General features: G+C 33.7%; 3 protein-coding genes, 2 long non-coding RNA genes, 1 other non-coding gene and 1 pseudogene across 16 annotated transcripts in view; 3 read left to right on the top strand and 4 right to left on the bottom strand.

The window, feature by feature from the left end:
• LOC141721846 (uncharacterized) overlaps positions 1-7,196 on the top strand; it is a 10,532-nt gene extending 3,336 nt beyond the window's left edge. Inside the window, exons 2-3 of the long non-coding RNA XR_012574912.1 lie at positions 6,223-6,318; positions 6,422-7,196. This is a non-coding gene — a long non-coding RNA (uncharacterized LOC141721846). The remainder of the gene's footprint in view (positions 1-6,222; positions 6,319-6,421) is intronic.
• Positions 7,197-16,032: 8,836 nt separating this feature from the next.
• Positions 16,033-16,139, top strand: LOC141682845 (small nucleolar RNA R71). Its single transcript, XR_012559976.1, has one exon. It is a non-coding gene; the product is annotated as a small nucleolar RNA R71 (small nucleolar RNA).
• An 11,495-nt stretch (positions 16,140-27,634) lies between these two features.
• On the bottom strand, positions 27,635-28,414 carry LOC141711188 (uncharacterized). The gene has a single exon (XM_074513613.1). The coding sequence runs from the start codon at positions 28,412-28,414 to the stop codon at positions 27,635-27,637; it is 780 nt and encodes a 259-aa protein (XP_074369714.1).
• A 1,765-nt stretch (positions 28,415-30,179) lies between these two features.
• On the top strand, positions 30,180-48,982 carry LOC141670452 (uncharacterized). 7 transcript variants are annotated; one of them, XR_012554557.1, is made up of 6 exons: positions 30,180-30,712; positions 30,921-31,124; positions 44,298-44,493; positions 44,586-44,665; positions 44,767-45,530; positions 45,862-48,982. It is a non-coding gene; the product is annotated as an uncharacterized LOC141670452 (long non-coding RNA). The 7 variants fall into 7 exon arrangements; XR_012554554.1 differs by having other exon boundaries at positions 44,750-45,530; positions 48,092-48,982; XR_012554556.1 differs by having other exon boundaries at positions 44,750-45,530; positions 48,077-48,982.
• A 1,735-nt stretch (positions 48,983-50,717) lies between these two features.
• On the bottom strand, positions 50,718-54,432 carry LOC141670422 (protein NLP6-like). Of its 5 annotated transcripts, none has more exons than XM_074476256.1 (6): positions 53,789-54,432; positions 53,649-53,711; positions 52,727-53,564; positions 52,305-52,421; positions 51,480-51,836; positions 50,718-51,346 (listed from the first exon to the last, which is right to left on the bottom strand). In XM_074476256.1, exons 1-6 carry the CDS (start codon positions 54,278-54,280, stop codon positions 50,904-50,906), a joined length of 2,310 nt encoding a protein of 769 aa, XP_074332357.1. In that variant the 5' UTR covers positions 54,281-54,432; the 3' UTR covers positions 50,718-50,903. The 5 variants fall into 5 exon arrangements, with proteins under 5 accessions (XP_074332357.1, XP_074332365.1, XP_074332381.1 ...); XM_074476264.1 differs by having other exon boundaries at positions 51,480-51,833; XM_074476280.1 differs by having other exon boundaries at positions 51,480-51,695.
• A 2,007-nt stretch (positions 54,433-56,439) lies between these two features.
• LOC141721837 (uncharacterized) lies at positions 56,440-60,658 on the bottom strand (annotated as a pseudogene).
• A 9,525-nt stretch (positions 60,659-70,183) lies between these two features.
• The window catches only part of LOC141670412 (ribosomal RNA small subunit methyltransferase, chloroplastic-like), a 4,618-nt gene continuing 2,712 nt past the window's right edge, over positions 70,184-72,089 (bottom strand). Inside the window, exons 7-10 of the mRNA XM_074476246.1 lie at positions 71,550-71,602; positions 70,957-71,040; positions 70,767-70,877; positions 70,184-70,691 (exon numbers count right to left, since the gene is read on the bottom strand). Coding sequence (XP_074332347.1) covers positions 70,596-70,691; positions 70,767-70,877; positions 70,957-71,040; positions 71,550-71,602 — 344 coding nt within the window. The 3' untranslated portion in view covers positions 70,184-70,595. The remainder of the gene's footprint in view (positions 70,692-70,766; positions 70,878-70,956; positions 71,041-71,549; positions 71,603-72,089) is intronic.

Below are 72,089 nucleotides of genomic sequence, written 5' to 3'. Positions count from 1 at the left end.
TTGTTAAGACACAATTTCCCCTGAAAGAAATGGAAAGTTGTGCCTGAAATCTTAGAGATATAGCTACAGAGAGCATGTGTTGATGTTTCCTCTCAATAGTGCCATTTTGTTGAGGAGTATTAGCACAACTAAACTGTTGAAGAATGTTGAGTTGTGTGTAGAAAGATTTTAGATCATGATTAACAACTCACTGCCATTATCAGACCTGAGGATCTTGATTGTTTAATAAAGTTTATTGGTAACACAGACAACAAAATCCTTGATTTATTGAAACACTTGAATTTATAGAAGCACACATAAATATTCAAGTACATTTGTAATAGTCATCTACTATTGTCAAAAAACAAAAACAGTTTAGAAAGCAGATAGAGCCCCATACATCACATTGAACTATATTAAACATATAAGTATTTTTAACATCTCTTACAGGAAATGACAACCTAACTTGTTTAGTCTTATGACAAACAACACAAGGTGACTAGTGATAATGTATGGATAGAAAAGAGAAAAGCAGAGTTTTATTATAATATAACTTGTTCTCGATTACAACAAAAGATGTGGCTTATATAACCAACAACCAAACAATAATAAAAGAAAAAAAATCCTAAAAAGGAAACTTTTATAATAATGAAACTATATAATAATAATGATAATGATAATAATATATGTTAACATCCCCCTCAAACTCACAATGGTGAATCGAGAGTTTGTCAGAGTTTGTCAAACAAGAATTTGAGCCACGCAGTCAAACAAATCCAAAGTTACAATACTGGAAACAAAAGCATCCAAATGAAGCCAGAAATAGAGTTGCAAATCCAAAACAACCAAAAGCTTCCAACAGAATCCACAGCACAACAACATAAGAGAAAATAGAGCAATTCAAGTATATCCAGCCCGAAATCAGAGTTAATTAATTTAATTAATATAATGTAATTTTTATAGTAAAATATAGAGCTACAGATCAACACAGTCGTTTATGAACAAAACTTGGGATCGGCTTGTTTAAGTGAACCCGGCTCGGCTCGCTTCCTTAAATGAGCCGAGTTTGAACATGAAAATGAGCTCGAATGATTAAACGAGCTGAGCTGAGCTGAGCTTTTTTGTCTGTTCGGCTCCGCCTCGGACTCGGCTCATTTAACTCGCACTCAGCTCAAACTCGGTAATTCGACTTGGCTTGGATAATGTTTATATATATTATAAATAATAAATTATTATTAATCACTTAAATTTTTATTAGTATATTCTTTTTTCATTTTTTAATAATTTAGTAATTCTAGAATTTTTTTTATTTACCAAAATTTAACACTTAATTTGTTCGTAAGAAAACTATCAAATATTGTTATCATGATATATTCATCTCCAATTCTTTACATTTTCATAAACACCATTAAATAACTTGTAATTTACATAAATCAAATTTAAGTAAACATCAAAACATAAAAAAATTTCGACAACGACAGTTTAAAAAGTTATATACGATTTCTAAAGTTACGAATATCTCAATAATTTAAAATAAAATGATATAGATTAAGAAATAAATGTAAAATGTGTGTGTGTACATAATTGTAAGACAAGACTAGTATTTGATCTCGATACAACTTATAAAATTATAAAGAATAATTGGCACCTTGTAACCCATTTCTTTGGTCCCTTTTCCAATTCGGGTCTAGATTATGTTTTCTTACAAGTTTGGGCCTTTAACTTTCAATGTCAATTCATTTTGCACCCCTTGGGCCGTTTTTGATTTTTACATCAGGGGTAAAATTGGAAAAATTCTGGTTTCCAAGAACATCACGTCGGATTCTTCGATTTCTCAATCCAAACCTACAAATAAATACATGAATCGATTACAAATGACAAGCGAAAACTATCTATATATCAAATTTTATGAAAAATGCCTAGAAATCAAACCCCCAATTTGAAGTTAGAACCTTAAAATTGAGTTTAACTTTTATTTTTTACCTCCTTTAGTGACTTGGAGGCTAAATCTGTTAGGGCTTGATGAGAGCTTCGATTTGGTCACCAGAACTTGAGATTTTACCTCAATAACGTCTTCAAAATCGATTTTTGGTATTTGAAATTATGAGGTGTATTCTGTTATAAACTAAACTTGAATAATTTATTTACGATTTTACCCCTGGTCAAACTAACAATTTTAACAAAATTTTGTTCCCGGGTTGCAAAATAAAGTGAAATTCAAAATTAAAAATGCAACTCGTAAGGAAACATAATATAAATCTGAATCGAAAAAATGCTCAAAGAAATGAGTTACAAAGTGCCAAGTACTCAATTATAAATTATCCTTTAAGATTAGTCGATTGAAAAATATATGCATAATATTAGTGGACAACTCGACTCAGCTCAAGTTCGACTCATCTCGGTTGTTCATGTATAAACTCGTATTCCGCTCGAGCTCGGCTCATTTATAAATAGTATTGAATGTTTGAGCTAATTTTTATATTATATTTAAGGATTAAATTAAGAGGTTGTTTGACTTGCTCTTCAGCTCCAATGGCCACTCCATGACTCTATCTATTCTCGTAAGTTAAATTCTATCAAAATTATGACAAAAATCAACTCCAACACAATCGTAAACCCTTCTTAAAAATTGAAGAACTCTAAATCTTTTCTCATTATTAAGAAGCAAATATTGTCTCCTCAATGAATTTTATATTATATATAATGCAGAGCTGTTGTGAATTATGCTGGGAGATGTGCAGGTGAGAATAAAAAGAAATACGAGAAATTTTATAGGAAAGTTGTTTAGAGTGAGCCCAAATATAATGACTTAGAGCGTCTCCAACAGTCTTCTAGTTCACTCCTAAATATAATATAAATAATGTGACTTTTAGTAAGTTAGTACGTAGATTTCTCTGTCAAACTCCATCAAAATTCTTTATCTTGACTCCTAAACTATATAATATTCATATTTCTTATTAAACCATAACAAATATTTGAATTGAAACAAGTGTAAGTGAATATTTTATTAACAAAAATAGGTTAAGAGCTGTGTAGTGCCCTTTAAAATAAGGAAGAGAGAAAAGGCTCTTAAGGATTTAAGATCACTAGGAGTCTTATTAGAGCTATATATTTTGTCATACTCTTTAAATTTTGATTTAAGAAGTTGTCTAGGGAACCTATTGGAGGTGCTCTTAGGAGCCCATAAAGTATTAATTTTTATATGAAGCCTTGCAAGTTGCAAATTCTTATGCTCTTATACCAAACTAGCATAATAACCCGTGCGAGGCACGGGTCATTTTCTAGAGTTTTTTTTATGCATGCAAATATAATATTTTTAGTTATATTCTTATTTGTAAATGTTGTATAATATCTAACGTATTTATCTGTGTATCATTTTCATACAAGACATTACTAAATTACACAATGTTTCTAATATAGCTTATTAAGAAAACTATATGTATTCTTGTTTGTGTTGTATAATTGGATTTAATTAATGAATATAAACAGGGTAGTCAGTGTACGTTTAAAATGAAACAAATAAACTTAATATGTAAAATGTCGTTGGTATGTTTACAAAGAAAAAGTTAAAAACTAACATATATGTTGAATACAGAGTTGACCAAAAATTTTGAATTTCATTTAAATAAACTATATAACTGGTCTATATTATTACTGAGTTCTATACTAAATTACAGTTAACTTACTCAATTTAAAAAAATAAAAAATAAATAACTGAATTCAGAACTACTTGCAATCATAATATAAAATAATATAAAATTTACAACACTACTGTTAGTATAAAAGTCGATTTTAATGAAAAATGTTAGTTTTTGAAATTTAACGTATGTATGTTTGGAAAAATATTAGTTTTTTTACACTACTCTTAACAAAATAAGATTAAGTTATATTTGTCTATGTTAGCATGTTAATTATCGTATGTTACATTTCTTAGAAAATTACGATGGTTTCAATTATTTATATGTTAAATATCTGATTTATGTACATGTATAATCATTATTAATATCTAGTTAGGTAATTGATTACTTAAATAACATGTATTTATAATTATTCAAAAATTAAAATTATGTAATAAATAAATTGCAATAATTTATGTATGGTATTCACATTATCATTGACAAACAATCCATGTTTGTTTTTTACGCGACCGAGTATCAATCATGTAACATAAAAATAAATTATATATTGTAAGACTTATTATTGATGTTCATGTTTTTTTTCAAGAATTTGAAGGAAAAATTGTAATTATATTGTTATTTAAACTATTTTAAGTTTGTTTCATTACAACTCTAATATTTTTCATATAATAATTTGATAATATTGTATACTATTTTCCTAAACTTAAATATTTTTCAATTCGATAAAGTTTTATAAATATTAGTTGAACTGGTTAATTCCTTCAAATTATTAAACAATATATATTTTTTAAATAGTATAAAATGTATTGAATCAAATGCTACAATATAGTATAGATATAACTTTTATTTGAATAATTCAAAATATTAAAATAATTCAAATTATTAAAATAATTCAAAATATTTGTACAATATTATCTTTATCAATAAATATTGTTTATCTAAAAGAATTCTTTTTAAAATGCTAGTTTTTTTAAAGTGAAAAATGAAAAATAAATCGATTTAATATATCATCGTAGTTTTAACAAATCTCGTGAGATCTCATATCAAATTTCAAATATTTTTAAAATCGGGTCAAGTCCCAAAACACTATTGCACTATTAGTAAAGTTAGTAATTTTAATACAAATAATCAATTGACTTGATCCTATAAATACCTCAAACACATTAATTTATATTAATATAAGATATAAAAAAATTTCAAATTATTGGTAATATATTCTCGTCGAACTTGTAATTTAAATTTACTAAACGTAGAATGTGACAATGTTTTTCGGCTCGTCATGTAGTCAAATTTCGAGTATTTTTTGAATAATGAGCCAAATTCTGATTTCAAATTCAAAATAAACTAAAATTCATTGACTCATTATAATTTAAACTTATCTAAATATTTAATACCACTCTAGATTATTTATATATAGGCGATTCTATTTTCAATATTTTCTTTAAAAATTATATATATATATACATTTTAATTACTTTTTATAATAAAAATTTGCTAAAAATATATGAGATATATTTTCAAACTAAAAAATAATAATAAATAAAATAATAATCCATTTATGTATTATGCCTAAGTTTATATCTGGAATTCAGTTCTTTAAAATTAATTGTACAAATATTTAAGTAACTATCATTTTTTTTCGGAATTCAAGTAGTTATCTTTAAAGTTAAATAAAATATTCCCTTATCACACTTACATATTATATGTATGATAAAAAACACATATGACAATATGGTGTGGTGGTATGAGATTGTATAGAAGAATTAAGCAACCCCAGTCCGATTCCCACAAAACACAATTTTTATATAAATATTAAATATAAGGGTAGTTTAGTATTTTCAATGAGATTTTTTAATCTCAAAATATTATCCCCTTGTTATGCTATTATATATGGAAGAGATTACCAAATTCTTTATATTTCAAATTTGAGGGGTTATTTATTTTAAGTTCAATTAAATAAATTTTTAATATTTAAAATGGTGGAGATGCTCTCACTAATTTCAATTGTGAGTTGTCACGGGTATTAATGCGTTTACACTATTTCCGAAAGGAGTGACCAAACGTTAAGAGTAATGTTAACGTTTCACCGGTGTTTAATACTGTATTGTGATAGTTCTTGATTGCAGATAAACTGCCAGTCGGCCTGATAGAATGTATGTGTTAAATGTTCTTCCATGAAGTACAAAAACAAATGGCATTAATTAGATTATGTTATCTAATATCTAATGGGTATATATGTAATGCTGATTAGATTATGATATCTAACATCTAGGCTAAATGTTACTTCAGAATGGAAGCCGCGGAGAATGCATATTATATAAGTCTTAGAATTCTAATGATGTAGTAAGAAATATATTGACCATAATATTGGCATCTTCTATAGACCTGTGAGGGAGAGTTTTATTTTGCATGATGGGGTTTGTAGTATCCGGTGCATCTCTACTGATATATAGTATGTCTTAGTTGCTAAAATTTTTTGTCTTGACTTAAGCTTGTGCATGATTCTAAATATACTTTGCATACTTGTATTCCTAATTGTTTTGCTTGAAATTTCATAGATTGCATGTGTAAATATGGTTGAAATATCTGTGTGGTTGCTTTGCAGTGGATGAAATGCATGAAGAGCCACCTAGCTCTAGTAAAGAGAGTCTTAGCCAGCTTTTCGGAATACCACTAGATGAAGCAAGAAAGATCTATGGTGGTAATTGTTACATATTGTTGCATTTTTATCATAAGTTAAACACTCTTAAGATGTTTACACATAATATAGCTGCTTGACTTGTTCTGTATGTTCACTATTGTAGTTAGTCGAACTGAATTCAAAAAGATGTGTAGAGATGTTGGAATAAGTAGGTGGCAATATGGCAAGAGAAAGATAGGTAGCCACATGAATTCTTCAAAGCACAAGCGAAGAATAAACAAGGAGGAGCCAGGTCTTGAGTATGATCTACCTGTGCACGATCTACCTGTTATTAGTAATACGAGCCAGGTCTTGAGTATGATGGATATAAAGGTGATGCATAATGACCTTATAATAAGGTTCGAACTGCCTGATTTATCTGGAAAATCAGAGTTAGAAGACAATGTGATAAAGAGGCTGCATTTGGACAGAAATTGTTTCAGCATCAAGTATGAAGATGATGGTGGCCACTGGGTTTTAATTACTTGTGACGAGGACGTGCGCTATTGTATGAAAATGTCAAGATTATGGAAGAATACAACGATTACTATGATGGTTGACCCGATTCCTTGAAAGCAGATGGCACTCGTTTTTGCCCCTCCCAGAGACATATTTTTGGTTTGCTTACTGTCTTTTAATTAATAGCACTATATACAGATGCACTGATGCACATCTTGTACATCTTTAATTTTACAGACTTCGGCAGTATAGACCGCATGTGTGGGGTGTCTTAGCTAGAGCTATTCACGAACCGAGCCGAGTCGAGTTTTGATCGAACCGAGCCGAGCTTTAATTTTTTTTCTGACGAGCCGAGCCGAGCCGAGCTTTCTTAACGAACAAAAACCTGTGTTCGAGCTCGAGCTCGTTAACGAACGAGCCGAACACGAGCTTTTATCGAACAAAATCGAGTCGAGTCGAGTTGAATCGAGCCGAACACGAGCCGAACACGAGCTTTCTCCATCAAAACAAGCCGAGTCGAGCCGAGCCGAGCCGAGCCGAGTTTAATTAAAAAATTCTGGTCAAAACACCGGTTGACTGTTAAAATAACAAACCAAATACTTTTATTTTTTTCTAAAATTTTTGTCATATCACTAAAAAATATTGATCTTAACATCCGTACGGTTGGATCATTCATAAATATTTTTTAAAAAATCGAAACATTAATACGATACTAAACACTAATTACAAGTACAAGTCAAAATACCGGTTGACTGTTAAAATAACAAATCAAATACATTTATTTTTTTCTAAAACTTTTGTCATGTCAATAAAATATATAGATCTTAACATCCGTACGGTTGGATCATCTATAAATATTTTAAAAAAAAATCAAAACATGAATACGAGACTAAACACTAGTTACAAGTATTGTTAAAACAAGTGGTTGATTGTCAAAATAACAAACAAAATAAATTTATTTTTTTCTAAAATTTTTATCATGTCATTAAAATATATAGATATTAACATCCGTACGGTTGGATCATCTATAAATATTATTTAAAAAATCAAAACATTAATACGAGACTAAACACTAGTTACAAGTAAAGGTCAAAACACCGGTTGACTGTTAAAATAACAAACCAAATACATTTATTTTTTCTAAAACTTTTGTCATGTCACTAAAATATATAGATCTTAACATCCGTACGGTTGGATCATCTATAAATATTTTTAAAAAAAATCAAAACATGAATACGAGACTAAACACTAGTTACAAGTACTATTCAAATCACTTGTTAATTATTAAAATATCAAATTAAAAAATTAATTTTTAATATCTGAATTTTTTCAAATTACTAAAATATATATTTTGACATTCGTATAGTTCAATAATTTATAAATATTTATAAAAAATCTGAATAAAATTCATAATAATTAAATATATAAAAAATAAATTTTTTTTTTAATTTTTTTCGAGCCGAGCTCGAGCCGAGCCGAGCTCGAGCCGAGCTCGAGCCGAACATGCCAAAAGCTCGGCTCGAGCTCGTTTTTTTAACGAACACATTTTAGTGTTCGAGCTCGAGCTCGAGCCCTTAACGAACCGAGCCGAACCGAGCCCTTAACGAGCCGAGCTCGAGCTTGTTCGCGAACGACTCGGTTCGTGAACAGCTCTAGTCTTAGCCCAGAGCTACTTCAATGGTTGACGCAGTTAAAAAGAGTGTAAAGTTTACCACTTAATTAAAATATATAATTTATATTAATCTCTATTTTCAATGTTATTTATGTGTCCTTTTTAGCATGTAAATACCGTAACTAGCGTAAAAACCGTGCGAGGCACGGACCTTCATATATATTTAAATATTATCCCAAACGAATTTGTATTCATACAAAAATAATTTTTGAATACGATAAATGATTAATTTAACTTTTCACTAGATTGTCTTACTTCCTTTTATTTTCACATTACTATTAGAGCGGTATTAGATAACTTAAGTGTTGAAAGCTTATTTTATTTGGTAAAGTTCAATTTTAACTTATCCCGAGAATTTTGAGATTAGATATTTAATTTAAGCTGTATGTTAATAAAAATTCAAAACTATATCATTATAACAAAATTATTTGAAATTTGTTTGTAGGGATATGCATCGTGTCACTTCGGTGTCGGGGAGTACTATCCCGACCCCTAATCCCCGAACACACCTTGAATCCTAAACTGAAATTCTTTTCATTACCGACCCCCGCCGGAACGGGGATTTCCATGGGTATGCGGGTAATAATTAAAAATAATAATTTTGTATTTTAGTATATTTTTTAAATAAAAAATAGTCTACTAATTCGTAATATATAAAAATATTGATAATATCTCATATTTTTAATATCAAATCATATTAAAATTGAAATGTCAATGAATGACAAATTAAAAATACGTATTATATTATAATGTAAAAAATTGATCAATAAAATTATAGATTATTTCAAAATTATTATAATTTTTTATATACTATTTTTTATAAAAAATTATTTAATAAAATATATAAAAATATATATGCATACTCTCCATATATATATATACTAAGAGGATTTATAAATGTGAAGTGAGTGAAAATAATTGGAAATGAATACAAGGTGAGTGAAACAAATATGAGATGCTGGTATTTTTAAAATTTTATAATAAAATTACAAAAACTAAATGAAAAAGAGGCACCTAAATAGTATAAATCAATATTTTATTTACTTAAAAATTAAAATAATAAAAAAAGAATTTAATAAAAAGAGAGGATGTGGTTTATTTAATAAGAATTTTAAATTAAGTAAAAGATGTTATGTAACATAATGGTATTGATATGATTGTTTTTTTATCGTAGGGAACCCGCAGCCGCTACCCTTCGGATGGGCACTAGGTAAACCCCACAGGCTCACGCAATAGTCTGCAAATCGGGACATGCTCTGGTTCAGGAGGCATAATTGTAAATTCTTCTCCCGTGGGATTCGAACTTGTGACCAAGAGGATAATTATTCCATCTTTAACCAACCGAGCCAGCCTTGCGGGCTTGATATGAAATCTTTGAGTAGGAGGTTTGGGGTTTGATTCTTAGTAGATATAACAATATCCCTATTTTTAACAAAAATTGTGCGAGGATTCATATTTTTATAATTTTTAAACATAAATGGGTAAAGTTGTAATTTTACTGCCATTAAAATGATTCAATTTGCTCCAGTCCTCTTTTAATATATAGAAGGAGATATAATTATAAATTAAACTATGAAAACTAAAAAATAGAGTTACATAAATAATGTAAAGCAATATTTTATTTACTCAAAAGTTAAAATAATAGAAAAAAATTATAATAGAAGGAGATGATGTAATTTATCTAATAAAAAATCCTAAGAGGACTTGATGAGATATGCAACATGACATATGTAATTCAACAATAGAAGGCCAGGGGAGATGGTTGTCACAACTTCACCAAGTTGTCTAACCATGCATACTTAGCTCTATAGCTCGTGCAATACAAGCATACTCTAAATTGTGCTAATTGAAAATATTTTTGTCATAATTGTTGACTAAATATTTATGTTGTTACTTAATTTATTTTTATACATATGAGCACGAGTGATTGAGATATGTTTGCAATGGTACATTCGCGAGAAGTAATAAATTATGTTAGAATACATTTTTTGCCACTTCATAATTAAATGATATTTGTAATATGTTAATGCTTAGAAAGTAAAATAAATACAAGTGATTATGTATGCCTGATGTATATCAATCACTCTAAATATAAAATAATTATTAATTTATTTTTAATTATTTAATATGTTTATGTGTTAGAAATGTGATTGATGAGTCATACAATATAGGCAATTGACGTGAGTACTGTAAGTTTACTCACCGAATGACATATGATACTCTTCGTCTCAATAAACTTTCTATTTTGGGATGTCCCAACATATTGTTAAAATTTTCTAAAATAGTATATTATCTATATATTGTCTCCAAAATTTACCCCCGATTTCTTAATTTTTCTTCAACATAATTCATTTTATAATCTATGTATCTAACAACGATGTAAACAACCTATAAGATGGCGAGATTATATGATATATGTCATAGAATGATTAAAAGTGAAGTATAAATCGTACATATCTCTATAAATAATTAATTTTATTTTTTATTTCATTAAATTTAAAATTATATTTCTCCATTTCATTACGTTGGAGGACAAAGTTAGATTGATGACAAATAAGAATGTACGAGTATGTATGTATGTGTGTGTATGTCTTTGTATTAATTTATTTATATGTATATATTTATTGTATGTGTATGTATGTATGCACCTATTAATTATAAAAATATTTGATAATTTTTAATAAATGAATGACGATATGAATTACATATTATATAGATATTAATGTAGGGTATAATTTTCATAAAAATTAATTTGCTTAACAAACCCCCCTAACGATGTTAACAACCTATGAGAGGGCGGGAGTATATGATTGTTAGGGCGAAAACACGCGCTAATATTCACGCAAGTATACGCGTTCGTAAGTAGTATAAGATATAAATCAGATTCATTCCCACAGAGACTGGTTTAGGTTAAGTTCAATTTATGCACCTATGCAATGATGTATGGTTATCGCTCAATGCTAAGACAAATAACAAATTGGGTTTTTATTAAACTAAGAGATTATACTAAATAATATTAACTAAGAGAATTGAGGTTGAATTACTATATATGACAAACATGGGATCCTAACTTCATTAAATACTTCATTCAATAGCCTTATTGTTCTTAACCTTAGCATGTGATGGTGATGACACTAATCAGATAACACGAAACTAATAAACGCCAACTTTCGTTGCACGAATACCATTCTACCAGACATCCACAAAAGAGATAGAAGCTGAATAGGCACCAATTATATTGAGACTCTGTATGTCTATAGAATTTGACAACATAACGGTTTAAGCACAAGTTATCTATCTTGATTACATAGGGCAAGTAAAACGGTTAGAGTTACCCACTAATCATGCATACACATACATGAACCTATGCTAGCATGGCAAGTTCTAAACCTCTATATTCACTATCGCTTCAATAGAGATTAACACACTATCTTATATGTTAGCTACGCACATAAGATGAATAGGCACAACCAATACTAGGATATCAATCAATCACCACACACCAAGATATCAAAACAATTAACTATAGAAATCCATAAGTAAATCCGCTAGAACCCCATGACAACGATTAGCCCATGATTGAACTCATCGTCACCATGGGTTCCAATGAAAGCATGGTATAAAACAAGGTCTTAATAAACTGAATAATAATTAAAATACGAATAAACGAGATTTAGGTTCAACAAGAATGAAAACGAGCATCCAAAGTTACAACTAATTCAAAGAAACACAAGTTGAAAACAAGATCTTCTTTTTCGGAGTTGTTCTATGCTTCTAGGTCTTCTCCTTGGTATCCCAATCTTCCCGGATGATGAAAACCCTTTTTTTAAGTATATATACACCTCTAGTGGACCTGGACCCTTAAAATCGTCAAATTCCACTCAAAAAAGGCTTTTTCAGCGAAATCAGCGACCAGCTGCGCCCTGAGCGGGCGCTCAGCTCCTGGGCGGCCGCTCAGCTACTGACTGGGAAAATTTCTGATAAATCTTGTTTTGGCCATAACTTGAGTTCTACTCGTCAGAATTAGGCGATTCAACTGCCCACGCGAAGCTAACGAGATTCTCTACAACTTGACAATGGCCTTGGCTTCCAAATATGATCACTTTTTTTTATCATATTTCCTTTAAAAGCTCTTTTCTTCATTTAACTGATACCTGAAATGCAATAACACAAAAACACATCAAAATACCAACAACTTGAGTCCAAAACACCAATTTAAGATTGCAATAAAGCATTCCAAGTGGATATAAAATCCACTTATCACACCCCCAAACTTGAATCGATGCTTGTCCTCAAGCATAAACAGACTCAAAACTACAAAACAAACCTAATGCATGAATGCAACTACGTGAATGCAATTAAATGATAATGCAATCGATCCCCTCAGAATAACCATAACCAAATGAATAAGCCAATGCCTTTAAGAATGCAATGACTTTAATCAGAGCTCGAATAAATCCCACAAACCAACTCACAAACCAAAAACGTGTGTGTGTGGATGCTTAACATATATACTCTCGATACTAGATCAATAACCATAACTTATCTATCATCGAAACAATCAAAAGTTTATAAACAGAATAGACAATAAACGTATTATGACTCACAACACCTCCTTTCTACTAGAGTTATACAAGGATTCACACTATTATTGAACACATAGCAAAGATGCTTATTTGACCGTGCAATGAATGAGGTCCTAAAAGACTTATGCAATAATACCCATGTAGCGAGCGTTAGGTTAGCGGATCCCAGACTATAAAAGCCTTAGGTCACTAGGAACAAAGTCCCCTAGAACTTAATAACTCGAGTATTAAAGAGCTCACTCTTGATCAATTATGCATAAACACATATTTTTTTTTCTTTTTTTTTTCTTTTCTTTTTTCAACAATTTCTGAATGAGTGTGTTTCGCTCCATCTCATTCAACCCTAGACTACTCATAAAAATATGAGCCGGCTACTAGCCATTTGACGCCTAGCCTTACAAGAACTAGCAATGAAATCCAAGTTTTTCTCCAGATAAAAAAAATCAGTGTTTTTACGTCACTACGAGAATATCACAAATTCTAAATATAACCAAGTGATTAAATCTCAACAACAAACAAGTATGATCATGATCTATATCAAAAGCAACCCTATAAGACTTTGTGAAAATATTTGTTTCTGGCATGCAAATCAATTCATTAAGACTTAAACATCTCTCTATTCGTCATCATCACACTCAAATCAACATCAACTTATCAAATATCATAGTTCATCTTAAGGGATCATGCTAAATATGCATGCAAATGCAACTATATGAAATCACATAAAAACAAACAAATATGTCCTAAATGAACAAATCATGCAAAAATATGAATGAACTATAACTAAACATGCAACATGAATCTATATGAATCTATATGGACAAAAACACTACTAATCCTTACATTATCACCCCCAAACTTAAAATTTTCAGTGTCCTCATTGAAGGTAATAATAAGGATTTCAGGCATACCTAATTAGCGGGAGATTCACCCTCGTCGGGTGGAGGATCAGGTGGCCAATCAACCTCGCCACCAGTGTCTCGGAAAATAGTACCGAAAGCATGTGTCAAATCTTCAGCAAAATGATGGTGAATGTTGTGCATGGCCTCCATACGCCTAGTCACTTGCATGTACTGCTCATCACCAACACCAGTCCTATCAACTACCTGCTGCTCATGAGAAGAACCCTACGTAGGCACTAGAGGATCCGTTCGGCTACCCTCTTCATCATCAAAGATATATCCCAACCCCTTGTCAGGGGGTGCACCTAAGAATGAATAACTCAAGTGATCTGGTAGTGGGTGAAGCTCAAGTGTGGAAACATCTTCAATAGACGGCTCGAGACGGTCTTGAGAAAATTTTATCTCTGCTAACCCAAGAGAATCGAATGGCATATCTAACTTCCTCTTCCACGGAGGTGCATTCAAAACCTGCAGTTGCTCTACTTTAAAGCACTCCTCTTTAGCTGTGGGTAACTTTATTTCCTTGAACACATTAAAAGTGACCTTTTTATCGTAAACCTTAATCGAAAGCTCTCCTTTTTGCACATCGACCACAGTTCGGCCTGTAGCCAAGAATAGTCTTCCCAAAATAATGGGAATCTTCTTATCTTCCTCGAAATCAAAAATTACAAAGTTAGCAGGGAAGAAGAGTTTATCCACCTTGACCAAGACATCCTCCACTATACCTCGTGGATAAGCGATGGAACGGTCAGCTAGTTGCAATGACATGTATGTTGGTTTCGGATCAGGCAGACCAAGCTTCTTGAAGATAGATAAGGGCATCAGATTGATGCTAGCTCCTAAATCACATAAACACTTGTCGAACGACAAGTTTCCGATGGTGCAAGGAATAGTGAAGCTTCTAGGATCTTTAAGCTTCGGAGGCAACTTCTGTTGCAGCACAACACTGCATTCCTCCGTTAGAGCAACGGTCTCTAAGTCATCGAGCTTCACCTTCCGAGCGAGAATACCTTTTATAAACCTCGCATAGCTAGGCATCTGTTCAAGAGCTTCAGCGAAAGGTATGTTGATATGAAGTTTCTTCAACACCTCCAAAAACTTCTCAAACTGCTTATCCAGCTTTTTCTTTTGCAACCTCTTAGGAAAAGGAGGTGGAGGATAGATCTGTTTATCCCCTGTATTACCCTCAGGAGGAGTGTGTTCCACAGTAGTCTTCCTTGGTTCCACCTCTACTTTCTTCTGCACATCTTCTTCAGCCAAAACTTTAGATTCTGGAACTTGAGACTTTGCAGGCTCTTCGTCTTGCTAAATTTGAGGGCTTGCAACCTTTCCAGACCTTAAGGTGATGGCGTTCATCTATTCTTCAACTTCCCTCTTGCTTGGATTTGTTTCTGTATCACTAGGAAGCGTTCCTGGTGGTCGATTCAATAAGGCATTAGCAATTTGCCCTATTTGGTTCTCCAGAGTCTCGATAGAAACAACCTGGCTTTGGCATATAAGAGCCTGGTTTTTGCACATAAGCATCAACTCCTCCAATTCAGATTTTTCATTCGAAGATAGACCTGCAACATGAGTTTGTTGTTGAAGTTGGAGTTGTTGCTGAAAACCAGGAGGGTTGAACAGCTTATTTCCAAACTGCTGGAATGGCTGTTGCATCGCATTCTGATTGTTGTTCCAGCTGAAGTTAGGATGATTCCAGTTGTCAGGATGATAAGTGTCTGGAACTGGTTGCTGCGATCTCTGAAAGTTGCTCACAAACTGAGCTGAGTCACTAGATATAGCGCATTATTCCGTCGCATGCGGACCTGCACACAGCTCACAAACACTAATTATCTGTTTAACACCATAGTTAGCCAGTGAATCGATCTTCATAGACAACGCCTTTAATTGAGCAGTGATAGCCGTAGTTGTATCCACTTCAAGAACTCCTGCTACCTTGCCCTGTGGACATCTCTGGGTTGGATACTGATATTCATTAACAGCCATCAGTTCAATTAGATCATAAGCTTCCTTATAGGTCTTTGCCCATAATGCTCTGCCTGCTGCTGCATCGAGCATGGGTCTGGACTGTGCTCCCAACCCATTGTAAAAATAAGTGATGATCATCCAATTAGGCATTCCATGATGAGGACACTTCTTAAACATCTCCTTGTAGCGCTCCCAAGCTTCATATAAAGATTCTCCTGATTGCTACGCAAATTGAGTAAGAGCATTTCTGATTGTAGCTGTCTTCGCCATAGGGAAGAATTTAGTAAGAAACTTCTGAGCAAGATCTTCCCAAGTAGTAATCGAACCAGCTGGTAGAGAGTGTAACCAGCTCTTAGCCTTGTCCCTCAGAGAGAATGGGAACAGTCTCAGCTTCACAGCATCTTCAGAAACACCGTTGAACTTGAAGGTGTCGCAGATCTCAATGAAATCCCTAATGTGCATATTAGGATCTTCCGTTGGAGAACCCCCAAACTGGACTGAAGTCTGTACCCATTGAATTATGCCAGGCTTGATCTCAAAGGTATTAGCTGTGATAGCTGGCCAGATAATGCTAGATTGAATGTCATTGATCTTGGGTTGAGAAAAATCCATCAAGGCTTTCATTCGTGCTGCTGGATCTCCCATTGTAATGAGTACCTGAAACACAAATAAATAAACCGTGAAAGTAAAAGAATCCGAGTCAGTGAACTTTAACGACCACTGATGACAAGCACATAAACTAAAAATTAACACCGAGTCCCCGGCAGCGGCGCCAAAAACTTGTTAGGGTGAAAACACGCGCTAATATTCACGCAAGTATACGCGTTCGCAAGTTGTATAAGATATAAATCAGATTCGTTTCCACAGAGACTGGTTTAGGTTAAGTTCAATTTATGCACCTATGCAACAATGTATGGTTATCGCTCAATGCTAATACAAATAACAAATTGGGTTTTTATTAAACTAAGAGATTATACTAAATAACATTAACTAAGAGAATTGAGGTTGAATTACTATATATGACAAATATGGGATCCTAACTTCATTAAATACTTCATTCAATAGCCTTATTGTTCTTAACCTTAGCATGTGATGGTGATGACACTAATCAGATAACATAAAACTAATAAACGCCAACTTTCGTTGCATGAGTACCATTCTACCAGACATCCACAAAAGAGATAGAAGCTGAATAGGCACCAATTATATTGAGACCCTATATGTCTATAGAATTTGACAACATAACGGTTTAAGCACAAGTTATCTATCTTGATTACATAGGGCAAGTAAAATGGTTAGATTTACCCACTAATCATGCATACACATACATGAACCTATGCTAGCATGGCAAGTTCTAAACCTCTATATTCATTGTCACTTCAATAGAGATTAGCACGCTATCTTATATGTTAGCTACGCACATAAGACGAATAAGCACAACCAATACTAGGATATCAATCAATCACCATACACCAAGATATCAAAACAATTAACTATAGAAATCCATAAGTAAATCCGCTAGAACCCCATGACAACGATTAGCCCATGATTGAACTCATCGTCACCATAGGTTCCAATGAAAGCATGGTATAAAACAAGGTCTTTGTAGGATTTTATCTATCACGGAAGCATGGTAAAATAATTTTACACATATAAAATCCATATAATATGCATACAGATCGTAAATAAAATCGAGGGATCGATTTCTAACCTTTAAAAGCGATCCAAGAACAACGAGCGGAGATCCTTAGCAGTTGCTCCTCAAGTGTGAAGCACTCCACCGGTATCCACCAAGAAAACGATGTAATGAAGGAGGAAGAGGTTGAGAGAATTAGGGTTTCGTAAATCTTTGGGTTAAGGCAAAAATAGGGTTTATAATGGTATATTTATAGGCAAAATTTTCAGCTGAAAATTTCTCATAAAATATTATTATTATTAACCCTTTATTATTCTAACTAATAATTAAAACACCTTTTAATTATTAATTATTTTTCTATACACTTTAGAAATAATTCTCTCTCTTGATTTAATTTCCAAAAATTAAATTCTTAATTAATAATATTAAGAACTTTTCTTAATTAATTTATAATCAATTAAATCTCATTTAATCAATTATTAAATTTGCCAATTAATTATTTATTTCATAAATAAATAATTATCAGACATTATTAATTAATTCCTCCACCATTAAATCATTCTCTTTTATGGTGTGACCCTGTAGGTTCAATATTAAGCCGGTAGTAGAAATAAATAATAATAAAACTATTTTATCATTATTTATATAAATTCTATAATTCATTAAATATGATTAATTAATTAATCATATTTATTCTACATCGTGAGGGATACTTCTCAGCATATCGCGACTATCCGGATAATACGAATTTACTGCTTAGAATAACAATAACCTATTTAGTGAATAGTTACCGTACAATTAATTCCTTCTACCCTGCAATGTCATGATTAAATACAAGGCATGGAACTTGTGTCAAGCCTATCTTATTTAATCACTTGCTTTTCCATTCACTATGCTTAGTTCTATTTAATGTAAATTAGAAACTCCTTTCTAATTTCATTCACTCTGGCCAGAGATTCCTGAACTAGTATAAGTGGATCAGCATTGAACATTATCTTCCTTCACTGGAAAGGGTAGATCCTTTATTGATCATACACTATCTTCGTGTACAAATTTCTATACCCAGTAGAACCCTTATAATTGTCCCTGGAGACTAAGAACTAAACCAAAGCATAGTTCAGTGTACACAAGATGACTATGATGACCTCAAGTCTAAGGATACTTGTACAACTATCACTATGTGAACAACTGCTGACACGTGAGTGAACTCCATCAGTTGTTCAGCTATGTGAGTCATGTTCAGTGAACTTATTCTATAATAAGCACCTACATACTAGCTATAGTGTCACCATACAAATGTCTATGAGAACAGACATCCTTCATAATGAAGCAAGCATAGTATGTACCGATCTTTGCGGATTATTAATTACCAGTTAGTAATCCTACGACCAGGAACTATTTAAGTTTAGAGTTATCATCTTTTAGGTCTCATTATTATGATCTCATCACAATCCATAAAAAGCTTTACTCTAAACTGTGGTACATCTTATTTAAACACTTAAAATAGATAAAGCCCACAATAAAAACAAAACAAGTCTTTTATTAATATCAATGAAATTAAAACAGATTACATAAAAGTTATTCATAAATCCTCATACATGATTGGACTTAGGACATATCTCTTTCAATCTCCCACTTTTACTAAAGCCAATCACTCTGGTATCTAATACCCATATTGTCTTTATGACGATCAAAGGGACTTTGAGAAAGTGGCTTTGTGAGTGGGTCTACTACGTTGTTATGTGTGTCAACTCTCTCGACGTTGACATCTCCTCTTTCAACAATCTCCCTAATCAGATGAAAGCGCCGCAGGACATGTTTGGAATTTTTATGAGACCTAGGTTCCTTGGCTTGTGCTACTATTGCGTTGTTATCACAATACAACACAATAGGCTCTTCAACGCTAGGAACAACTCCCAACTCAGAAACAAATTTCCTCATCCAAACGGCTTCTTTTGCAGCCTCACTTGCAGCTATATATTCTGCTTCCGCTATGGAGTCAGCCGTTGTAGACTGTTTGGAACTCTTCCAACTAATCGCACCACCATTCAGAGTAAACATGTACCCTGACATGGATTTGCTATCACTCTCTGATTGAAAACTAGAGTCAGTATAACCTTCTATTTTCAACTCAGATTCACCACCAAAAACAAGAAAAATGTCCCGAGTCCTTCGCAAGTACTTAAGGATGTTTTTCACTGCTTTCCAGTGGTCTTCACCTGGATTGGACTGATATCTGCTCGTCACACTAATTGAATAAGCAACATGAGGCCTAGTACACAACATCGCATACATGATAGATCCTATTGTTGAAGCATAAGGAATCTTACTCATACGCTCTCTTTCCTCAGGTGTCTTAGGAGACATTTTTTCGGAAAGGGACACTCCATGGCTCATCGGTATGAGACCTCTTTTGGAGTTTTCCATGCTAAACCTTTTAAGCACTTTCTGGATGTATGTAACCTGGGTAAGACCTATCATTCTTCTAGATCTATCTCTATAGATCTTCATACCGAGAATGTAGGATGCTTCTCCCAAGTCCTTCATGGTGAAGTTCTTCAATAGCCATACTTCATCGGTATATCATTTCCTATAAGAAGTATGTCATCTATATACAATACAAGAAATGTTACCGCGCTCCCACTAACCTTCTTGTAGACACATAGTTCATCTATGTTTTTGATAAAACCAAACTCTTTGATTGTCTCATCAAAACGGATGTTCCATCTACGAGAAGCTTGCCTTAAACCATATATGGTTCGCAGCAGCTTACACACTAGGTGTTCATTTCCCTTGGAAAGAAAACCCTCTGGCTGTGTCATATACACTTCCTCCTCAAGTTCCCCCTTGAGGAAGGCCGTTTTCACGTCCATTTGCCAGATCTCATAGTCGTAGTAAGCAGCAATCGCAAGCAAAATCCGAATTGATTTTAACAGGGCTACAGGCGAAAAAGTTTCATCAAAGTCAATCCCTTGCCTTTGTTTGAATCCTTTTGCCACGAGCCTGGCCTTATAGGTCTCCACCTGGCCATCTGCTCCAATCTTTATTTTGTATACCCACTTGCACCCAATAGGCTTAACACCTTCAGGCGCCTCAACCAGAGTCCATACTTGGTTGGTATACATAGATTCCATTTCGGATTTCATGGCACTATGCCATTTCTCTGAGTCAACACTACTCATAGCCTCATTATAGGTCACAGGGTCGTCATCATCAATAACTCATTGCCATTCTCAATGACAAGGCCATAATACCTCTCAGGTTGGCGAGACACTCTTCCTGTCCTATCCTACGAATGGGCTGTTCCATAGAAGGTTGTTCAGTATGAACATGTGTTTCCACTTGATCCGTAGTAGTTTGTGCTTCTTGAACTTCATCAAGTTCAATTTTGCTCCCACTGTTTCCTTCAAAGATAAACTGCTTTTCCAAGAAGGTAGCATGTCTGGAGACAAACACCCGATGATCGGTGTAAAAGTAATACCCCAAAGTCTCTTTAGGATATCCCACAAAATTACATTTTACGGATCGAGATTCTAGCTTATCTGGGTCAACTTTCTTGACATAAGCTGGACATCCCCAAATCTTAACGTGTTTAAGACTCGGTTTCCTTTCTTTCCATATCTCATATGGAGCTTGAGGAATAGATTTGGAAGGCACCTTATTCAATAAATATGCTGAGGTTTCCAATGCATAACCCCATAGGAATACTTGAAGATTCGCATAGCTCATCATGGACCGAACCATGTCTAACAAAGTTCGATTTCTCCTTTCAGATACCCCATTCAACTGTGGAGTATATGGAGGAGTCCACTGGGAGACTATACCATTTTCTTTGAGATAATCTAGAAGCTCTCCATTCAAGTATTCACCACCTCGATCTGATCGAAGAGTTATAATACTTTGTTTGGTTTGTTTCTCCACTTCATGTTTATATTCTTTGAACTTTTCAAAGGCTTCAGACTTGTGTTTCATCAAATACACATATCCGAATCTAGATCTATCATCTATGAAAGTAATGAAGTATGAAAAACCACCCATGGCTTGCGTAGACATTGGTCCACATACATCTTTGTGTACCAATCCTAGCAAATCTACAATCCTCTCTCCATGTCCACTAAATGAAGATTTGGTCATTTTACCCAATAGACAAGACTCGCATGTAGGATATGATTCAAAATTAAAGGGGTCAAGTAACCCTTCCTTATGCAATGTCCGCAGTCTATTTTCACTAATATGACCTAGCCTACAATGCCATAAATAGGTCATATTTTCATCATCTCGTTTTCTTTTGTGAGTTTGTTCAATCTGAAGTAAATCATGCTCTACGTCACATACATACAGACCATTATTTAAAATACCACGTCCATAAAGAACATAATCTCTAAGAATGGAACATTCATTATTCTTAATAATAAATGAAAAACCATCCAAATCCAACATAGGAATAGAAACAATATTCCTCACAATAGAGGGAACGTAATAACAATTATTCAAAATAATAGTCTTGCCCGTAGGCATATGTAAACTAAATGATCCTACAGATATGGCCGCAACCCTTGCTCCATTACCCATACGTAGAATCACCTCATCTTTTTCAAGAGTCCTACTTCCCTTTAGTCCTTGCAATGAATTGCAAATATGAGAACCACAGGCTGTATCTAATACCCAAGTAGAAATTTGACCTAGTGACATATTAACTTCGATCATGAACATGCCTGAATCAGAAGCGGTAGTCTCACCACCCTTCCTCTTCTTCAATTCTGCAAAGTAAACCTTGCAGTTCCTCTTCCAGTGCCCCAACTTATTACAGTGAAAACAAACAGCTAAATTAGGACCAGTCAACTTGTGAGCATCTAGTATGCTCCGGAGTGATAGTGCAGAAGACATAACGAATATAGTAAATCTGTAAATGATAAACACATAACAACACTTAGCAAATATTCAATTTCATTTCAAAACACTATATGAATCGGGTCTTTATTCATAAGTGGCTCCCACTAGTTTATCTAATTTATACAATCCCCTAAGTGAAAATTAAGCATTCATAATGCTAGTGGGAATAGGGATCCTACATTCCATCACACAACCTCGGCTGTAGCACGAAACGTCATGTGATGTTCAATAGGCAGACAACTCTTGTCAATTACATCTTATGTTATTCCCTAATATAACTTTAGCCTCTTGAATAATTGAATCATGGCTGTGGCACGACAAACTCAATATTCTAAGTCAAGTCTAACCCAACATTTCGTACAATTGAATCAGTCTCCAACGGCCCACGGCTGTAGCACGTAACGACCTTTAGATTCTAATTCAATGTACACATCTCTATGTAACAGACAAGTATTTTTATTTCGAAATCAAAGCCCTCGGCTGTAGCACGAAACGACAATGATTTAAAAATAAGAACCACTTTCTATCATGTTGGAAGACTATGACCGGCACAAGCCCGTTGTGTCATTGGCCAATTACTACTTCATATTATTTAATTTTAGAGGGATTATATTACGTTACAATCATAATCATATTATAAAGAGATTCTTCCTTTTAGATTAAATATTTCAAATCAATAATCGATAATCAGATGATTCCCAGATCGGGTGGAGCATTGTCAAGAGGCGTCACTTAATAACCCTTTCTTACAGATAGAAATCTGAGAAACAATTTCTAATCAGTCATAACTAATCCATGATATAACTTGTAAAAATCATAATTAATTCATACAAGCACATAAAATTCTGAAATTTTTATCACAGATCTATATGCATACAGCCTATGCTCTGATACCATTGTAGGATTTTATCTATCACGGAAGCATAGTAAAACAATTTTACACATATAAAATCCATATAATATGCATACAGATCGTAAATAAAATCAAGGGATCGATTTCTAACCTTTAAAAGCGATCCAAGAACAACGAGCGGAGATCCTTAGCAGCTGCTCCTCAAGTGTGAAGCACTCCACCGGTATCCACCAAGAAAACGATGTAATGAAGGAGGAAGAGGTGGAGAGAATTAGGGTTTTGTAAATCTTTGGGTTGAGGCAAAAATAGGGTTTATAATGGTATATTTATAGGCAAAATTTTCAGCTGAAAATTTCCCATAAAATATTATTATTATTAAGCCTTTATTATTCTCACTAATAATTAAAACACCTTTTAATTATTAATTCTTTTTCTAAACACTTTAGAAATAATTCTCTCTCTTGATTTAATTTTCAAAAATTAAATTCTTAATTAATAATATTAAGAACTTTTCTTAATTAATTTATAATCAATTAAATCTCATTTAATCAATTATTAAATTTGCCAATTAATCATTTATTTCATAAATAAATAATTATCAACCATTATTAATTAATTCCTCCACCATTAAATCATTCTCTTTTATGATGTGACCCTGTAGGTTCAATATTAAGCCGGTAGTAGAAATAAATAATAATAAAACTATTTTATCATTATTTATATAAATTCTCTAATTCATTAAATATAATTAATTAATTAATCATATTTATTCTACATCGTGAGGGATACTTCTCAGCATATCGCGACTATCCGGATAATACGAATTCACTGCTTAGAATACCAAGAACCTATTCAGTGAATAGTTACCGTACAATTAATTCCTTCTACCCTGCAATGTCACGATTAAATACAAGGTATGGAACTTGTGTCAAGCTTATCTTATTTAATCACTTGCTTTCCCATTCACTATGCTTAGTTCTATTTAATGTAAATTAGTGGATCAGCATTGAACATTCTCTTCCTTCACTGGAAGGGGTAGATCCTTTATTGATCATACACTATCTTTGTGTACAAATTCCTATACCCAGTAGAGCCCTTATAATTGTCCCTGGAGACTAAGAACTAAACCAAAGCATAGTTCAGTGTACACAAGATGACTATGATGACCTCAATCTAAGGATACTTGTACAACTATCACTATGTGAACAACTGCTGACACGTGAGTGAACTCCATCAGTTGTTCAGCTGTGTGAGTCATGTTCAGTGAACTTATTCTATAATAAGCACCTATATACTAGCTATAGTGTCACCACACAAATGTTTATGAGAACAGACATCCTTCATAATGAAGCAAGCATAGTATGTACCGATCTTTGCGGATTATTAGTTACCAGTATTAATCCTACGACCGGGAACTATTTAAGTTTAGAGTTATCATCTTTTAGGTCTCATTATTATGATCTCATCATAATCCATAAAAAGCTTTACTCTAAACTGTGGTACATCTTATTTAAACACTTAAAATAGATAGAGCCCGCAATAAAAACGAAACAAGTCTTTTATTAATATCAATGAAATCAAAACAAATTACATAAAAGTTATTCCTAAATCCTCATAGATGATTGGACTTAGGACATATCTCTTTCAGTCTTAATAAACTGAATAATAATTAAAGTACGAATAAACGAGATCTAGGTTCAACAGGAACGAAAACGAGCATCCAAAGTTACAACTAATTCAAATAATCACAAGTTGAAAAAAGATCTTCTTTTTCGGAGTTGTTCTGTGCTTCTAGGTCTTCTCCTTGGTATCCCAATCTTCCCGGATGATGAAAACCCTTTTTTTTAAGTATATATACGCCTCTAGTGGACCTGGACCCTTAAAATCGTCAAATTCCACTCAAAAAAGGTTTTTTCAGCGAAATCAGCGACCAGCCGCGCCCTGAGCGGCCACTCAGCTCTCCTGAGCGGCCGCTCAGCTCTCCTGAGCGGGCGCTCAGCTCCTAACTGGGAAAATTTCTGATGAATCTTGTTTTGGCCATAACTTGAGTTCTACTCGTCAGAATTAGGCGATTCAACTGCCCACGCGAAGCTAACGAGATTCTCTACAACTTGACAATGGCCTTGGCTTCCAAATATGATCACTTTTTTATCATATTTCCTTTAAAAGCTCTTTTCTTCATTTAACTGATACCTGAAATGCAATAACACAAAAACACATCAAAATACCAACAACTTGAGTCCAAAACACCAATTTAAGCTTGTAATAAAGCATTCCAAGTGGATATAAAATCCACTTATCAATGATATATGTCAAATAATTTTTAATAGTAAAGTATAAATCATACATATGTATATAAATAGTCTATTCTATTTTTTATTTCATATAATTTAATATTATATTTGACAATTTCATTATGTTGGGGGACGGTGTTAAATTGATGACAAATAAGAATATATGATTATGTATCTATATATGTATGTGTGTATGTATGTGTCTTTGTATTTGTGTATGCATATACATGTATATGTATGTATGTATGTACGCATTAATTTATAAAATTTACCCCCGATTTCTCAATTTTCTTCAACATAATTCATTTTTTAATCTCTGTGTCTAACAACGATGTAAACAACCTATGAGATGGCAGAAATATATGATATATGTCATAGAATGATTAATAGTGAAGTATAAATCGTACATATCTCTATAAATAATTAATTTATTTTTTTATTTTATTAAATTTAAAGTAATATTTCTCCATTTCATTACGTTGGAGGACAAGGTTAGATTGATGACAAATAAGAATGTACAAGTATGTATGTGTGTGTGTGTGTATGTCCTTATATTAATTTATATATATGTATATATTTATTATATGTGTGTATGCATGTATGTATGTATGTATGTATGTATGTATGCACATATTAATTATACAATAATGGATAATTTTTAATAAATGAATGAAGAGATGAATTACATATTATATAGATATTAATGTAGGGTATAATTGTCATAAAAATTAATTTGCTTAACAAACCCCCCTAACGATATTAACAACCTATGAGACGACGGGAGTATATGATATATGTCAAATAATTATTAATAGTAAAGTATAAATCATACAAATGTATATAAATAGTCTATTCTATTTTTTTATTTCATATAATTTAATATAATATTTGTCCATTTCATTGTATTGGGGGACGATGTTAAATTGAGGACAAATAAGAATATATGAGTATGTATTTATATATGTATGTGTGTATGTGTGTGTCTTTGTATTTGTGTATGCATATATATATATGTGTGTGTGTATATATGTATATATGTATGTATGTATGTACGTATGTATGTATGCATTAATTTATAAAATTTACCCCGATTTCTTAATTTTTCTTCAACATAATTCATTTTTTAATCTCTGTGTCAAACAACGATGTAAACAACCTATGAGATGGCGGGAGTATATGATATATGTCTTAGAATGATTAATAATGAAGTATAAATCGTACATATCTCTATAAATAAATAATTTATTTTTTATTTAATTAAATTTAATATAATATTTCTCCATTTCATTACGTTCGAGGACAATGTTAGATTGATGACAAATAAGAATGTACGAGTATATATGTGTGTGTGTATGTCCTTGTATTAATTTATATATATGTATATATTTATTATATGTATGTATGTATGTATGTATGTATATATATATGTATGTATGTACGTATGCACATATTAATTATACAACAATTGATAATTTTTAATAAATGAATGACGAGATGAATTACATATTATATAGATATTAATGTAGGGTATAATTGTCATAAAAATTAATTTGCTTAACAAACCCCCCTAAAGATGTTAATAACCTATGAGATGGCGGGAGTATATGACATATGTCAAATAATTATTAATTGTAAAGTATAAATCATACATATGTATATAAATAGTCTATTCTATTTTTTTTATTTCATATAATTTAATATAATATGGCGGGAGTATATGATATATGTCAAATAATTATTAATAATAAAGTATAAATCATACATATGTATATAAATAGTCTATTCTATTTTTTTATTTCATATAATTTAATATAATATTTGGTCATTTCATTGTGTTGGGGGACGATGTTAAATTGATGACAAATAAGAATATATGAGTATGTATCTATAAATGTATGTGTATATGTGTGTATGTGTGTGTCTCTGTATTTGTGTATGCATATATATGTATGTATGTATGTATATATGTATGTATATATGTATGTCTGTATGTATACAAGTTTTGACATTCAACTACTATATGTCCATAGTTTTGACAATTATAGTATCGAATTTTGCTTTTGTCACAACTCCCTCAACATCTGAAATTTGAAGATCCCTCATTGTTTACACGTCTCAGCCATTCCTCCCTGGTAAATAATAGCTTCTTTTCATCATCTTCTCTTTTTTTCCACTCTTCTTTAGTCAGTAAAAGCTGACTTTCTTTTGGCTCTGTTTTGCCCACCATCCGTTCCTCGTGTGCCTTGAGAGAGCCTAGGGCCTCCTCCACGGACATTGTTTCAAGGTCCCCAAATTTCTCCATGGTGGATGTAATTTGTAGAAACCTCGACGGTACTGCACGTAGGAGCTTTTTCACAACGTATGCTTCGTCCATCTCCTCCCACAAAGCCCTGATGTTCATTACCAACCCATTCATTTTCAGGTGAAAATCATCGATTTGCTCACTTTCTTTCATGCTCAAAGCCTCAAATTTGTATTTCAAAGTTTGAATTCGTGCTTGTTTCATTGGATCTACTCCTTGGCGTAGCTTAATAGTCTCCCATACCTCTTTAGCAATCTTTTTCTCCGCAAGTGGAAACAGTATTTCCTCTGGAATGCCGTGGTAGATCATAGCCATGGAAATCTTGTCACTTTTCTCTACAATAGCAGCTTTTGGGTCACTCTTATCACTTTTCTCTGTAATAGCAGCTTTTGGGTCACTCGGTTCAACAACACTCCAAACCCCTTGTTCCTGCATGAAAACCTTCATCTTGAGAGCCCAGCTCGTGTAGTTGGTTTTCGTTAGCATCGGGTAACTTAACCCTATGGAACCTCCCTTCAGCTTGTTAACATCTATCGTTGGTGTCTTTGACATTCACCCAGAACTTCCTTCTCTGATACCAAATATTGTTAATATAGATATTGATATATGTATATTAACTGTTTAGTACGAAAATGAGAAAGAAAAGTACATAAACTGCTCTCCAAAGAATTACCAATGATTTATTCAGTTTGACAAAATACAATATAAGAAAAGACTCATAACTGAAATAAACGACATAATAGGACATGACAAAAAACCAACTTCCTGAAAACTCTCCACTACTTAGACTTATTCTCACGATCCTATACTAATGCATACTGCTACATACAATGACTCAGACAAAACAAACGTTAACTTATTCAAATAAAACACCCGTTTGAGATTGATATCTAACAATCACATATATAAATGTCTTGGTATTGAAAAGTGGCAAACTGGTAAAAGAAAGATGAGCGGTAACATCTCCTCAAAGATTAGGAGAAAATTAAATGACGAGGAACCAAGTAGAAGAAAGTTTTCTTGTTCGTGCATGGCCTCAGTGCATGGTATAGTTGTTCCTCGTACACCACAAGACTTTAACCAAATGACTGTAAAGGAAACACATAATCGTCTTACCATAACGTTTGAACTACCTAATATATCAGGAATTGTAGATTTAGAAGATAATGTGATCAAGAGGCTGCACTTGGAGAAAAAAAGTTTTAGTATGAAGTATCAAGATGATGAGGGTGATTGGATTTTAATTTCGTTACAATTGGTCATATTACTTGACTGGTCAATGACAGATTAGTAATAATCAACTGTAATTAGTTAGTTAATTTAAAAAGTTAGTTTTCCCTCCTAGCATTAGCTCTTGTATTTAAGCATATGTCTTTCATTTTTTACTGACTAAGCTTTGTAACAAACTCTTTTGTTCTCTGTGTAAATAAAACATGTGAGCTTAGTCTTCTTCTTTATTTTGTGCAAACTGTTAGGTTTTACATGGTATCAGAGCAGGTCATCAATGGCTTAATCACGTTCTTAGAATCATATTCACTTTCTCACAATCAAAGGTACTATCTTTCCTTACAATCTACCTTCTTCAATTTTTTGATTTGATCTATTGCATTTGATTTCGATCTTATTCGAGATTCACTTCAAAATCTTTGATCTATTTCGAGATTCATTCGTAATCTCTTCCGTTCTTCATTTTGTTCGGCTTCTTTGTTATTCTTGAGCAATCTCTCTCGATTAATCTCGATTTATTGATCTGTTGTGATTACAATTATTTCTACTTATTTTCTATGTGTGACATCGTTGTGAATGAATTGATTATATCAATTTTGTAGAGATCACTTTTTTTGTGATTGTAATTTTGGTTAATATCTTGTCAAATACCTAACTGATCTTGCTGAGAAAAGTATTCTATGGCAAATTCTTATATTGATGAACAAAATGATCACGATAACTCTATTGATTCTCAACAATTCAATCAAGTTAATCCATATCATCTTCAGTCGTCTGATTCTCCTGGCATGAAATTAGTTAGTGAGTTATTTGATGGAACAAGATTTAGCAATTGGAAGCGTTCGATGACTATTGCATTATCTACTATAAATAAACTAGGTTTTGTTGATGGATTGATTCCCAAACATATCAGCACTGCTCCTTCTTTTAAGTCCTAGTCAAGGTGCAATGATATGGTTATTTCTTAGATCCTTAGAGCTTTATCTAAGTCAATTGGCCGCAGTGTCATCAACTCTAATTCTGCTCATGAGATGTGGAATGAGTTAGAAGAGAGAGCAGGGCCGGCCCTTGGGTAAGGCGACCAAGGCGGCCGCCTAGGGCACCACCGCGCACAGGGGCACCAAAATATTTCAATAACATATGTATATAGGTGTATTTATTTTTTATATTATTTATTTTTATATTTTTTATATTTTAAAATATAGATTTTAATTAGAATACATTAACATATATGTGATTGGGGGACATATTAAAATTTTAAAATATATTATTATCTTTGTGATAACTTTATTTTAAAATTAAAATATAATTTACTTTAATTTACTTTAAAAATATAATTTATAAATTTATTTAATAAACAAAACAAAGTAAAAATGTGAAAGGTTTGGAGAAATTGAGTTTTTGGACTATGCGCGTCTATACCCTTTACCCCAGATGGCCAGATGAAGTCATATAACAAAAGTACAAAACCCTATCCTTCCCTCTGCTTAGCTATCGAATAAAATACAGAACACGGATTGTTCTCTGTTCATTCTGAATATCAATTATCAAAACAATGGAAGTCATCGACTCATCGTGAAGATCGGATCATCTGTGCTTTGCAATTCAGCAATTATAACACAGGTATGGTTTAAAGATTTCTATTCTAATTACTTTTTTAATAATATTGTAATTTACTATTTGTTTATTATTATTTTTCAATTTAAGGATTTGATGTGAATAATTAGAGAATAATTGAGATTTGTTTTTGTAAAAAGTAGTATGTGTTTTGTGATTTACTGATTTGGGATTGGTGACTAAAATTAATTGCATTATTTTGTTTGATGAATAGATAATTTGAAAATGAAGCGTAACCAGTTATCGGGGCATCTAAAAAGGCAAAAGAAATTGAAAGCGGCGGAAGCTGAGAAATTGCAAATGGGCTCTCTTGACAAGTTTTTTGGGAAAAAAACAACAAATGGGATTTCTTAGACATGATATGCGATATGATATTGTTGGCGCAGAGTTGTTTAACGAGTTACTAGTGCTTCGAATGGTAATACCCGATGAGATAACAAAGGCAATAGATGTGCTTAATTATTTAAGTTCTAGTTCAAGACAATTAAATTATCCAAATGCTTGGATAGCTTATTGTTAGGTCCCAATTTGTTTGTAGAAGGGGGGGTTGAATGCAAACAATACCGTTTAATCGAATAAAATGCGGAATAAAAAGGTGAAACAAAATTCAAGTTAAATAAAACTTTTATTAAACTTGAAAGGTGTTACAACTACGGTATCGGTTACAAGGGATTAATCTCAAATCAATTATTACAAATCTAGAATAAATTCGACATGAACTTTTTCTATTTTTGCAATTAAAAGATCAAATGCTAAATGCGATTTGAGATTAAGTTCTAGGGATTTTAATCCGCTAGATTGTTACACAAGAACAAGATAAATAATTCTAGTGGATTGGATTTAACTTTTCAATCTAGAATTTTGATCTTGAATAAAGCAGATGAAAAATAAAATGTTGTGCCTTTGTTTTCTACTGTTTTTCTCTTGACTTCTGTGTTCTGTATGTTGATGATAATGAAAATGATCTGCTTCTGTTGGTTTAAGTAAACAGATCACTCGAATTGAATCAGCATGACATTCGGCTAGACAATCCAAAATGAACTAGCAAGACAATCATTTGAGCTGATAGAACTTTCGGTAGGACAATTACTTGACTTGGAAAGACTATCGGTAGGACAATAGAATGACTTGGTAGAACTATCCAGAAAGACTTGGTAGGACTTTCGGTATGACAATCCAATTGTCATACCAGTTCAAATCTGATTTGCTGATTTTCTTTTTGAATATAAATCCAAAATCATTTCTAAAAAATGCATAATATTAATTCATAATTAATTAACCAACTAATTCAATTAATCAATAAATTAATCTTTGCAGATTTAATTTATTCTCTTAATTAAATTAAATGACTTAATTAATTAATAGAGAATTAATACTACTCTTGAACAAAAACCATTCTTCTGAAAATCTTCTGAAAATCACTGTCAATTATGAATCAATTCCACCACTTCAATGTTGACACTCGATGTACTGTCTGGTTCATGAGTGACTAACTTGCGTGACGTTTCTTCAAGCCTTGACCTTGATACTCTTGATTTTCTTCAGATTAAATCCTTGTAATTAATTGATACCCTGACGAGATCTCTGTCACTTGGTTAAATCCACAATCTTGATTTATATCACTGAGGCTTGATCAATTTCTTGAGCTTCTTCCAGTGAATTAAGTCTTCAAGTCTGTAGATGAATAATGTTTCTTAACCCTTTGACAGATGTTACTTTGTGAGATCTCTCTGACGATAGATCCACCATTTACTTATTACATTCTTATTTGAGTTGAGTTAAATCCTCGAATAAACGAATAGGCTATGACATATGCCTTTCAATCTCCCCCTATTTGCTTGTTAGACAATAACAACAAATACCTAGAGGATAACTCAACTAACAAATAAGAAAAAGATATAAACAGTAATGCAAAGTAAATAGCAGAAAAGTTCTGGATTATATTTAACATTTTCCAGATTCCAAAAGAAATTTACAAGAGAATACAAGATAGATGTTCCTCTAGCCTGAACATATAACTACATTAGACTATCTTGATTCATAAAGCTCTAATCATATTACATTGAGTTTTGAGCTAATTGACTTCAGTTGTCTTCTCTTCTGACTTCACCTTCTTCTAACTCTTGAAGCAACTCTTTGTCAAAGACACGGTCCTTTTCTGAAGTGAAGCTTGCTGGTCTGACTGGTTGAACTCCAACTGACTTCAGCTTATTCTTGATCTGATTGTACCTTTTAATATTCTTTTCACAATAAACTTGAATCAAATCAGCAGCTTGAGTCTTCAACATGGATGAGTATCCAGCAGTTCTTAAATGATGTTCCATCCAGATCAGATGTTTAGCTGAGTAGTCTTTAAGAGATTGTACATCTAGCTGACAGATTTGAAGACAATCAGACTTAAAGAATCTCACTTGATGAGGATTGTTGACCACTTGAGGACTAGCCCTGCTGGCAAACTCTTTAAGCCTTTCTCGAAGAACTTCATTCAATTCTGAGCTTCTTTTTACCTTGTTGAGAAGAACCCAAATCTCTGACAAAGAACGATTCTCAAACAGATGAAGTGACACCTTGAAAGATCCTTCACTCTGACAATATACAAAAATGCTCATCTCATTTAGGGATCTGTCAAAAGCAGCTGTGATCCTTGAGACTTCAGTCTTGATAGCATTCATGTACATGTCATTGTTAGGATTTGAGATTTCCAGCTTGTCAAGAAGATGTAGGAACTGCCTATCATTGTTAGTGCTCAGCTGAGGCATATCAAGTACTCTCCTAGCTTCATCCCATTTTTCACCAATCTTCAGTCTGACATCTCTTCTCCTTTCTTGAGCCTTAATGTCATGAAGACGTTGCTTTTGAAGAGTTTCTGTTCTTTGAATGTCTTTCTTCATGTCAATGATCTGGGAGACCTTTTTGAGTTCAGCTTCTTTTCTTTTCATCTCTGACTGCTGCTGCTGAAACTCTCTCTCAAAGATAGGATCCACTGTAGCTTCCTCTTCCCATTCTCCAAAATCACTTTCCTCTTCAGCTTCAAATAAACCATCTTTATCTTCCAAGACTGGTTCAGTGGGAATGTCAAAAATATCAAAGTCATCATGTTCTCCACTGTAGTAGACATCATCAGCCTTTCCTTTGTCTCCAGCAGAGGTATCTTTTTCTTTCCCCTTTCCACTACTCCCTTTCTTCTCCCCCTTAGTTGAGGGATCCTCTACGGACTTTCCCTTAGATCCTCCATGACCTCCATCACCTCCCGAGCCCGAGCCTCCACCAGATGGCCCTTCAAAGTAAGTCCTTTGTTCTTCATTGGGACAGTGAGAATTTTTGATCATGTAGTACAGGTGCTTCATCCCTTCATTCAGATGTTCCATACCTGTCTCTATCTTCAGAAATCTGGAGGAATCCAGTGAATGATTCATTTCAACCAAATCTTCAAGAGAAGTCATCCTTGTATGTAGAGAACAGAAGTTCGAAATGTCATCAGATGATAAAGTTGGAGTTTCCTGAATGAAATTGAGCTTTGGTGTGACAGTGTTCTTGAGATCTGAGATATCATTTCTTATGAGTGCCAGCTGATTGTTGACAGAGGTGGAAGAAGAAGACCGTTCAACCACTTGTGCTTTGAATGCTTGAGCCTCAGCTTGGCTTTTAGCAAGTTCTTGTTTTAGAGCAGCAATTTGAGCTAACAGGTTTTCAGTATCTGTGTCTGTGTGTGCTCTCACCTGAATTTCACTCGTGTTTGGTTCACTCACCTCACGTGCTTGTGTTTCTCTCAATATAATTGCTCGTGAGGAGTCTTCCTGTTGCTGTTCTTCTGTACCTACAGTTAAAATCACCCTAGCCTCTTCAAGAGAGGTCAGTGGTGGTGCAATGGGAATTCGCGAGTCCCGATCCTCAGTCAAACCTATCATTTCATGTGAAATAGATGTCTGAATTGCTTCAGGGATAGATTGACCGAGTTGGCCTCCACTTTCTCCAGATAAATCTGCGAGTGGAGAATCCCGTGAGGGAGCCAGAGGTGTTTGATCTGGGAGGGGAGAAAATGACTCTATTAAAGGTGGCTGAGAGTCAGATTTTCCCTCGGAAGCATGTGACTGCTCTTCTGTCGTAACTATGGCAAGCACTGTAACAGACTCTATGTGCACTCCTCGCTCTGTGTCCAGAGTATCATCTGTGGATATGTATGGTTCCATTGTGAGTAATGGAATTGTGCTTGACTCAGTACAAGATGCCATGGCCCTATGGCGAATTTCAATAGATTCATCCTGTTGAGAGAATGTCTCTAGTAACTGTTCATCGGCCATTTCAAAGTCCATGTCCTGTTGGGAGGACAAGGATGGGCTTTCAGATGCCTCAGTATAAGTTCTTCTTTTCTTTGGAGGAAGCAGAGTTGAGGGTTCACTCACATTTAACAATGCACTACTTCCTATTAACCTTCTTGGTAACATTTTAGACAGTGGGGGAGAGGTTGAGATAGGTTGTGACTCTGTGTTTGGCTCTATGACCTGGGATTGAAGCTGTGGTTCTACAACTTCATGGTCAGTCCTATCGACCACTGGGGGTCTTTCAACAGAAGTAGGAATGGAGTGAGAGTGAGGAATTACTACCTGTAATGGAAGCGCATCTGATGTTGGAGGAGCCTGGGTGTCTTGAACCACTGGAGGTTGAGGTTGCTGTTCATTACCGGGAAGATTGAAAATAGGTAAGGGAATATAAGTGGCCATGAAAGCAGATACAAGTACTGGAACTTGCATGAATTTGAAGGTTGTGTCTTGGCGGGTGTAAATCTTTTTGCTTACTGGAGGGGGTTCGGTTACTGCAGAGTTAGCAAAAAGGGCTTTGTGTTCAGGTGTGAGAAGATGATCTGCTATAAGCATGAGAAAACGAGCATAGTAACATGATACCCTACGATTTGTAGAATGATCACGTAAAGCAGAAGTGAGACGTCTCAAGAGAATGGGAAAAAGTAGTTTGCCAAAATTGATCCTTTGATTGAAAACAACCGCAAGACCAGTATACTGCAGAGTGGAAGTGATGTTGTGAAAGTTGGATTTAGTACAGTTGGCAAACACTTTAGAAAGTGTATCGAAGAAAATATCCCATTCAGACACCAAATTGGATTTAGAAAGTTTGGTTAAATTGATCACCCCCTGATAGTGAATAGCATGGAAAAAGTTTGTGATATCATTTTCAGAGGGTAAATTACAGAAATTGTCCAATGGAAAATTTAACGCTAGATTGACTACTGTTTCATCAACCACATACTGTGTGTTTGCCATGGTGAATGAAAAAGATTTTGAATCATCGGCCACAGTAGAGGTTGTGCAAATCAGTCTAAGCAGATCGACATTTAAAATCACATTTGATTTAATAGTAGAGCTAACAATCGAATGGTCATTTAAAAATCTAATCCAAGGCTTAAATTTTTCCACATCACATTTTTCAGGATTAAAATAACCAACCTGATTATGCGCGACAATTTGGAAATTGAGAGCCATTTAAAATAATAATAAGACACACACTTTCAGAATTTTAAGAATAATATTAAGAAAATTCGAATTAATTAAATTAATTTAATAATTCGAATTAAATTAATTATAATCGAAAAATTTAGACAGAAATGTATCTCGTTAAAATTCTTAACTCACAAACGCAGATTTGAAAAGCCAAAAGACACAAAACAGAAATTAAAATTTAAATCAAAAATACCCAAAATCAACAAACACAATGATTCAAAAAAAAAATTTTGAAAAAATTTTGGCAGCACTCCTGTATGTATATATATGTAAGTATATATCACAGGAGTGATGATTTAGATTGCTGAGTAAAAACTCGAGCAAAGGAGATCAAAGGCAGTTGAAATTGTTTTTGATCGAAGAGAGAGAAGAGAGAAAAAAACTGTTGAATTTTTTTTGAAAAACTGTAGTGAATGAGTTATGAAACAAAACAAACACACAAAAAAAAGTTAAGTAGTATAACTGGTATGACAATCTGATAGTCATACCGATTGTCATACCAGTATAAAATAAACGGAAAATATTAATAAATAAGGTTTATAACTGGCAAGACAATTGATAGTCATACCGATTGTCTTGCCAGTATAAAACTATACTGAAAACAAAATAAAACACAATTATATAATGAAATGACTTTCAACAAGACAATTTCAATTGTCTTGCCGATTGTCATTCTGGAAATAAAATAATTATAAGCAAAATTAGTATATAACAGATTTATATATATATGTGTACTGAAATGATTTTCAGCAAGACAATTTTAATTGTCTTGCCGATTGTCATTCCAGTAGAAAGACAATTATATATTATTACAGAAAATATTTATAAAAACAAAGACAATATTTCAGAGTTAATTATTTTTATTCCAAAAATAGATTTCTGTTGAATTTTAGCAAATAAAATTCATAGAAAAATATTTTTAGAGAAAATAAAATATTCTGAGATGTTTGACGTTAACAAGTCGAGTAAATAAAACAGATAAGATAATATAAATTACATAGAATTAATCAAGAAATATGATAAAATGATAAAATAAATATGCAAATAAATTTTTCATTTATGAAAAATTCATTTGTAAATTCATTCAAGAGCAGATTTCAGATATTAACTAAATTAATCACTAAAACTATTCAACATGCCCAATTTACCAACTAATCTGGTAAATGTGGATTCATCAAGTGGTTTAGTGAAAATATCTGCTATTTGATCTTCTGTTGGAACAAAAAATAGTTCAACAGTACCATTCATGACGTGCTCTCTAATAAAATGATACCTGATGTCAATGTGCTTTGTCCTCGAGTGCTGCACAGGGTTGTTGGTGATGGCTATTGCACTTGTATTGTCACATAAAATAGGAATTTTGTTTAATACAGAGCCATAGTCTCGTAGCTGGTTCCTAATCCACAAGATCTGAGTACAGCAGCTTCCAGCAGCAATATATTCAGCCTCGGCCGTTGAGTTGGAAACTGTTTGCTGTTTCTTGATGTACCATGAGACTAGCCTGCTTCCTAGGAATTGACAACTCCCTGAGGTGCTTTTCCTATCAACAACACTTCCTGCGTAATCTGAATCTGTATATCCAACAAGGTTAAAACCAGATTCTTTAGGGTACCAAATACCTAGATTTGGTGTTCCCTTAAGATATCTTAAGATTCGTTTAACAGCAACGAGATGAATATCTCTAGGATCCGCTTGGAACCTTGCACATAAGCATGTAGCATACATAATATCTGGTCTACTTGCAGTAAGATAGAGTAACGAGCCAATCATACCTCTGTAGCTTGTGACATCTACCTTAATGGAGTTTTCACATGGTCCAAGCTTGACAGCTATAGTTGATGGAGTCCTTGCTGATGCGGAATCCTCTAGATTGTACTTTTTGAGGAGTTCCTTGAGATACTTGGATTGACAAATAAATGTTCCATCTAACCTTTGATTTACTTGTAATCCAAGAAAGAACTTCAGCTCTCCCATCATGCTCATTTCAAACTTGCTGTGCATTAACTTAGCAAATCTCTTACAGAGATTATCATTAGTAGACCCAAATATTATATCATCCACATAGACTTGGACTAATATAGTATCATTCTTATGTTTTTTAGAAAAGAGAGTTTTGTCTATGACACCTCTAATAAAGCTATTTTCAATAAGAAATTCAGAGAGAGTGTCATACCATTTTCTTGGAGACTGTTTGAGCCCATAGATAGCCTTGAAAAGAAAGAAGACAAAATCCAAATGATCTGGATCTTCAAAACCAGGAGGTTTCTCTACATATACCTCTTCATCCAGCTTTCCATTCAGAAAGGCGCTCTTGACATCCATTTGATCAACTTTAAAGTTTGAGAATGCTGCGAATGCCAGAAATATCCTGATGGCCTCAAGTCTAGCCACTGGAGCATAGGTTTCATCATAATCAATGCCTTCAGCTTGAGAATACCCTTTTGCTACCAGCCTTGCCTTGTTTCTTGTAACCACACCATCTTCATCTAGTTTATTCCTGAATACCCACCTAGTACCAACAGCTTTCTTGTGTGTAGGTCTAGGTACCAGTTTCCAGACTTGTTGACTTTCAAACTGATTGAGTTCATCTTGCATAGCAATCACCCAATCTGGATCAGTTAGTGCTTCTTCAATCTTCTTAGGTTCCATCTCAGAAAGAAATCCTGAGAACAGACAATCATTTTGAGTAGCACATCTAGTTCTGACTCCAACATCTGGATCACCAATAATCAACTCAAAAGGATGAGCTTTATTCCAGACAGTCTGTCTTGGAAGATTTGATCTTGATGATTCGCCTTGAAATTCATTTGGATGTTGTGTCCTACTAGATGATCCTTCAGCATCTCCCCCTGAGTTGTTGTCATGTTGACTTGAAGATTCTCCATCAGTAGCAGTGGTATCTCCATTGTTGCCAAAGTTTCCATCACTATTACCTTGAGTATCATCATGATTAACAGGTTCTTCACCAGCAACAACCTCAGGTTCTTGACCATGTTCTGATTCTGAATCTGACATATCATCAAACTTCAGTTTCTCAGAAGGATCTTCAGTTTGGATACTAGGGAGTTTAGTGTCATCAAATGTAACATTGACACTTTCAGTTACTTTGTGTTGATCAATGATATACACTCTATATTATCTTCTTCCATATCCAACAAAAATACCCTCATATGCCTTTGCCTCGAATTTACCACGACGCTCATCTCCATCCTTGAGCACAAAGCATCTGGCACCAAATACATGAAAGTATTTGATAGAAGGTTTCTGTTCATTCAAAATCTCATAAGGAGTTTTCATGAAGTCTTTGTTGATTAGAGTTCGATTCTGAGTATAACATGCAGTATTGACAGCTTCAGCCCAAATGTACATTGGAAGACCTGATTCACTTAACATCGTTCTTGCAGCTTCAATCAATGTACGATTCTTCCTTTCTACCACTCCATTTTGCTGAGGGGTTCTAGGAGCTGAAAATTGTCTGGTAATCCCTTTGTCTGTACAGAATCCATTGAGAAGTGAATTCTTGAATTCTGTTCCATTATCTGACCTTATTTCTCTAACAGGGACGTTAGAATCTAACTCAATCATCTTGATATGATCAATCACAACTTGTGGTGTTTCATCCTTAGAGTGAAGAAATAAAACCCACGTATACTTGGAATAGTCATCAACTATCACAAGACAGTAACACTTCTTTGACATCGAAAGGACATTAACTGGTCCAAATAAATCCATGTGCAATAATTGCAGAACACCAGTTATGGAAGATGTGTCAGTGCCTCTGTGACTTGCTTTCTTTGACTTTCCTTTCTGGCAAGCCTCACATAGTCCTTCTGGAGAGAATTCCAGCTGAGGCAGGCCTCTTACCAATTCTCTTTTTACAAGAGAATTCATTGTTTTGAAATTGAGATGAGAAAGTCTCTTGTGCCATAGCCAACTCTCATCTGACGATGCCTTTGCATAGAAGTAATTGACTTCAGGATTGCTTCCAGAGTTCATGTCAGCTACGAACAGATTTCCTTTCCGGATTCCCATTAAGGAGGGTTTTTCACTTTTCTTGTGCAGAATCTGACACTTCAGCTTGTCGAATAAAACATTGTAGCCGTTGTCACAGAACTGACTAATGCTAAGCAGATTGTGTTCAAGTCCTTGCACAACATACACATTTTCAATGATAACATTTCCAGCTAGCAAACAGCCATATCCCTCCGTTAAACCTTTGCTGTTATCTCCAAAGGTAACCACTGGGCCAGCTTTCTCAACCACATTTGATAGCAGGGCTCTATCTCCGGTCATATGTCTTGACGATCCGCTGTCAAGAATCCACACTACCGGTTGTACCTGTTTAATGCCCTGCAATACAAATGGATTAGACCTTCTTCGGAACCCAAGCTTGGCTGGGTCTGGCATACTTGTAAAATTGGCCTTTATCAGGCAAAACAACATTCTTAATTTTAATATTCTCAACGTTCTCAATGACTGAACATTTGACCTTGTGAACAGCCTTGACAAATTTCTGTTCAGGCTTAGGCACAAATGTCTCCTTTCTAGCTTTAGGAGGACTAGCAGTCTTAGACCTATCATGCTTTCTATTATTCACATGCTGACGAGGAGTAGTCTTATCATTAGAAACATGCTTACCATTAAAATAAGCAAACATCAGATTAAAAGCACAAGACATACAATCAGGAACACCACATGCTTTATGAGAGGGATTAACAATAGGCAACTTATGCATGGTAGACATGGAATTTGTGTTATCCAACTCATGTGTGTCTGAGTTAGTCTCAGTTGCTTTCACAACCTTGACTGGAACTTTTGACACACTTGACTTGGAGACAGCTTTCTCATTAGCATTATCTTCAGCACATATTTCTTCTTGAATAATAAATGAGGTCTCATCAAATGGTTCAGCAATTGATTCTTTATAGAGGGGTTCATCAACACCCTTAAGCACATGTGGTACTTCCCTGCCTTTAGCACAGACATGAGGAGGGGAGTTTATGCCTAATTTTCCAATAGCAGCATTGTTATCATAACCTATACCAGATGTTTGATTAACAGCTTGCTTATTGTAAAACTCTTTGGACTTCGAACAAGAATTAAAGTAAGCTTTAACCTTAGCCTCAAGACCGGTGATCTTTTCTTTGAGAATAGTTTCAAGTTGTCTATAACAGTCAACTCTACTCTCTAGAAAAGATACTTGTTCTTTTAATTTATCTTGATTAATGTGCACAAGTCTTAATTCATTGACCTCTTTCTCAAGGTCTTTGATTTGTTGATTTAACAATTCATTATCGCGACGAGCACAATCTAAGGAACCTCCTAGATGATAAACTAATTCAGCATCAGTAAATTTTACCTCTCTTCTTGACGATGAGGTGTTTGCATCACTAGCCATGAGAGCAAGATTCCCAACTTCTTCATCTTCACTGTCAGTATCATCTCAGCTTCTTCCCTTTGCCACGTAAGCCCTTTCAGATTTACTCTTCTGATTAGAATCGTAAGAGTTCTTCCTAACTTGTTTTGGCTTCCTGCATTCTGTGGCAAAGTGTCCCAACTCATTGCAGTTGAAGCATCGAATGGTGCTTCGATCAACCATCCCTGTTTTATACCCACCACTGCTGGTGTTAGAGGATGAAGATCCACCTTTCTGGAATCTGTTGAAGTTGGACTTGTACTTGAACTTGGGATTCCTTTTGAATCTGACATTTGAGAATCTCTTGACAATCAGGGCCATTGACTCATCCTCCAATTGCTCCAGTTCTTCCAAGGAATAATAATCATCTCCTGATTGATTTGTAGTAGGAGGATCAAATTCTGCTACTATCACATTATCTTCAACCTTGGAAGACTGTATCATTCTTTCTGACTGTTGAGATTGATGTTGATATTGTGGTTGTTGTTGTTGTTCATCAGCTACTAGAGCAGTAGACGTGCTGACCACTCTTCCTTTCCCGTAAACTTCCTTCTGTTGAATCTGCTCCAACTCATAAGTCTTTAACACACCATAGAGCCTTTCCAAAGAAATCTCACTCAGATCTCTTGCTTCTCTTATGGCAGTGATTCTATGTTAGAGATGAGTTGGCAGTGTTAAAATGAACTTTTTGTTGACCTCCCTGATGGAATAGTATTTACCATTAATGTTCAGGTTGTTGATCAATGCATTGTACCTCTCAAACACTTCAGTGATTCCTTCCCCTGGAATGGATTTAAAGTATTCATACTCAGAGGTTAGGATTTCTAGCTTGTTCTCCCTAACTTCCTCCGTGCCTTCATTAATAATCTCAATAGTTTCCCAGATATGTTTGGAATCTTTACAATTCATCACATGTCTATTCATCAAGGGATTAAGGGAATCTACTAAAATTAATTGAAGGCTAGCATCCAGGGAGGCTTCTTCTATTTCAGCAGGAGAGAAATCCTTAGGATCTTTCACATAAGTTCTCGCTTTGGTGATCACCACATCATTTTCTATTACCTCTGGTTCAATAACCATAGGAATTTTTGGACCCTTCTTTGACACTTGCAAATATTTAGGATTAGCAACTTGTAAAAACAGTAGCATCTTCTTCTTCCACATAACATAATTTTCTTTATCGAAAAGTGGAATTTTAACGGTTCCAACTTTTTGTGTAGTCATTATGAATTTTTTGAGTGAATAAAAAAATCAAGAAGTGAAAGAAACACAAAAGTCTAGGATCTAGATTTGTACGTTAATCAGAAGGCTCTGATACCAATTGTTAGGTCCCAATTTGTTTGTAGAAGGGGGGTTGAATGCAAATAATACCGTTTAATCGAATAAAATGCGGAATAAAAAGGTGAAACAAAATTCAAGTTAAATAAAACTTTTATTAAACATGAAAGGTGTTACAACTACGGTATCGGTTACAAGGGATTAATCTCAAATCAATTATTACAAATCTAGAATAAATTCGACATGAACTTTTTCTATTTTTGCAATTAAAAGATCAAATGCTAAATGCGATTTGAGATTAAGTTCTAGGGATTTTAATCCGCTAGATTGTTACACAAGAACAAGATAAATAATTCTAGTGGATTGGATTTAACTTTTCAATCTAGAATTTTGATCTTGAATAAAGCAGATGGAAAATAAAATGTTGTGCCTTTGTTTTCTGCTGTTTTTCTCTTAACTTGTGTGTTCTGTATGTTGATGATAATGAAAATGATCTGCTTCTGTTGGTTTAAGTAAACAGATCACTCGAATTGAATCAGCATGACATTCGGCAAGACAATCCAAAATGAACTAGCAAGACAATCATTTGAGCTGATAGAACTTTCGGTAGGACAATTACTTGACTTGGAAAGACTATCGGTAGGACAATAGAATGACTTGGTAGAACTATCCAGAAAGACTTGGTAGGACTTTCGGTATGACAATCCAATTGTCATACCAGTTCAAATCTGATTTGCTGATTTTCTTTTTGAATATAAATCCAAAATCATTTCTGAAAAATGCATAATATTAATTCAGAATTAATTAACCAACTAATTCAATTAATCAATAAATTAATCTTTGCAGATTTAATTTATTCTCTTAATTAAATTAAATGACTTAATTAATTAATAGAGAATTAATACTACTCTTGAACAGCAACCATTCTTCTGAAAATCTTCTGAAAATCACTGTCAATTATGAATCAATTCCACCACTTCAATGTTGACACTCGATGTACTGTCTGGTTCATGAGTGACTAACTTGCGTGACGTTTCTTCAAGCCTTGACCTTGATACTCTTGATTTTCTTCAGATTAAATCCTTGTAATTAATTGATACCCTGACGAGATCTCTGTCACTTGGTTAAATCCACAATCTTGATTTATATCACTGAGGCTTGATCAATTTCTTGAGCTTCTTCCAGTGAATTAAGTCTTCAAGTCTGTAGATGAATAATGTTTTTTAACCCTTTGACAGATGTTACTTTGTGAGATCTCTCTGACGATAGATCCACTATTTACTTATTACATTCTTATTTGAGTTGAGTTAAATCCTCGAATAAACGAATAGGCTATGACATATGCCTTTCACTTATAGAATCGTTGTGACCATTCCTGTTACAGTGGTAGAGGCGGAAAAGACATTTTCTAGATTGAAACTGATCAAATCTTATCTCCGCTCTTCGATGTCTCAAGATAGACTTAATGGATTGGCTTTATTGTCTATTGAAAGTGAGCTGGCAAGTTCTCTAGATTATAGCAAAATCATAGAGAGATTCACATCTCAAAAGCCTAGAAAAAAGTTTCAAAATCAATAAAGGTAAACTCATTCTTATAACTTTATTTTGACATTGTTGTGTACTAGTAATGATGACTGTTCTATATTCATGATACTACATCAGTGGCTTGCAGGAGATTATTGCAGGAGGTTGAAAACTTGGATATTTAGCGTACAAGAAATTCATTATATTCACTTGCTACTTTAGATTCAAGTAAGTTTTCTTTTATACAATGAATATATCTTATTGTGATTTTTTGGTTATGAATATGGGGCACCATTTTTGAATCACGCCTAGGGCACCCAAATACATAGGGCTGGCCCTGAGAGAGAGATATGGTGTCTCAAATGGAGCACAACTGAGATTTCACAGGGAAGCTGTAATGTTTCTGATTACTTCACTAAGTTGAAGACGTTATGGGATGACATTGATGCTCTATGCTTAATTCCTGTTTGTTCATGTGGATGCACTTGTGGTGCTTCTCAGAAATTATCCAAATTTCAGCAGGATCAAAGGATAATTCAGTTCTTGATGGGGTTAAATAATTCTTTTACTTCTATAAGAGGTTCTATCTTGATGTGATCTCTTTTGCCTTCAATTGGCCAGGTCTACAGTCTTTTGCTGAAGGATGAAACATAAAGAGAAATTCACTCTCTTAGTCATTTTCTGGCTGATTCTGCTTCACTTGTTGTAAACTCTAATAGATCTAAGTGCAACACAAGTTATGGGAATTTTCAAGCAGGAAGGAGGAACACTAATACTGATGCAAAAAAACTTCACTTCAATTACTGCAAAAAGCCTGATCATGTTATTGGTAAGTGTTTTAAGTTACATGGTTTTCCACCAGATTTTAAATTCAACAAGCCATTCAATAATGAGAAAAGAATGGCTGCTCAAACCGAGGTCTCAGAAACACTCTCATATCCTCCAGCTCCTATTGTTACCAATTCGGTCAATTCTGGTTCTTCTGGAACATCTGCAATGACTGGTATTTCACCAGAAATGTATTCACAACTAATGAATCTACTCAAAACTGCTTAGCCTTCAGAATTTGCTATCAGCACTACAAATTTTGCAGGTATTACTCTCAAGTAAAAACTTCTTTTTCTTATCTTTCTGCTACACAAAGTACTGGTTGGATATTAGATAATGGTGCGAGTGACCATATGTGTTTACAAAGAGAGATGTTCACTATATTGAATATTTTATCTCATCCAATCCACATTTCCTTGCCTCATGGGGAAATCATCACTATATCTCATGTTGGGACCGTTCCTTTAATTCATGATATAATACTTACTGATGTGCTATATGTTCCGTATTTTAAGTATAATTTGTTGTCAATCAATAAGCTTATTCATCACCTCAATTGTTCCATATTTTTCACACCCACCTCTTGTGTTTTATAGGGCCATTCTCTGAGGAAGCCAATGGAACTTGGTAGTTCTTAGAGGGGCCTATATTTGTTTCATTCTCCTCCTGATGTAAAAGAGGAATTTTCTGCAAATGCATCTTCTTTCGGTCATTTCAGTTATAATAAAGATACTGTTTCAGCTTTAATTTGGCATAATAGATTAGGTCATCTGCCTTTGTCTAAACTACAGCCTATATGTTCTATTGATACTAAAAATGCCAAATTAATTTTTGCTTGTGATGTTTGTGCAAAAGAACGTCAACATAGACTTCCAAAGAGTAGTATTCATACAATTGCAAAGTTTGAATTACTTCACATTGATCTTTGGGGTTCGTATTCAGTCCAGACATATAATAAACATAAATACTTTCTTACTATAGTTGATGATTTTACTCCTACTACTTGGACTAACTTATTAAGTTCTAAGATTAATGCTTTTGAGTTCATCAAATAATTTATTTTTATGGTTAAAAATCAGTTTAAAGGAACAGTTAAAACTGTCCGTACAGATAATGCACTTGAGCTTGGTGAGTAAAATAGCATCTGATTTTCTTCTCTCTAATGGGATAGTTCACCAAACTTCATCTTCACACACACCACAACAAAATGGTGTAGTTGAACAGAAGCACAAACATCTTCTAGAAACATCTAGGGCTCTTTTGTTTCAATCCAAATTATCAAAACAGTTATGGGGGATTGTGTCCTTACTGCAACGTATCTGATAAATCGATTTCCATCTAAGCTGTTGAATAATTGTTCTCCATATGAGCTTATATTTTCTCTCAAGCCTGGCAACTCAACACTCAAACCAATTGAATGTTTAAGTTAAGTTTCCACAACAAAACCAAGCAGTGATAAGTTTACACATCGTGTAGTACCCTGTATTTTTTAGGGTGTCCCTATGGAAAAAATCTTTCAAATTTCTTAATCTTGAAAATAATTTTGTGGTTATTTCAAGGGATGTAGTCTTTCATGAGTCCATATTTCCTGACATTAGTCACAAAACTGGTAATTTCATTCATTTTCCTATACCTGACCAACATTTTGATTCTACTTATCATCATGATGTCATAACTCCTACAATACATACTCCAAGTTCTTCTAATGATTTCTCTATGCCTGATACAAACACTGATCCTTATAATAATAATTCACCTCTTAATGATCCACCTCAGATCAGGAAATCAACTAGATCTTCCAAAGTTTCAAATTATTTGAAATATTATGTGCACTCTTATACCAATACATTTAGTTCTTGTCATAATGCTGCTTGCTTTTGTACCATAACTTCTATGTGTACTCTCATTTTACCATCTATTAGTTCAGTGTAATCTTCTTATTTTTCCACTAGTATCACTTCTTACATATCACCTCCTACTTAGCCATCTTCTTCTAAGGAAGAAATTAAGTTTCCTGAATGGCAACAAGCAATTTCTGCAGAATTTGCTGCTCTAAAAGCTAATAGATACAGGTCTATTGTTAAAATACCACCTGGAAAGAAACCTATATTATGTAAATGGGTGTTTAAGGTTAAACAAAATTCAGATGGCACTATTGAAAAATATAAATTCAGGTCAGTGGTTTTTACACAAGTTGAAGGTATTGATTTCACTGAGACCTTTTCTCCTGTTGTGAAAATGACCACAATTCGAAGTCTGGTGGCCACTGCACTCAAGAAATGGTGGAATCTTTTTCATTTAGATGTCAATAATGCGTTTATTCATGGAGATCTTTAGGAGGATGTGTACATGATTCTCCTCCAGGCCTTTTACTTTCTGATCCAACTCGGGTTTGTAAGCTAGAAAAATCACTTTATGGTTTAAGGTAAGCATCCAGTCAATGGAACACTAAATTGAAGACCACTTTATTGTCTCGAGGATATAGTATTTCTAAAAATAATTCTTCTCTGTTTTACAAGAAGATTGGTTCTTTGGTTGTATATTTAGCAGTTTATGTTGACGACATTTTGGTTGCTGGAAATTATGATGAAAAAATTATTGATATTAAAGCATATATTGACTCAGTTTTCAAGATTAAAGATCTTGGCAAACTTCGATATTTTTTGGGATTATAATTCACTGAAGTTCCTGATGGCATGATCATCTCTCAGAGGAAGTTTACAATTAATTTATTATCAGAATTTAATTATTCTACTTCTTCCCCTGTTGTTACACCTTTGGATCTCAGTATTAAACTTTTTCTTGATCAAGGTGAATTGCTAACAGGTGCATCAGAGTACAGGAGATTGATAGGGAAGCTCAATTTTCTAACCAATACTCGTCCTGATTTTTCTATTTGTGTTCAACATTTAAGTCAGTTTATGTCTTCACCTCGACAAGCTCATTGGGATTTAGCTCTTCATGTACTCAAATATCTCAGAATTGATCCAGGCCAGGGTCTCTTATACACTAAGCATTCTTCTTTAACTCTGAAAGCTTATTGTGATGCGGATTGGGCATCTTGTCCAAATAGTAGAAAATCTGTGAGTTGTTTTGTTATCTTACTTGGGGGAGTCTGATTTCTTGGAAATCCAAGAAACAACATGTAGTATCTTTGTCTTCTGCAGAAGCAGATTATCATTTTTTACGCCGTTTAAAATCTGAACTTGCTTGGCTTACTCGCCTTCTACATGAACTCGACATTCCAAACATTGCTCATTTTCATGTTAAGCATGATTACCAAACTGCCATCTACATTGAAAAAAACACAGTCTACCATGAGCGTACCAAACATATTGAGTTAGACTGTCATTTTGTTCGCATGGAGCTTGCATCTGGGCTCATTTCTTTGTCTTATACACCTTCCAAAAAGCAGTTTACGGATATTTGCACGAAGCCTCTTACAGGACTATAGCATCACAGTTTATTGGCAAGTTGGGAGTAACTCACCCTCCAACTGGGGAGGGGTTAAGATCGGTCATCTTACTTGACTGGTCAATGGAATATTAGTAATAGTCAATTGTAATTAGTTGATTAGTTTAAAAAGTTAGTTTTCCCTCCTAACATTAGCTCTTGTATATAAGCAGAGGAGGTCTTTCATTTCTTACTGACTAAGCTTTGTAACAAACTATTTTATTCTATGTGTAAATAAACATGTGAGCTTGGTCTTCTTCTTCATTTTATGCAATCTATTAGATTTTACAAGTTTCTTGTGCTTGAATGTATGGATATGTCAAGAACATTTAAGAAACAAAAAATTAAGATGTTAATTGATTCTCCTATGAATCAATATGCCTCTTGACACACTCTCCTTCAATCCTTTTGGAAATATTTGTTCTGATGGAGAGACTAGAGTTTGTAATGATTTGCATGTTATATCTGTACTTTGTATATTTTTGTAATATCAATATCGTTGAGGGAGGAATTTGGTAGCAATAATTTTCGAGGTTTATAGCCGGAAATAATATCTGTGACGGTGGTTCTTCGTCGGAAAACGTGAACAGTGTTTGGTGGTTATGATTTATGGTGGCTGAGATTGCTTAGGGTTAGTGATGGCTCCTTTGCGTTTTCAACTTCCGATCCCTTACAATTTGCCTACGTATCCCTATCTATTGGGAATCAAGCCAACGTAGTTTTTGGGGAACAAGAAACCTAATGGGCTTAGATTTCTCATTTCGAGGCCTAGTAGGAAACCTACTGAAAACCGTATTCTACTAGATTTAGGAATGTCCGTCGATGAAGCTCAACCACGAAGGCTCACCCGCGGTTTCGAGACTTCGCAGATAAGGCATCTCCCCGGTCGAGGATAACCCTTCTACTACCAGCTGCTTCTCTGGTTCGCGGAAGCAGGTATAACCATGTTTCACCCCAAATGTTAGATGCATCCTTGTCCCCCGTATAAGGAGCCCCTACCAGATTATAGGACAAGTGATACCAAGTTTTTGAGTGCAAAGTACAGGATGCTCCGAAGTCTCCCAACGAGAACACCCGTTGACTACAGAAACAGAGCTCCCAAAGCACACACCAAAATTCACCCCACATATCCAATGAGGACACTCATTAACTACAGGAGGAGGCCTTCCGTCAAGGCATATCCTTGGTGGTCTCTGTCCAGGACACCGCTTTTCTGTGATTGCATTACAGAAAGGAGTTTTTCAATAAAATACCTGCAACAAATATATTTGTAATAATAATCTTCTCCCCTCTTGATGCATCCAAAAAATTCGTCCAAGCAATATATTGAAGTTCCCTCAGAAACTAGGTTTTCTCTTTGAGGGCGCGCCCTAACCTTTGTGTAGGTTAGGATACTTATTTTCATATAGGGCGCGCCCTTCACTTCCCAAGGATTTAGGGATTTCCCTATCCTGTCATCATTAGGGCGCGCCATGTTCAGGATAACCTTAGTTACCATTTCCTGAGGGCGCACCCTTTCGTCTTTGAAAAAAGAGTTTCTAATTGTACTATCTTCGCCCTAATTTTATCCGATTGACCCGATTTTGACGCGAATAATTTTTGTACCAAAATTTTGTACATAACAAATGCTTCTGGTTGAAGACCTCAGTCTCCCTGACTCAAGGCTTTGTTTGTTGTTAATAATGTCATTTTCTTCATTTCCTTGCACACATAAACAAAAGGAAGTCATTGAGATTGTATATCAATGATTACTGTGTTTTGTTATTGGTTCAGAACTCCCGAGGCTTAAAGTAAAAGTTATGCATAGTGGTGGCATCATCACCTGTAATGTCCACTTCTATTTCATGAGATTTCTGATACGTATATGCCAACATGAACATTTATCCATGTTCATAATGCCAATTTTAGAACTAGAATAAATTAGACACAATCATAAGTGTAGTTAGAACTAGATTAACTTAAATTATAGCAAATTCACGTAATGGAGGAAATTATCATGGGTATATAACTGGTAAATGTGATACTATATTCAGCAGATTTATACCATGACTATATTAGTGGGGGCTGTATTCTCTATACTTCCAACTTCAGATACAACTATGCAAATACAGTAGGCAAAGAGCAAATAAATGCTTTAAAAATATAATCATTTTCTAAAAACATTGAACAAAAAAACCAGGAGGGTTCAAGATCTATAGTGAGTGATAGGCCGATCAACCAGCATCTTTATTGTTGTCTTCTTTAATAATCTTGAGGTTTTTATACATTTCTGTACATCCTTGTCACAAGCAATCAACACCCAATCGCCGTCGTCGTCTTGGTACTTGATGCTAAATGTGTTTCTCTCTATTTTCAGCCTTTCAATCACATTATCTTCCAAGTCTACTATTCCTGATGAATCAAGCACTTCAAATTTTATAGCAACTTCATTATAGGTTGCCTTCACAGTTATCATGTCTGTATCTTGCAGAGGGAAAATGCCGGAAAAAGAAGACTTATTTCTGCTCGGTTCCTCATTGTTAGCTCTCCTGAGCTCAGGCGAACTTTGACTGTCCAGTTTCTTCCCGTGAGATCGCCACCGTTTAATACCGTTGTCTCGACATATGCGTTTAAATGTCGACCGACTAACTAAAACCATTCAACATGTAGAAAAAGATGCACAAAACTGAAATAAGTCTATCTACAACGGTTGAATCTAATTAGCTTTTTAATATGGGAAACACCAGTATGGAAGCACAAGAACATGGTGAAAAGAACTTACCATTAAAATACTTTGCTGCATCATCCTGTAGTTTTCCAAAATGCGCACTAAGAATATCATAACTGTAACCTTTTTCAGGTGATTTCCCTTCTTTTGATGTTTCCTCTATGCATGTTTTGTCCAAAACATGAATGCAGGAGTCATAATTTTCTGTACCGCCAATAAGCCCCTTCTTATGTATAGAATCTTCCACTACTGGTAGCTGATGCGAATGATCTAAGATCAATAGGTCTTTTTCAATTTCTATAAATTCTTGAAGAGATGATGATTTTTCGGTTTGAAAATTTGAAGATCGAGTATTAGCATTCATGGCATACCCGGCATCTTGAACAGGTAATTCTTTAACTACATCTCCTGCTGAATTAATTAATGAAATAAAAAACAATTTAAATTACACTACTTGTTATGTACTATCTGATATAATATTATGAAGCTTCTGTATCTGAGATAACATTATGAAGCTCATTGCTTCATCGTCCACTGGTTCTCCAAAATACTGCCTAAAACCCCCAAAAATTAAGACCCTTTTCAGGATGCTTCCCTTCTATTCATATTTCCTCAGTGCACCAAAGTACAATATAAATCATCATCATCATCTAATCTTCTCTCAAGATTAGCTGAAATGTTTCGGTTCATTCTTCTCTTGCCATTCTTCTCTAACCATGTGGCCACCTTTTGATACCTAGACCTCTACACATACGTTTAAATGTGGATCGACTAACTAACATAATGAATAATTTAAATGAGATGCACGACTGAACTTGTATAATAATATATTAATTATAAGCCGAAAGAAGTGCAAGAACATAGGAGAGTAGCACATACCTGCAAAGCTCTTTGCTGCATCTTCTTGTGGTATTCCAAAAAACTCACCTATTATCTCAAAATTGATAATTCCACTGTTTTGTATTTGAAGAACATCTTCAAGCCTGGAAGGCTGAGCTGCAGTGATCATAGCATATTAGTTCTCTTCAAACGGTGATTCTTCTACCACTTCATCTATGGTGTAGCCATGAATGGAACAAAATTCCGGCTTTTACTTTTAGTCAAAAAAAGGTATAAGTTTGCATTTATTTATTCAATGCCTGTTTGTTTTGACTAAAGCAAAACAAATAGTACAGTTTGCATATCTGCAGTTTATAACAGACATCAAGTGCTTGTTTTCCAAGTTTAAGCTAAAACAAACACTCCCGTAATGCATGTAAGAACTTTTTTCCATAAAAGAAAGGGTTATGTACTTTTGTTACCTCTTTCGGAACCCATAGTGTGCTCTTTGTGCTTCATAGCAGAATTATCTTCCTCAATTATCTCAGGTGTTGCTATAGTCAAATCCCCAGAAAGGGCATCATGATAAGGAACAATGGTCGTGTTAGACTTTTTGTTTTTTATGTCCAGACCATGCTCATCTTGTACAATTTCATCTTGAAACCATAAATTTGAACGACGACTAGCTGGTTGGGATGCATCCCCTTTGTTTTGGGGACCTTCATGGTGAGCAAGAGAACACAAAGGTTGACCTATTTTGAAAGTCTTGGGTTCATGCCTGGAAGGGTTGATAACTTCAACTGATAACACTTGCCCTGATTGTCCTTCTGAAGCAACCATAAAATATGGAAGATTTTCCTTTGTTGTTGCCAATAAAGAGTTCAACAAGGTTTGAGGGTAAGTACTATTCATCTCGGGATTGGGCAGAAAGAACTCCAGTACACAATCTCTGCATTGTGGGGAAAGGCTCCACAAATATATTGTTATATAAGCAATTGACCCGCATTTCCGTGCATAGTGTGCCGAGGGGTGATCAGTAATGGTGAGTTCTCTTACATCTTTGCAAAAGAATGATTTTTGGGATAGGTATGTTTTGCCAACAAGGCCTTCACCTATATTTGAACCCATCCGCACACAAGCGTCTTTGAACTCACACCAGGGCATTGAGTTCTCGAAATCTCTGCAACTTGATTGATACATTACATCAAGGGCTCCCAAGTTAGGGTCTTTTGTTACCCAGTACTGAGCAAGAGGTAAATGGAATGTTTGACACATCTCCTTCAACATGTGATCCATTTCCAAAAGTGCATGTTTCGGGATCTGTTAGCGTAAGAATAGATATGTAATGAAACAATTTGTTCTTTAACATATTTGTTTTCAAAAAAATATTATGAAGTCAAAAACCTTGCTTACATTAGTTCTTATGAAGCGGTATATATTGTCACCTAACGAAAACATTCTGAGTTTCTGCAAGAAAAAATCATACTTAGATGTGATGAACAACATTAGTTTAAAGTCAAACAGAGGAAATGAAAATCACAGGCCTTAAAAAAGCAGGATAAGTGAACGGATAGCTTGACTTTTTCAAGATGTTGGTCACAAGTCGAGACAAGTTCCATAACACCATCAGGACAGCCGGAAAAATTAATAGTCTTGAAGAGAGGTAAACACAGAGAAGCTCGAATCCCACAACTCAACGCAAAATCTCTCTGTGGGTGCTCTTGTAAAGAGTAATATGAGATGTTAGGACTCATTTCAGGCCTATTATTCAGAAATACGCGGGTGATAACACCTGCTTCTTTACCGTGTTCTTCTTGATCCTCTTGTATTGTGATCGAAGAAGCGAGTGAGTGAATCCTGTAAGATGAAAATCCCTTATCATCATTAAAAAGAACATAGAATGGTTCTTTCCTGGCCACAAGCTCCCAGTATCTTCGCCCATCTTCAAATCTTTCGCTGCTTGCCTCCCAAATTTGGAACAGTACATTGTGTCTGCTCCAAGGCTGCGTCTCATCATTAACAAAGCTTGTAGCCATGGTTGCTTGTACTTTCCAGTTAAATTTAGTAACCGGTTCTGTTCTGCAATTAGTTCTGCATTTGGACCGATGACTTTGTACATATCACATTTCCACTTGTTTTTCTTTCCTTGTCACAATAAAGTCGCATCACATTTCATTTGAAACTTCCTTCCCACTTCCTACTGCATACTATTGAAAGCTTAAGCTTTTGACCTTTTCTTCATTTGCCTGTGCTTTTATTATTTTATACATTGATTGATGGTCAAAATTTACAAGTAGCCAATGTGTGGTATTTTTTACAGGTCAACTATTATTGCGGGTCTTATTTAATATTTATATTTTTATATTTATATTTTATATAATTTTATTAAAATAATTAAATCCTAAATAATGATTGTATAAATATAAAAAAAATTATACCTTCAAATTAAGTTTAAATAGTATATGATTGATGAGATATTATTTATTATTAATAATTTTATAATATAAATATATGTTGTTCATGAGATTCGAATATGAAAATTTATATATATCTTTATAAATAATAATATAAATATTTGTTGTTAACGGGATTTGAACTTCATAACTTATAAGTATCTTTATAAATAATAATATAAATGTTTGTTGTCGAGGATTCGACCGTCATAACTTGTTAACGGTATTTTTTTAGTATTTGGACCTAACGGTTTAATTATTTGATGAAGAAAATCCGACGGTCATGATTTAAAGGGATAACAAAATGGTTAAACAAATTACAAATTATACCGATCAACTATTATTAATATTTTCTTTTAACGGTGTTAAATTTTTTTTAGTAAAGATAGACTCTTCTTCTGGATATATATATTAAGATAAATGTCACAGTTATATATGAATTAAATATAAAGTAAGTGAATGACTTAATTCAAAAAATTCAAAGTAGATCACTCATTATAAATTTTGACTTAAAATAATTATCAATTAATTTAATTTAATCATTTTATCAAAATTGAAAACTAAAATTATTCAATACTCATTTTGTTCCACTCAACTCTCTTATAGGCTAGCGTATTGAATTTTATAAAATGAACTTTTAAGCTTATTTATTAGAAAATTTCAGATTACAAAATCATATTCTCAAAATCTTTCCTATAATAAATTATGACCCGTGTATATACTACTCCATGGAGAACTATGAAAAATCTCGTGGAGAATCATTGATTTTATTACAAATTGTAAAATTTTATTTCAAAAAATATGAAATTCGATACTAATCTAAAATAATAATTATATTTGAATATAATAAAAAATTTAACAATTAAAATTTGATAAATTACTTGATTTTAAATTTGATTCTAAAGTGGAATAATTTTTAATAAGTGTGATTCTATTATAAAACTAATTTAAACTTTTTCATTAATTTCAATAATTTTTAAATAAAAAAATTGTGTAACTTCAATTTTTAACTTGATAATTAAATTTTTAACTATATGTAATAAAAATAAAATAAATTATATATTATATATTTTTTGAATAACAGTTATCCACGGAGGGTTATTTGCTACCCAGAATATATATACACAAATTAAAACAGGTCAATTATTATGTCACATTATTAGAAAAATATTTTGAAAATAGATTCTGTACCTAGCAGTGTTGCCCTACTCATTAATTTTTAAGCAATTTTTACTACGGAGTACATGTGCTTTTGACCCTTGCTTTTTTGCATTCAGTATTCGATTTTATCACAAAATATAACTTATTCGACCTCCGTTGACGTGAGATCACTTGGTAAATTCGAAAATTTGTCGATAGCCCGACCTAACCTATGATATCTATTTAAGCACTGGGGTGCATGAGTTTAACTACTAAAAAAACTATTTAAACACTACTCGTCTACTCTGTATATTAACCCATAGTATTTGGAGGGAGTTTTTGTGTTCCTAACAAAATGAAATGGACTTAAAAAAATAAAAAAAATTGAAGTGAAGATAATTTATTGCATATGCATTGATAAAGCTAAAGCAGGGTTTATAGATATTTAGCTAAAAAAAGCAAGGTTTATAGACACTTGCAGGCTGCAGCTTGAGGAAACAACTTAAGTAATGTCAGCCAATTTGTTTTGTACAGATCATGAAACTTGAAGAAATGTAATTAAAATTATACTACAAATTATTCTTAACTTCCAGCATATTACCCTATTTTCTGCTGAACAAGCTCCTTAACTTCCCTATTTCCAATCGCTCGAGCAACTTCTTGGCACTTGGGATATCCATATCAGTAAGTTTCTTAAGATATCCAGTGGTGCCATACGAGATCATCAGCTTCTTACACTTCTTGCTCGAGGAGAGCAAGGCAAGACATGTAACTGCATATTTCTTAGCAGTGTTTTCAGAACTCGGGTCAAGAAGTTGTACTAAATTTGGCACGTTTTTTTCATCCCGTCTCACGTTCCTACAGTTCTGCGAAAGATTCATCAAGCTTCCAGCATCTTAATGAGCATAGGAATGCAGCCAGCCTCACTGATCATTCTCTTCATTTCAATGGAGCTGCAAATTTAACAAATTGTTGAGGTGGCTGCTTGTTGTGCACCCAATGATCCGAACTTTATCACGTGAACTAATATAGGAAGAAGGCCTTGTGAAATTAAAATATCCCCAGAGACTAAGCCAACCAAGTTCCTTGATGCGCCAACAGCGGATTCTTGAGGAAGTGGAACATCCAAGTAATTCAAAAGACTTTGTATTCGGGTTAAATCTCAAAGTAGTCACTAAACTCAAGGGCACATATCAGAAAACTTACTCAAGTTATCGGGGACTCGTATGCACTACTTAAGTAATTAAGTAATGAATAATGATAGTGCCGTTAGTGGTATTTGTTGACCTAACGGAAAATAGGTTGACCTTGACATGTATACCAGCGGGAAAGACTCGTGATACGTGGAAGGTTACCCCCAGTCCAGCTAAACAAAACACTTTTAATCTTTTAACACCCACTCAACATTCTTTCTTCAAGATCACAATTTTCTTTTTAGTAATTTTAAAAAAATGAAACAGAATATTGATAATAATTTTTAAAAATAAGCGTAATATATAAATAAATAAAAAATATTATACAACAAAATGCTTACAAGATAAGAAGACCCGTTTATTTTTAGACTTAATTGCAGGAATATGTACCCAGTTATAATTTTTTTGCATAAAAATGGCTGACCTATAATAATAAGCGCCCGCAGGACTGAAGTTTAAATTTTTAAGCACTTGATTGCATTCCGTTAGTTACCCCAAACGGACGTTAGTTTTGAAGGGGTAAAGTTGGAATACAGTTATTCTACCGGCTAATATGATATAATCTCAGCTGTATGTATATATTACAACATTTATAAATGAACTCTAACATTTAAGAACCAAACTGGCACCCCTAATCATACAAATCAACTTTGTGATGAAGGCAACTCGATGGTTGTGGCTGAACCACTTGGTTATCTTTGATAATTAAACAGTCACTGATACGTACGCTCCAAGAGAGCCACCTGTGGGAGTGAATTTTCCGGAGCATTGCTTTTTTATTGATGTAAGAGTCTTGAAGATAGATATTTAAATTGGACCTAGTGACGATGCCCTGATGCAAGCTAGCTGCTCCTCAAATTATCTGCAAAATCGAGTGCCTTTTAAATTGTCATAACACCATGATTTAATGCCTTTTAAATTGTACCCACCTGGCACTCTTAATGAGGATAGATGTGGTGATCTTGGTAGTTTTGTTGAGATCAGCTTCTTGAGTGCTTCAAGGTTGGTTTGAGCCAGCACAAACGCCGCTCTACCCATCTTAGCTGAAGCGGGAACTAGAATGAGAGGAACACGGGAGTAATATTTATCTCTTTAATTAATACAAATATTATCTAAATTACCGTCCTAGTCTTTGATTACACTCCTATCATAAAATGGAAGTTTGAACAATTTTAAACAATTATACAACAATGCATCATCACTGAGATTCAGGGGGAAACTCTTAGCAATCAAACCCCATGCTTGGATGAAATTAAAAATAATGCTTTCATCTGCAACGGCATGGGAATTAGTGAAACCAATACAAATCCCCTGACCTGTGAAATATGTCACTTGAATAGCTAAAATCGAAGATACTTGTACTTCACACCCTCAATTTAGTGAATGTTCCTGAACTCCCGGTAATAGTTGAGGAGCAAAACATAATAGTTCATTAATATCTCTTGACTGATTCCCTGCATGATAAATGAAACTGAAGTTTCAATATTTTCCAACTTTACCCTAAAAAGATAACGTCTGTTTGAGTTAAGTAACGGAACACAATCGACTGCTTAAAAAATTGAAGTTGAGTCATGCGGGCGCTTGTTATCATAGGTCAGTCATTTTTGTGCAAAAAAAATTAAAACTCAATCCATCTTCCTGCAATTAAGTCTTATTTTTAACTTTAGATCAATTTTTTTTAATACAAAATCTTTGAATTTCTTTTTAATTTATAAAATACTTAAAAATAAAATAAAATTTATATTTACTTTTAATTTTAAATCACGGCCATTTTGCCTTTAATTTATAAAAAAATTCAAATGACAATGTTGACTAAATAATTTAATGAACTATATTTTTTCGCATCAAATATTTTAATATTGACAATTTGGAAAAACAACCACAATAATAATCTATTTCTTCATTTTTATGGCATTAAATATAAATGAAATCTATAAAGAATAGAAACTTTTTATATCCAAAAGATAAAATTAAACGATCATTTGAAACATAAAGAAACAAAAAAAACACAAAAAATAAAAATAAACTGGGCATGGCTATAGCGGAAATCAATAATTATATATACCTCTAATCTAAAGCTACAAGGACGATGAAAATTCACACATCAAAACCCACTTTTCAGGTTTCGTGAGTCTTTCCCTTTAGTTATGTATACTTATGTGTCTGAGGTGAAAATTGAAGAAAAAACCTTTATCATCTTCTGGGTGTACAAAACATGAACCAGTGGTTAGGTAGATGCTGGATCAAATTAATTTGAATCTGAGTGATGTTTTTTTACAAATAATATAAAATATACTTACATGTTTGAAAAGTTAAAATTGTATTACAGAGGCTAGGAATCCGCGTAGTGTTACAAGTGTAGCCATCTCTTTCCAGCTGTGACTTCCGTTAAAGTCATAACGTTTAATGTTAGGTCAACGAACACCACTAACGGCAATGTCATTACTGATTACTAGAGTGGTGCATACAAGTTCCCGATAACTTAAGTGAATTTTTTGATATAGGGCTTTCAATTTAGTGACCACATTGAGATTTAACCCCTTTGTATTCCCCCTTCTGCTACAACGAACCTTCGAAGACTATCATTGGCTGAGGTGAGACTTTGAAAGCATTCAGCTGCATATTCCTTGGAACCCAATAAAATCCCATGATCAAGGAGATTGATCATAACTTTTATAATTCCTTCTTCTGCAAGAGTTTGACGCACTTCTGGAACAGCAGATATGTTCTTCAAAGTACAAGCAGCTGCAGCCTGTGTAACAGAATCACCAGTTTGGCATATATCAATCAGAGGCCGCACTTCACCATGTCCGACAATTAAACCAGAAGTTTTTGTTGACATAGACAGTCTTTAATGAGAAATCGTATATTTCTCTTTACCAAAAGCCCTACCAGACTCGACAAGCCTTATCAGAGGTGGGAGTACACCTTCAGAAACAAGCCAATTCTCGCAGCTTCCTGATTCCGCAAGAGAGCAAATAACTGTTACAGTCTTCTCTCTGATCCGAGGAGAAGTAGCTGTGAGTAACTGGACTAAAGCAGCAATATTGCTCCGTCCAAGAACAGCCAATACATTCTTTTCATCCTCTTGAAGGATCTCAACAAGGCTATCAATAGTTTTATGCTTTGCCTCTAGATGTCCAATCTGAAGACGGGCCAGTAACTCCTTTGTGCTAAAATGCTTAGCCTCTCCAGAGTCAGTCGAGGAATTTAAAGCTGTCAATGGAAAGGTAATATCACCAAGCACCCCGGTTTTGATCAGAAGACCACAATCTTTCAGATTTAAATCCAATTTACCTGACAATGCATCAAGATCACTCTGCATCCGAAATTTACCCTTGTACTTTTCTTTCACACACGGCTCTGCTAATTCAATTGCTTCATCTAGTATTTTTGCAACTGCTCCTCACACAGTGCATTCTTTGAGAAACAAGGGAGGCTTGACAAATCCGACAAGCGTGATGGAATGAGCTCCAGTTTCGAAATTATGACTTTCCACCTAGCTGGAAATCCCCTGACCTCTCTTGCTTTTCCGAGTGCAATCGGAACATTTTTTTTGGGCATGTACTAACCATTCTTCTGCTCACCGTTCGATCACAGCATTATTTTTAACTTCCTCTACCACCATGACTTCATATATATCTGCCATTGATCATAAAATTGAAAACTAAAACAAATCCTTATTTTGATAAGAGAAATTCACATATACATCTCGCAAGCGATTAACTTTTAAAAGGTACGTTTACCTACGAAATTTGTGCATAGATCATACTATCCATAAGAGTACTTAGAGTAAACTAAAGAGAAACGAAGCCGGCAAGGAATGATCTATTTTAAATTAACAAATAAGTCATCATTTTAGCTCTAAAAAATATTGAAGTTGTAGAGCATTTGCAAATTGCAAGCATGAAACAGTAAAGCATATTAGCATACACAAAAAGATACTTAAATAAATAATGTAAATAATGCAAAGCATGCAGAAAGACCCAAAAGGTAGAGCTGACCAATTGTACGGGTTTGAAACGCCCGTCCGGGACCGGCTCGTAATAAAACCCGGATTTATTCGGCCAAGTTCAAGCCGGTTCAGAACCGCACAAATCGTTAGATTTCACGAGACGGTTACGAATAGAGCTTCAGAAAACCGGGACCAGACCCGGCACGAACCACACAAGATCCGCAGGACCGCACAAACCCGTGAACCAGCACAAGACCGCACGAGCCCGCGAGTCAAGTGCACGCGCCAACGGTATGTTCTCCCTTTTCCCGTCGTCGCCCGGACCGACTCGTCGAGCATGCACAACCCTCCAACTCGCGTGCGGTTACGATTCCTCTTTCTCCGGTTCAAACACGGCCCAAGCCCGATTCGCTTCTTCACCGGGCCAGTTCAGTGTCCAGGTTTCTAGTGTCCAACCCGTATGCGGCCCGGCTCGGACCGCACGGACCGCACAACTGGCCACCTCTACCAAGAGGAGTAGCTTCATGAAAATTTTATTATCACATACTCTCATTTACAGAAAGCAAATACCAAACATATATCAAAGTAGCGGTACATTATTAATACACATGAGTCCACTCTTCAAGCTTTTTTATGACATCAAGTGGTATCATAATAAAAACTTCAACTAAATAAAAAAAGAAGCTACTAAAAATTAAACCACGACCATCAATAGGATTCAATGTCATCACCAACAATTGAACAAATATATATTCCATAGTCCATAAATAGTCCAACATGTATACACAAAATGCATAGGGCAATTAGACAAGAGCATTATTCTTTAGCGACTTAATTGTACGAAAATGGCCTGATTATAATTATTTTGCACAAAATTGGTTGAGTTTTAATAATAGGCACCCGCATGACCCTCCTTTAATTTTTTTAACACACGATTGCAGTTCGTCAGTTTCATCTAATGGACGTTACATATTCTCATTTTATAAATTAAGCATAGGGCTAAATTGGTAAAATCATATTTTTTTTACACACATAACCCCTATATTATTGTCACATCGATCATATTATTTCCCTCCAAAACAACTCTCCGAATTTCCCCCAACCCGCTCAGAAAAAACCCTAAATCTAACTATTATTGAAACTTCAATTGAAGCAAAATGGCGTGGAGACTTAGGCTGAAGGAAGATGAAGATGTTTTCAAACCCTACCACTGTCCAGAATATATCGGTAATATATATTCTCCTTCTTTGTATGCATATTGAGTTAATAGTGATTATAAAGTTGGGGGTTTAGGGTTTCTTGAACAATATATGTGTATTTCATATAGATTGTTGTATGTTAAGCACTTCTTTGTACTGATTTGGTTACAAGTGAACAATATCATAATTTTCCAGGTGTATACTTGTACTAATAATTTATTGTGTTTGATGTATGTTAATACTAACTATTTGTTGTGTTTGATTGTGCATAAAATGGTAATGTTAACTTATTGATTGAGTTTTGGGTGCTTTATTATGTCAGATGATGATCTTTTCTCAATTAAACTATATTATGATGGTGAACTGCTAGATAACCCTAAGAGATATATCGGTGGCTCTGTTGTATATGTTGATTTTTATGATAGTGATGCAATTAGTCTACTAGAGATTAAAGGTATGCTAGTTGAAAGTGGATCAAAGGGTGGGTATGATGTAATATATACCATAAGATACCAGGGACAACAATGGAACATGGGTTGTTTGAGTTAGAGACAGATGTTGATCTTATGCTTATGTGTACATTGATATCTAATAAGGAAAGACCTATGACTAATATGTATGTAGAGGTATTTGTAACTCAGCCTCTGAAACCATTAGATATTGTTCCTAACCAAGAAGAAATTAATATGGACAATCCCTGTGGACAATCTACACAACAAGAAATAGATGAGGAACAACAGATAATGGAATTAGATGGTATTTACAAAGATTTCTCAGATCCCGAGAATAGTGATGAATATGAATTGAATGGGAGTGACAGTGATGATGATTCTTGGCACTCAGATGCCTCTAATAAGGATTAGAGTGATGATGATCTGGTGTTTAAAAAAATATTGATGAAATGGTGTTTGAAGATCATAACACACCTGAAGAGCCTGAAAAGGATGATAATGTGGGTACAGATGAGGAGAGTGTCTATGCTGGGAGTGATGATGAGAGGATGACACCTAATTCTAATAATGAAGATGAGCCAAAAATTTCAAAGTTCAATGAAGATGTGGATATGAAAAGACCTGTTTTTGAGCTGGGTATGTTGCTCAAATATTCCGAGATTTTTAGAAAAGCTATAAGGAATCATGCAATCATGGAGAGAAGACCAATTGAGCTTGTCAAAAATTATAGAAGGAAGATCAAATATGTGTGCAAAAAACCGTGTAAATGGACTGTTTATGCTTCTCCATTTAATACGACTCCAACTTATCGGATAAGAACATTGGTCAGAAAACACACTTGCATGCCTACATTTCAAAAAAAACAAATCAATTTAGTTTGGATTGCAGAGCATTATGAGAAGAAAATCAGGATGAACCCTGAATGGCCTGTTAAAGCTTTTATACTAAAATATGCATAAGGAATTCAAAGGAGTGGCATTTAGACAACTACTTTGGAAGGCTGCAAGGTCAAGCATTGATTGGGAGTTCAATTTACATATGAATAAGATGAAGGAGGTACAAATGTCATTATACTTGTTATGTTTGTATATCTTTAGCTTTATCTTATACATATATTTGTGTGTCATAGATTGTTGTTAAGTGTCATGAGTGGCTAATGGCAGCAGACAAGGGCAGCTTTCAGAACACATACTCACAGTGATATGTTTGTTAACAGTCACGGTAAGATGTTTAATAGCTCTATAAAAAAGTTTAGGGACTTGCCTATAATAACCATGTTCAGAGAGTTGCACAAGTTTGTGATGAAAAGAATCCAAGTAAGGAGAGATAAATTGGCTTTAAGAGAAACAATAATTTGTCCTAGTGCCCTTAAGAAATTGGAAAATTAAATACTCACTTACTGAATTCAGTATAATATTTTGGTTCTAATATTTGTCATAGTGCCCTTAAGAAACAGTATTTTGTTCTAATACTTATGTCATGACTTATATGTAGAGCAATTCAGTATGCTGGGAATTGTGCAGTATCATGGTCTAGAGGCACCAAATATTTGGTAACTTGAATAGATGGGGGGTCATGAGCTGGTGGTTGACTTACCTAACAAAACATGCACTTGCAGAAAATGGGATTTTACTGGGATCCCATGTTATCATGCTTGTGCATGTATAGCTATTAAAAATGAACCCTGGAAAATTCATATAAACAACTTTTATAGCAAGGAAGAGTACATGAAGGTATGTAATTTTTTACAAATAATTAGTACTCCTTTTACTGATCATAACTAAGTATTTCATTTGTTTAACAGCCTAACATGGCCAAGCCAACTTGTGTGTGCAAAACATGCAATAAACCTGGTTATCATTCAAGAACTTATGCACTTAAGGTACACGTGTGTATACTATAGTTTATGTTCTTAAGATAATCGTTAGTGCCAACTTACTTACATTTAATGAATTAACACAAACAGAAGGTGCAAGGGGGCAATTTTTCTACAAATCCCTCTACAGGTCAAGATCAACAAAGAATAACCGAGATGATGCAACGACATGAAGAGAGACAGATTCATGGAACCCAAGGAAGCTCAACTTTTTTCTTTGAAGAAAAAACCGGGAAAAACAACCCAAAGAGGAAGAGATGAATGTCATATTTTATGCTTGCTGATGTGTCTAACAAGAATGGTGGTGGTGTAGTAATGTGGATGAACATATTTATGACTTTCTTTTCTTATGGTTGGGTCTGTTAGTTGCCATTTGTTATGGCTAAACTTTTGAAAGTTATGTTTTTTGTACCATTACGTTTGTTGGATGTAATAGCTGGTATTAAAGGCTTCAAGCCTTCCTTTTGTCAGCCAGTTTTTGATTATCAGGACAGGCTATTATATTGCCAATAAAATATTCTGATTGATTTATGATATCTAACCCAACATGTTTATGTGTGTATATTGCATTTTTCTACTTGTTGACACCTTACTTTGTATGAACATGTAATGATGGGATAAATACACAGTTAATTGATAAACATAATCCATTAAATTAGATGCCATTACAAGATTTAAATATCTTCTTTTACATCTTCAACTGATGGTACATTCCAAACAAAAAAGAAGAAAAACAGAAATATTAAAAAAGGCAGCCTAATTTCCATCTTCTAACTTCCAATTTAGTCTTCTCCACTTCAGTTTGTAGTACCCTGCATCTTTGGCAGCCATCAACCCATCTGAAAAACTCACAACCTCGACTACCAAGAACACAACCAAGAAATTTTCGACCCCTGTTTACCTCTATTCTAGCAGTCCTCTCTACAGCCCAACTTCCACAAAAACATTTGTATGTCACGGTGTATGTAATATTAGCTTTACCCCAATTGATTTTTAGGATGGGAGTGTTAATTTTTGGTATTGTATGTGTTTATATAGAGATACATCTTTGTATATGAGGGTAATAGCACAAAATTTTATTCTAGTGCTAGTGCCTATTATTAAAACTCAGCCAATTTTATTCAAAATAATCCAATTTTGTGCAAAATAATCATAATGAGGTCATATTCGTGCAATTAAGTATTCTTTAACTTACCTTTGAGGCTTAAAATAATTTTGAACTACCAAATACCGATATACTTACACATTATCTCGAATGTACTTCTTTGTTGCTGCTATCATTTACTAGAACTCTTTGATCTTTAAAACGCACTGCTTCTTTGTATCATCAATCAATACCTACCATCATAAACACAAACATATACATACTGTTGGGCCCGAGAATAAAGAAGAAAGAGGAAGGACCATAGATAGGAGTTTTAGTATATAAGCTTGTAATAAAAAGCCCAATAGAGGCCCAATTGTAAAGGGAAAAGCCCATTAAAGGCTCCCTATAAATAGAGACTAATTGCTCTACTTAGAGGGTTGAAAAAACAAGTATCAATAAAGAGTATTGTTCCTCACATAAACATGACTCATATTTAGGGTCATCACATACAAACAAGAATCATCAGTTTCGAGAGCGATGAGATAACTTAAGTGGTTAAGGGCTTATCTCTTATCGTCCCAGGTTCTGGGTTCGATTCTCGCTCAATCCCTTGTAAGGCATATAAGCCAAATTAGTAAAAAAAAGAATCATCAGTTTCATATATAATTAAAAAGAAAAAACCTTTAACATTAATTTTAGAACAAAAAACAAAAATAAAAGAGTGAAAAGATTCAAGACTCTACTTTTTGATCCAACAAAGAAGATACTTATATAATATCCATCCTGTCTCTGTAATCAACAATCTCAAACCACTTTCAATTTCCAAACCCAAAATTAACATTCCACTAACAAAGCCAAACCCACAAAAATCTCGAGACTTTAGCTCCAAAATCTCATCTTTTTAAGACAAATCACAAATAAACACAAACGCCATCTATACTCTTTATTAATAAGCAAAACTATGTAATATGTATAATTTAGTGTTAAAAGTACTAAATTACCAAATTACCAAATTTTGGAACTTACCTATAAGTTGACTTCTATTCTTTATAAACTTTGATTTTAACACAAATCGACTTCCATTCTTTGTAAATTTTATTTTCTTTGCAAACTATTAAGTAAATTACTAACACGAATTAACTTATATTCTCCGTAAGCTTTATTTAATTATAAATTATATTAAAAATTTATTAAGTTAAGTTAAATTAAGTAAAATAAATTATATTTGCTTTTATTTTGAAAAACTACTAACTACAAAGTAAACTATTAAAACGTATTTTCTAATAGTTAGTGTCAATCTCAGTGTCGTTTACTTTTTAATTGGATAATATTATTTTAAAAATAATTAAGTAATAGCAAATGACTTTAGTAACATTTATTAACTTTTAAACTGAAAATTATTGATTTAACGGTCGTATTTATTACTGTCCATCACAACGCTTATTTACTTTAAATTAAAAAATATGTTTTAATAATAACAAATTTATGGTTGTATTTAGATTATATTAAGTAATATTAAATTAAATTTAATAACATCTATTTACTTTTAATTTGTAAATTAATTTTTATCGACAATTAGATAATATTAAATAAACTATATTGAAAAGACTAATTATAAGATAATTATCAAATAATATTAATTAATGTTAAATTATCTAAAGAACATATATTTGGTTCGTAAGATAGATATACAATTCGTTTTACAAAAATAAAACTAATATGTTAGATTTCTATATTAAGTAAAACAATGCAAAATTAGAATTATAGTGGAAAATTTCATAACTGATTCGATTCATTTAAATCACATAACTATTTTTTGCAAGTACCAATTTAATATTTGATATTAATATATTAATTTTAATTCGTATTTCGCACAGATTATGAATAATTCTCTACAAATATTAATTCGATATTTTTAGTTTCGGGTCCGTGTTTCGCACGGGTTATAAACTATCAACTATATATATATACTAATAAACGAAACTATGTTTAGGTACCAAATCTTGGTACTCACTAAAAAATTATACAACTATTTTTAAAATTTTATGTAATAAAATCTCAACTGACAAAAATTAACTTTTACTCTCTGTAAATTTTATTTCCTTCGATTTTTATTTGTTGCTGAACATCCAAGCGTCGGTTTACTTTAAAATAATCATATTAGTAAGTTAACATGTCAGATTTGTATAAGTAAATAATTAGGTGCATGTATAACTAGAATTATACGGTGAAATTTTAGAGTTACACTTAACTTCGATTTTTTTAACTACATATTTTAACAGCATTTTATCTATTATATTTAGATCTGTATTTTCACGAATTATGAGTTTCAGTTTTATGCAAATAATAATATGATACTAATATTTTTAATTTCGGGTCCGTCGGGTTAGGACTAATATAGCTAAAGTGAGAATCAGAGATTAATACATAAAAATTAAATCTTTAGCTTAAAACCCAAAGCTTTTAACTTAAAAACTAAGAATCTATAGCTAAAGAATGTAGTTTTAATACAAAAAGATTGAATCTTTAGCTAAAGAAAACAAACTTTCAACTTAAGAAGACAAGTGAAGAAGAGATTAGGAGTAATAAATGTCAAAAACCAATATATATATTTCTTGACAAGAAAGAAGCGTCACAGCAGTACTGTAATGTATGCCCAGATTTTGCTCTTTATATACTTATTATATATTGTTTAGGTAAATATCGGACAAATTTTTAAAATACAACTTATATATTTTTTAATTTTGAGGAACACTTTTGGATACTTTTTAAAAATTTAATAATAAAAAAAATATAAATTTAATTTTATTGGGAATACGCGGTGCTCCACTCGTACTTTGTATAGTTGTAAACTGATGCAAATGAATGGATGTTTAGTGAGCTATTAAAATCAAGACAAGAGTGATTGGCAGGTCAAGATTGGATTTAGAGCAATTCCAAGAATTGCTGGGATGCTCCTTATAAAAGTAAATATTAAAGTGGAGGCATGGGTGACAATAACGTGGAGAAATAATTGTATAAAATTTTGGAAACTTGATTAAAAGAGAAGGTATTTTCCCTGATTTATAAAACTATGATGCTCATACTTAATTTTCATTTTATTGTAATAAATTGTTGAATTATACTATGATTTTCATTTCATTGTAATAAATGGTCTAATTATATATTATAGTTAAAGATAACCGTTGAACCATACATATTTTCTATAATGTAACTACTATTAAACAATCACATACCTTCAAAAATAAAAAATTATTTGTCCATAACCATGACTTAATAAACCAAATAACATTCTTAAAGAAATATTTCAATGTCTTATACTGAAGGAGAAAACCAATAACAAAAAAAATATTCAACAATTAACACAATAAAGAAAGACAATTTTGAAAATGTGTAATAATTATACTAAATAATATTAATATAAAATAAACGGAAATACAACAACATCACATTATTTTTACAAACACCTGAATTATACAACTAATAAAATTATAAGTATTTAATATATAACTAAATTTTATAATTGAGCCTGGCAAAACATCAAAAATCTCAACATATTTATACAAGAATATATGAGAGTATTACATAGTACTATTAGTACACTTACTACGAATCTTTGACAAAGAATAAATACATCATATTAGCTTTTTTCAATTTCAATTTTTTCAGATAAACTAAAAAATATAATTTTCTAAATAATTAAAAAAATGGTGTTATATATGAAATAAAATGTAAAATTAAAAATTTGCCCAGCAAAGCGGGCAAATATCCTAGTAAGTTATATTATTTGAGTCTACTCCAACAGGCCTTTTCAGAGTTTCTATTTTGTTCTAGAGTTTCTATCTTTGTTTTATTATTCAGTTTTATAATAAAGTCATCTGCTTCGCGTAGAGGAAACTATGTAGCTGTTGTACCGATAGAATTATAAATAGGTGCTTGGGTAAGTTTTTCTTAAGCGTTTTGTTGCTACTAGGTGATTTTTTTTCCTACAGTGTGAATAGGAGCTGCCTACATACGTTAAATTTTGTTATTGCGCTACTGTTGCTTAGACTTGCAGGAATCAGAATCATCTTTGGCCATGATAGTAAATGGCAACAAAAAGGGGAATCTGATGTACCAAATACAAATAGGAATGGTGACTACATTTTGGAGGGAAAATATATACTAATATTAAATTAGTTTAACAAACATTAGAGCCTCCTCAATAATGAGGAAAATTTTAAAAATCTTAAATATGTAGGGAGTGATTAGGAGTGTGCTGGAGTTAAATTCTATAATAATTTTGTCAAAAAATGACTTGAGAGTAGGGATAGAGAGATACTTGGATTTGCTCTCGGTAATAACCGTTCAGATGGGTGATTTTGTGAAACTGTTACTTTTTTTCAAAATTTGTACAGTTCCCGAGGTAGTGACATGGCGGAGAAGTACACGTGTTACAAAATGTCAGGTGGGGCCAGTACTTTGGAGAAAAGGTGTTCTTTGCAGGAAGCATATACCCGTGGTTTGTCATGTGTTCTGATCATTTCAGCTAGGATGCAACAGATTCTTGAACATCAGAAAGTAATCGAAGACTTACTATACAGATTCTTGAACATCAGAAAGTAATCGAAGACTTACTATGAACATGGAATGTCACAACCAAGTTGATATATGTTACTTGAATATGAATTTACAAATAGTACAACTTAAAAAATCTATCTCAGCATTATATTCAGATGTGGAAGCATGATGTGGGAAGAGAAACCTGAATCTTTCTCTCTATGTGAAGTTCTGTGGTGACAGGGTTGCAATTTTCCCCAAACAAATTCTGTTGACTGAATCCCATCCCGACTATATGCTCTGATGAAAATCGTTCTGTAAATATTGTCATGGAGGACAAGGTGCTCTTGCAGCTTCAGAATCTGAATCTCAAGTTATGTAAGATTACTATGAGTCCCCATGTTGAGCCCATAGTCTTGGCAAACTCGCCAAACACTGCTATTTTGGCAAAAAGGTACTAATCTTCAAGACCATCATGGACAAACATGCTATTCTTGACAATCACACCATGCAAATTCACAAAATCTTCTAGCGTCAGCTCTTCTGGCCTCGACTGCATGAATAATTCTAGGGAGTAAGAGAATGTGAATACCAAGAATTTAATTGTAAACAACCTTTTTTTTCTTACTGTTGCTAGTAGGTTAATGTTTCTGAGTGCTTCTTCAATCTCAGAAGATGAACATATGTGCTGGAGTGATTTCCTCAACATCTTACGCTTTCCGTTAAATGCAGAATTTACCTGAACCATAAGAGAGAAGCGCATGTAAGGCTAAAAGGGTCAAGATAAAGCTTCTGATACATTCTGAGTTGATTCGGACCATCGAGAAAAAACTTTTTGTTGAGGAAACAGCAGGGTAGTCTACAGCTTGCTTCAGCCTGAATGCTACTATTGCTGCATCAACCTATACAAGAACAAATACTGATCAACTCACTGAGTGTGTAACCTATTCCTTGATACCAAAAAACCCACAAACGGGAAAATTGAGCCCTCAATAAATACTTAACAGAGCTAAATTTATATCTAGTATATGTTCTTGAACTAGGTAGAATAGTATATCGTAAGCAACTGTTCTAAATAGAAAATCATTTAGTAAGCAACTAAGGTGCTGTCCTCTCCTATATAATTGTATCAATTAGTTTGGAAAAATGCCTTGCTACTATAATTTTGCAAGATGCAGAAGTCCGGCTAATTTTCGTTTTTGGATTTCAAATTTATTTAAATGATCTGGCTCAAGCTATACATCTGCAGATAAAATTACAAGTCTGTGCCAGCCAACATTGAAGTCCACATTCGGACAATAACTTATCAGACAATCCGATGTGGAATAAATAATTTTACTAGCAATGCAGCAGATATCCCAAAGAGCATTAGTACAACATACAATCCACAGAAAATAAATTGACCACTTACTTTCGGCTGAGGGAAAAAGTTTGTCCTTGGAACGTTGAGCTTGTACTCGGGATCTGTGGCAATCATGATAAAAAAAGGTTACTAGAATACATGAACTGTTTTTCAAGAAAAATATTTTTTACTGTTTTGTTTTGAAATGTCACGGTGAAATATCACCTCTCTCCTGCTTTCAGAAAAATATATTAAGATGACAATTAGCCACATGAACAAGCTTCTACATGGTTAGACCAAGACATCAAGTTGTATGTATTGCAACCTGGTATTCTGCAACTCAGGGAGGCTCTCTAATTTATTGGTCGCACTACACCTTAATGATCCTAAAGCGCAGCAAGAGAACTTTTTAGAGTAAAAACTTCAGCTGAAAAGCATTAGTACGATCAACCCAAGGGGTTGGAATTGGATTACATATTGTATTTATTAACACCCTTTCTGTAATATGTTCTAGTATTTTATATTGATTCCTTTATGGGAGTAGAACAATCATGAGTTATAATATCCTTTTACATTACCTAGGGATACTAATTTATAGAATGTACAAAG

Source organism: Apium graveolens, chromosome 1, assembly GCF_009905375.1.
Source record: "Apium graveolens cultivar Ventura chromosome 1, ASM990537v1, whole genome shotgun sequence".
NCBI classification, from domain to species: domain Eukaryota; kingdom Viridiplantae; phylum Streptophyta; class Magnoliopsida; order Apiales; family Apiaceae; genus Apium; species Apium graveolens.
Note: the sequence above shows the minus strand (reverse complement) of the source record. Positions and strands in the feature narration are given on the sequence as shown.

Coding starts and splice junctions, on each gene's coding strand:
- LOC141670422 (XM_074476256.1), bottom strand. CDS start 54,280: ATGGCTACAAGCTTTGTTAATGATGAGACGCAGCCTTGGAGCAGACAC. Junction 53,565..53,648: donor TAAGAACTAATGTAAGCAAG/GTTTTTGACTTC, acceptor TTACGCTAACAG/ATCCCGAAACATGCACTTTT. Junction 51,837..52,304: donor TGCAGCAAAGAGCTTTGCAG/GTATGTGCTACT, acceptor TAATTAATTCAG/CAGGAGATGTAGTTAAAGAA.
- LOC141711188 (XM_074513613.1), bottom strand. CDS start 28,414: ATGTCAAAGACACCAACGATAGATGTTAACAAGCTGAAGGGAGGTTCC.